The sequence below is a fragment of the Curcuma longa genome, chromosome 15 (assembly GCF_044706935.1).
Source record: "Curcuma longa cultivar G26 ecotype Majalengka, Jawa Barat chromosome 15, ITB_CL_G26_1.1, whole genome shotgun sequence".
Lineage (NCBI taxonomy): Eukaryota > Viridiplantae > Streptophyta > Magnoliopsida > Zingiberales > Zingiberaceae > Curcuma > Curcuma longa.
In genome coordinates, this window is record NC_133875.1 from 9,056,372 (window position 1) to 9,127,139 (window position 70,768).

The window sequence follows — 70,768 nt, forward strand, 5'->3', positions numbered from 1 at the left end:
TACTGTAAGAAGTTGAGACACACCAAGAATTGTTGCTAGAAATTGGAGGGAAAACTCACTACTTCAAGCCAAGAATGGGGTCAGCGGAGTGACCAAAAAAAAATCAACAGCAAGCTCATCAAGTCTTCTCTATAAAAGCCATTTCACAAAACTTGACCCAATAGCCTCCTAGAGAGAATACTCCTAGCTACTTTAGTCAGGCCAAGATTGAGGAGTTTCGAAGTTTATTAGGGTCATTGGAGCAGCCAAGTGGCTCCTATTCATTAGCATTCTTTAATAAGTCTCTTTCTCATAGATTACATGCCTCAGACCGATTTATACAAAATATTCTTGGGTCATTGACTCGAGAGCTACAAAATATATGACTTCCTAGTCCATTTTACAACATATTCACCTTATCCTAGCAATAGGAAAATTATTGTTGTTGATGGTTTTGTTACCATGATGGTTGGTATTGGTCACATTTAGTTGAGTCCATCCTTGTTATTAAAAGATGTACTCTATGTTCTGAAATTATCCACTGGCCTCTACTATTTCAATGCATCTGCCACATACGGTCAAACATGTTTTCTTAAAGTCTTATTTTTTGTTTCAAATAATGACCTCATTTGACATCAACATTTCCATCTTGGTCATCCTTTATTGACTATTTTAAAGACAATGTTCCTTTCCTTGTTTAATAGTGTTAAGGTTAAAGATTTTCATTGTGAGGAATGTGAATTTGCCAAATATAAGGGTTTTCTTTCCAATGAGCAAGAATAGAAGTTCTTTTCCTTTTTATTTGATTCACACATATATAGGGACCCTCTAGAATTCCCAATTACAAAAGCTCGGCAGTTTATTTCTTTCATTAATGATTACACTAGAGTCTAGTGGATTTTCCTTCTTAAATATAAATCTGATGTGACCACTATCATTTCAAATTTTATTATGATACATAATCAATTTGATGTTAAAGTAAAAAGGTTCTAGTTTGATAATGCTAAAGATTATTTTAATCAATTTCTTTCATTATATTTTCTACAAGAAGGGATAATTCATGAGTCATCTTCATAGGTACTCCTCAATAGAATGAGATTGCTGAGAGAAAAAAATGAGCACTTGCCACAACCTGTGCTATGCTCTTCTAAAACTGAGTTCCAATTGGGGGGTGGGGGTGGGATTGTTCTTACTATAGCCCACATTATAAATCCACTACCCTCCAAAGTCATGGACAATCAAACTCCTATACAACTCCTTCAGTTTTATCCTAATATTCGAACCATAAATAATCACACTCCTCGAGCATTTTGTTATCTTACTTTTATTCATGTATCTAGACACAATAGAGGTAAATTAGATCCATGATCAATCAAGTGTGTGCTTGTTGGATATTCTCCAACATAGAAAGGTTACAAGTGTTATCACCCACCTATGCAAAAATTTTATATCTCTGTTGATGTCACTTTTGAGAAAGGTCAATTATTTTTTTTCTCAACCTTATCTTCATGCAAAGTCTAGCTCTATTGAGGAAGATAAGCAAAAGATCTACTCTTCATTGACCTACCCATCTTAGAACCTTGCTCATCTCATTTTAGATCATCTTCACAAGAGTCATCCCTATATCCTGAATTGTCTCCACAAGAACCTGATCCCGCGCAAGTCCAAAACTCAATTTCTACTCTTGAAAATGAGGTATGCACAAACCCATTTTCTCTCCTATTTTATCTAATTATGATTTACCTATTGCCTTAAGAAAATAGACAAAAGAGTGCACTAAATGTTCAAGATATCCAATGGCCAATGTGGGAAATCATGGAGCTACTACAAAATAAAAGAGCACTGTGATGAAATGGGTGATTACCGTGAAGTACATACCAAGAGAGATACAAGGCGAGGTTGGTTGCTAAGGGCTACATACAAACCTATAGAGTGGACTAACAAGAAACATTTGCACGGTGGCTAATATGAATATAGTGAGGCTTCTATTGTCCTTAGTTGCAAATTTAAATTGGGATTTACAACAGTTTGATGTGAAGAATGTCTTCGCTCATGATGACTTAGAGGAAGACATATATATGGAGATTTCACCGGGCTTTAAAGGAAAGATAAAATGAAACAAGGTTTGCAAATTGAAAAGGGCATTATATGGACTCAAAATAGTCTTTGAGAGCTTAGTTCAACAGGTTTGCAAAGGTGATGCTCGATACCAGATATAGACAAAGTCAAGTATTCATTAAACATAATTTCAAGGGAGTTATTGCTTTTCTAGTGTATGTTGATGACATCATTGTTATTGGGAATGATGAGAAAGAAAAAGAGCCCTTAAAAAACTGTTCGACAAAGGAATTTGAGATCAAAGACTTGAGGAGCTTGAAATACTTGGGATAGAAGTAGCTCAATCTTATCTACATTTTCTAATAGAAGTACGTGGTTGACCTCGTGAAGGAAATTAGCATGTAAACCTGCTTCAACTCCAATTGATCCCAATTACAAACTTGGAGATGTTAATGATGATAGAGCAGTAGACAAGGGATCCAAAATTGATAGGGAAGCTAATATATTTGGCACACACTCGGCCTGATGTTGCCTACATTGTGAGTGTGGTAAGTCAGTTCATACATAACCCTAAAAAAGTTCTTCTACTAGCTACAAATCAGATACTCTATTACCTTAAAGCTAATCCATGAAAAGAAAATTTATTCAAGAAAGGTGAGGGGTTGATTCTTGAAGCTTACATTGATGTAGACTATGGAGGATCTCTGATTGATTAATATTTCACAACTTATTGCACGTTCTTAGATGCTAATCTAGTCACGTGGAGTAAGAAACAAAATGTGGTAGCTAAATCAAGTGCAAAAGTAGAGTTTAGGGCTATAGCTCATGGTGTGTGTGAACTACTATGGTTGAAGATCATCTCAAGCCTATGTACTTACAAAGGAGCAACTTGCAGATGTGTTTACAAAGGAATTTAATGGACATGACTTCTCAATAATTATATCCGTTGGGAATGAATGATATCTATTCACTAGCTTGAGAGCGAGTTTTAGAAAATTAACAACTATTTTAGGATAGTTGATCATGAAAATCTCTTGATATGAGGAATCTCTTGTCATGGAAATCCCTTGATACGAGATCTAGTTTAGAAATAAAATATTTTACTTTATTCTATACATAATAAATGTACAATGTATATATACTCATTATTGTACATAATGAAAAAAGTAAGAGAGAATTTCATTCCACGTTTCTTGTCATATACCAATCAATATCAATCATCAATCATATGATGCAAAATACACAAAATATACCAATTAGTATAACATATAATATATATAGAAGTAAAATTCATATAATCAAATAATTTAATGTCTAAAGTGATTATAACTTGTTATACAAGTGTTTAAGTTAACACTTAAAAGTTAGAAGCTACAAAATATAATATTTGAAAATTTTAAGTCAATTTGTCATATTCTAAACAAAATAAGTAAAAAAGAACCAAAAATAACTTTTTTTCTTCAAATGTACAATGAAACACATGCTATATGCAACTGTTATTTTGGTCCCTTTACAAATCTACCTAGGTAGTTTATATAGCCGCATATGCAACTCAAGCAACCATTTTTTAGAACCATGTTCAGCAACCACTTTTTATAACTATATTATAGCAATGACTTGACTAAGATGTTGAACAAAATCTCATCAAAACAAACCTAAGTCTGTGTTTCCTACAAGGGAAGGAAACACGGATAGAAACAAGGTGATAGAAAGTCTTTCCCATGACACTCTACTCCTTTGGTTGAAATAGAGGAAGGGAAGAAAAACATTAACAAAATATTTTCATAGTTTTTTCAAGTTTTTTTTTGTTGCCTGATGAAGGTATAAAAGTGATTCATCACATATAAATTTATTTTTTTAATTTATGTTTCTTTTACCATTAAACCAAAGTTATTAGGTGATAGAAAGTCTTTCCCCATAACACTCTACTCTTTTGGTTGAATAGAGGAAGGGAAGAAAAACATTAACAAAATATTTTCGTAGTTTTTTCAAGTTTTTTTTTTGTTGTTTGATGAGGTATAAAAGTGATTCATCACATATAAATTTATTTTTTTAATTTATGTTTCTTTTACCATTAAACCATAGTATTAAGATCCTATTAAGATTTGCAAGATCCTATTTAAGAACCTATGCAAGATACTACTTAAGAACCTAAACTATCCTACATAAGAACCTGAAAGATCCATAGGCTCTAACCATAGAATTGTAACATAGAATCATAAATTCTTACAATGTAATTAAATATTATAAAATTATATTCAACAATTGGAGCGTAGGGTTTTAAATCTCATTCCATGTTAGTTGGCATGATCAAACAATTTCATTTTGCAATTTAACCAATATGTGGAACAACCTGACACTCATGAGCACCTTCAGCATTGTGATTGTTTCGTCACCTCGCGAGAACATTTAGCATCACAATCTCTTTTTCATCAGAATGACCTACATTGCATCATGATTCAACTCACAAGAACCTTCAACATCACTATCTCCTCTGCATCTCTACTGTCTCGAAGAACCTTTGACATTGCTATCTCAATCTCACAAAGTGTTGGCACCTCGTCCCTCCGTGTTAACTCCTCTACATCAAACCCCCTCCTCCACTGAAATCATAGCATGCCAAGTAAGCTTCTCGCCTCGTACTCCTCTTCCTCTAACAATGGCCGATGTAGCATAGCGGATGAACAAATAATGATTCTCATAAAGAGGAGTAAACTCTCACACAAAGAAGAAAAGTGAAACTTCAATTAATTCAAGATGATTAAACTACAAGAGTCTGGACTCCTTTTATAGACTTGACTCAATAACAAAATATGGAAATAAATATTAGTTATCAAATAACAAACAAATTAAATTTCTAATTATTGTAACCACTTTATTCTTTAATATTCTTCAATTTGTTTCTTTTTATTGGTGAAGTGCTAATTTAGAATTATCTTCAATTTTTTTCTTCAAGTGTTGCCTATTATGATGATGTGTTTCCTTCTCCCCGACTAAAGAACTTGACTCCATAGATGGGGAAATAGAGCTTAGAAAACAAGTCCGTCGGCACCGCACATTGGTATGAGGTGGTGGCATCTCTCTAACTGAATCGGATAGAAGCTCAAGAGAGACCTTTCTAAGCTCATCTTCAATGATCCAAGTATCATCAATTTCTGAAAGTCCTTTCTAATGAACTAGATATCTATGAGTACTTCTGTTCAGAGATATCCCTATTTGATGATCCAAGATACTCTTAATCTGATGAGAAGGTTGTGACATAAATGGAAGTGTGGGAACCGATATCGTTGGTGCGTGACTTGTAGGCAAATCAACTAACAAAGACGAAGGTTCGAATGCCCCTTGATATGACAGTAAGTCCTCAATATCAAAAATTGAATTGATGATAAAATTAGCAAACAAGTCAACAACATATGCAGTAGTTTCAATTTTTCTCATAATTAGAAATGGACCGGAGGAGTGAGCATGAGGGAAAACATTATGGGCAAAGAGGACAAGCACCTCGTCTCCTACATTGTACTTCTTAAACTTATGATGTGCATCAGCTTGTATTTTATGCCTCATTACACAATACAATTTTTCTCCTGACATTAGCATGAATCTCTCTAATGTGCTCAGTAAAACTTTCAACACTCAGAAGAATGAGAAGTGGAAGGTAAGGAGATTATGTCAATAGGTTGACGAGTTTTTGACCCATACATGATTTCTAATGGACTAGACTGGTAGATCAATTTATTGAATTATTGTAAGCAAATTTAGTAAGTGGCAAAATTGAGTCCCAAATACCAGATTTTTCACCCACTAATTATCTTAACAAATTTCTTAGACTGCGATTAACAACCTCAGTTTGGCCGTCAGTCTATATGAATGAAAGGTGGAAAAAATTTAAGTTGTGTCCACAATAATTTCCATAGTGTTTTCAAAAAAATAGTTAATAAATTTCACATCTCTATTTGATACTATAGATGTAGGTAATCTATGCAAACAAACGATCTCCCTAAAGAATAATTTGACTATTTTTGATGCATCGTTTGTTTTATTGCATGGAATAAAATGTCATATTTGACAATAGATCTACTACTAAGATCGAATTGTGACTTCGGTTAGTCCAAGGCAATCCTAAAATAAAGTTTATGCTAATGTCTCATAGAGTTTAGGTAGTGGGGCGTCCAATCCTATGTCTTGTTTAGTTGCCTTTGCCATTTGACATGTATGACATTATGACACAATCTGTGCAACATCTCGTCGCAATGAAGGCTAATAAAATTAATCTAATAGTCCCCTCGGAATGTATAAATGTGTACTCTTAAATAGGTAACCATCTCGGATCACAAAATCTACCAAATATAGTTCCCATTTTAAACGTCTTCGAAAACTATCCTAAAGTCAAGGTAAGTGACATATTCATCTTTGAGTCGATTGAATCCTACTATAGTCATATTCATGCTGTGTATTGTGGCAACAACATGACTTAGCGCATCAGTTGATTTGTTATCTACATCAAAACAATATTTTAGAACAAAAGTATACTCCTGCAAGAACTCAACCCACCTAGCATGTTTAGTGCTTAATTTCTTCTGTGATTGAATGAGACTTTGCACTTATGATCCAAATGAAAATGAATTTGTGGGGTAGTAGGTATAGCGTCAATGTCTTAGGGTTTGTAGTAGGTAAAACTCTTTGTCATAGGTGGAATAATGTTGTCGAGTCTCATTAAATTATTCACTAAAGAATCCAATTGGGTGACCTTCTTGGCTTAATATGCCTCCTATACCTACTCCTAACGCATCGCAAGACGCCTCAAATGGTTTGGATAGGTAGGATGTCTAAGAATAGGAGCCCTAGTCATTCTTTCTTTTATCTCCCTAAAGGCAGCTGAGATAGATTTGGTCCACTAAAACTCCCCCTTTTTAAGGTGATTCATTATGGGGGATATAATGGTACTAAATTCCTTAACAAAATGACGATAAAAGGTTGCAAAGCCATGAAATCTTTGAGCCTATGAAAGGGTACGCAGCTCAAGCCATTCCTGGATTATCCTAATTGTTTTTGAATCTATCGAAATGCCTTTTACAGAAATAATAAAAATAAATCCAAGGAAGAGAACTTGGAGTTATAGGAAGGAGCATGTCTTTAGATTGACAAACAATCTTTTTTTTTCTAAGAGTCTTTAGGACGGATGGATGTGCTTTAGGTGGTCATTATGTGTCACGCTATAGATCAAAATGTCATCAAAATAGACTACAAGAAATTTTCCTATGAAAGGTTTTAAGACTTGTTGATCAACCTCATGAAAGTACTAAGAGCATTTGAAAGCCCAAAGGGCATGACTAACCACCCATACAATACATCTTGTGTTTTAAAGGCAGTTTTCCATTCATCAACAACCCTAATTTTAATTCGGTGATATCCACTATGCAAGTCAATCATAGAGAACCAACATGATTCGACCATCAAGTCAAGCATGTCATCAAGTCTCGGTATGGGAAACCTATACTTAGTTGTGATCTTGTTAATGGACACGACTATCTATACACATTCTCCAAGAACCATCCTTCTTAAGAACCAACAAAGCGGGAACAACACATGGGCTCATACTTTCTCTAATAAAGTCTTTCTCTAAGAGTCCTTTGATTTGCCTTTTCAGTTCAACAAGCTCTAGGGGATTCATATGATAGTGGGGTAGGTTGGGCAATTGCAATCCTAGGACTAGATCAATAGAGTGTTGGATCGAGTGCATAAGTGGGAGTTCGTTGGGTAATTCTTCACTAGTTATATCTTGGAACTCATCTAAAATCTCTTTGACCTTAGGGGAACGTCTTTTGGTGAATCTCTAGTGTCAAGTGTGAGGTTATGAGTTACTAATGTTATTATGATTCCCAACTCTTTTCCTTTTTCAAATTGAGGTCATGTAAGAAGGTGAAGGAATTGTTTGAGGATTAGGCTAGTTTAGTTGTTGACTTATATTTGGGCTTAGGTTCGCTAGGCCTGGTCAGGTATAATCGAATATTTTGGCCATTATGCTTTAAAATGTAGGTGTTTTCGTGTCCATAGTGGGTAATCGAGCGATCATAAAGCCAGGACTGACCAAGAATGATATAGGCTACACTCATATGAAGAATATCACACCATATTTTATTCTTATATGGACCCATCTCTATAGGAACCAAATACATTTGTATATCTGAAAGGGAATACTTATCTACTCATGCCACTTTTGTAGGTGCTCAAGTGTGGTTCAAGAATGACTTGAATCCAAGAAATGGTTTGTATGGACACTACGTTCATGTAACTCACTATCGATCACGATTTTACAAGACTTCCTCTCGCATTAGTGCATTTCCACATGTCGTCAGGTGTAAGCGTGGAAAGGATGCAATGCACTACATTAAGTCCTCTAGTTTGTTGTTCAATTTCCTCATTTTCATGATGCACATCAAGAGGGTTAATTTCTTCGTCACTACTTGGGGCCGAAAAGTATGCTGCTTCGACGTCAATATTGGGTTCTGGTTCTAGGGTTAAGACTCTATGGGGACACTTGGATGCTACATGACCTTTACCATGACAATTAAAATATTGAATGTAAGTTTTTGATTTTTTTAGAAGTTTGTGTATTCATCTCTACTTATTGAACGACAGATCCAGGATGGGTTGAAATAGTGGGTTTGCTTGATTGTTATGACATCTTATATGTAAGGGCACTACCAGTCGAAGGGGTTAGTAATCGCATAGTAGGGGCTTTCAAAAATTGCTCAATCTCTTCAACCTTTTGACAGACCTCTCCGATAGAGGTTGGGGCAAATAGTTTAATTTGTCTTTGAATTTTAGGTCTCAAACCATTAATAAAGTGGATTAGGGTTTCCCTAGGGTTTAATTTGGGGTTACACTGCATTCGTAAGTTGTCAAATTTGCTCAAATATTCAATTACGCTTATGCTCAATTGATTTAGATTAATTCACATGGTGTATTGTTGGTTTCTAAAGTATGTTGGGATAGGTTTTTTATTTAGAATTTGTTTCATCTCTACCAATGTGTGACTAGTTCTTCTCTATTTGTGGCATATTAATCTTGGATACTTTGATAGTATTTCTTCGCCGAATCAACGAGTTTGATTTTTTGCAAATCGTGCTTGTTCAGTTTGGAGCATGCCATACCAATCAAAGTAATCCTCAATCTCCGCGACCTAGATGAGGAATGCATTTAGGTCTAGTCAACCATCAAAATTGGGGGTGTTTAGTTTAACTCGATGGGCAGTATCTATTCTAGTTTAAGTTCAAGTCTAACTCTAAATTGGATTTGGGTGTTTTGAAAGTGGTCTTCCTCATCAATGACTAATTGATGGTCCTGAGGTGATTGTTGAACTACGTTGGATATATGGTCTGCAGGCTCAAGACTCATATCTTTTAGAAGCTTGTCGATTATGCTAGCAACATGAATTTTAAACCATTCTAGATCTTCCACTCTTGATTAAATGGTCTTAAGCTCATCTTTCACAAGTTCACACCTAGCACGTATTTCTCTAATGGTAGGGTTTCTTGTCATAGCCAACGTGGAGGTTCGACAAGTAATGAAATTTATAAATTATGCGGCACGGTAATTTTAAGGAAACAAGTTAGAACTTAACTAATGAAGAGATAAATAGGAAATCAGATAAATAAGATGATTGAAAATAGGGGCAAAGTAATGATTAGACAAATAGGAAATTAGATAAATAAAAGCACTTGAAATGGTGACAAAATAAGTAGGTAATCAAACAAAGATAATTGCAACATATGGAAATAAATAATATTAAGAAAACTGACAAGGACGTGCAGAGAGTAGTTAAAATGATTTAAGACGAAGGCGCGTCCAAGTCTTACCATTTGGGCTCCAAGATGAGCCGGGAAAGAGAAATGTCAGATCTACACACTCTCAATTTCATACAAATTGTCAGAAACAAAATAAAACTTACCTTCCAGGCGAGGGGGAACCCGAGGCGTAGGGCGAGGGCACTGCTGCCGATCCAACAGAGGAAGCAGAGGAGGGCGGCGAGGGAGCCGGCCTTCCAGTCCATGAGGACGTAGAAGAGGGCGTAGACAAGTGCGAAGACGAAGGCGAAGTTAAGGGGCAGGGTGCGGGAATCGGAGAGATAGAAGGGGAGGCCGAAGAAGGGAGGGGTGAATTGGAAGAGGAGGAGCGACGTGAAGAAGATCGGCCAGACGAAGAGCGTGTGGATGAGAACGTTAATAGGGTCGCTGTGGTAGGCGCCGTAGAAGGCGAACTGGCGCTCGAGATCGAAGAGAGCCTGCTTCGCCATCTCTTCTGTTCCGCTGTCGGTGGATCGATCGAATGATAATGCCGGTGAGAAGGAAGAGAGGTAGGTCTAGTTTTCAACAAACTGCCGGGAAAAAGGATCAAGAAGAAACCGCGTCGCGCGGCGCCGGTGCGTACACGTCGTCACGCCGTTGTTCTAATCCAGTTTGAGCGCAGGGGACCGTGCTTGGGCCGGCTCAGATGGGCCACCACCATCCATAATTTTATGCCAAGGATGTGTACAATAATTGACTTATAATATATATGTAAATAATTAAAATTATACAAGTACTAATTAAACTACACAATGAATGTCTATATGTAAATAATTTGTTTTTCCCACTAGAAAGGGATGGTGTAACAACTTTTATCCATTCTCAACCTAAGTTAGGTTAGGAGTATACGAAAATACTCTTGAGTGCAATATTGCAGTGCTTATGATAGGGCTTGTTCATCACTTTGTGTCCATATAAGCTTTCAAACATTGTGCTAGAGACTCATCAAATTGTACTTTAGTGCTTGAAAATCAATGTCAAGTACAAAGCTTCAATCCACCAAATGTCATAAACAAGTCAAGTCAAGTCAAGTTTTATGATATTGTTTGATAAGGTAATAGAGTCAAGTCAAGTCCAGCCTAAAATGAAACAAGTCTAATTTATTTTCTTTTATAAGTTTGGTTCAAGTTTGACTTGAGCTTGATTCGTTTAGATGTTATCAAGTTCTCAATTCGAACTTGTTTGATTGTTTAAAACTTTTATATTTTAAGTTTGTTTGATTAATTATTGAGCTTGATAATATAAATTTATTTATTCATTTTAAAAGTTTTTTTATTTAGCATATTAATAGGAGTTTTATTGAAGAACATGATTCGTAAACATTATTCATTAACGTTGTTCACGAGCATTCACGAACATTAATAAGCTGAACACATGTGTTTTAGCTTGTTTGTTTAGTTTAACGAGTTGTTCAAGCTTGTTCATTTAATTGATCTTGTGTATATTGAACGAGCATAAACAATCTCTTACTAAATCGAACACTAAACTTGTTCACGAATATTCGATTCATTTACAATCTTAACCAAATGTACAAAGGCTCTCAATGGATTCCCATTAAGATATATAATAACCCTACATTAATATTAATTCTAGGGTTCTCTACCATTCCCAAGTGACAGACATCCTACAAGGACAACTTTACTCTGAGTCATGCCTTGGCAATGTCTGTTTAGAAGAAAAAGTCTATGTGCATAAGCTATATGAGAGCATCCCACACTATTCATGCATGTTTACAAATCACAAAGGCATGAGAAGTTTGTGAAGCTATGCATGCTTACAAATCACAAAGGCATGAGAAGTTTGTGAAGCTATGGTATCTAACATTTTCAGAGTTAGTTAGGAGACCTGGTTAAGCCAACTTCTAAGGGAATCTCAACTAACTCCAATCACTAGGCATAAAAGTCTCTATGGAGTTGTGGCACTAGGTTCTCTTAGAGTTGGTTGAGAGACCTCAATGAGTCAACTCCCTCGGTCCCACTCTTACTTGATGGAGGTCTCTACATCTTTATTTTCTACTCTACTAGTGTTCAAATAACCTTGATCGTGTGAGTATCATATGTTGATTTGGTATAGTAAATGCTCCCCAAATAGGAGTGTAAACGAGCCAAGCTGCTCATGAGCTATTCGAGTCTTGGTTCGAAAAAAAGTTCGTTTGAGTTCGTTCAATTACGTTAACGAACCGAGCTCGAGCATGATTTCGAGCTCGATAATATTATTGAGCCGAGCTCGAGCTTAACAGTATTTGATTTGTGAACTTGCGAACATGTTCATTTAAAAGCTTACGAACGTGTTCGTTAAGAGGCTCGTGAACATGTATATATCTATATATATATTACATGAATTATAAATATTATATATTAATGAGTCAAGCTCGAACTAAGCTCGTTTAACTTTTAAACGAGCTATTTTCGAACCGAGCTCGAACTAAACTCATTTAACTTTAAAATGAGTCATTTTCGAACCGAGGTCGAGCCGTTCACGAACTATTTAATTTCATTACGAGTCGAACTCGAGCTTAAGAATTAAAGCTTGAATCGAACTTGAGCTCAGAAAAAATGAACCGAGCTCGAGCCTCTTACTGTTTGGCTCGGTTCGGTTTAATTACACCCCTATCCCTAACTAGGCCCAAGTTATGGAGATTCCACTAAGAGGTAGACAAGAATTGAAAGAATTGAAATAGTAGATTCCATCTCTAATTTCTATCTTTTTGTTAAAATTATTTTCATGAATATTCAAATAAAGTTTCTTATTTGCATAATCCTCAAAGCACAAGATTTTTGAACTAAATGATTTTCAAAATATGATACCTAAAAAAAATATATACCTTGTTCATGATGACCTTCAACCCTTATTATGTTTCTCCCTCTTGAACTATATTCTTGCACTATATTCTTTCTTAGCTCCTTTGATGGAGAAAATATCTATTTAATGGGTAGACGAAGGATCAATTTTCTAACATTTCATTACCCATTCCATCAATATGTACATTCAATTATCTTTTTAAATTCAATCTCTTCATTCTCATATTGCATGAATATGAGAATTGTCTCATTATCTTCAATTAAATTTATTCTCTTTTCTTTAACAAAAAGTGGAATCCACCACCTCAACGGTTCCATACGATTGGCCCTTTGATCATCCGTGAAGAGGTAAATTGAGAAGTTATAATTGACCACTACAGGAGAGGGCGCCATTACCTCAGTTTCGCCGAGATTCGACCCTTGTCCACTTTTAGCAAATTTGCTCTTTAATAACAAATTCAATCATGCCATGGGGGCAATTAAATTTTTTTCTCACATGCATGAATATGTGTTAGTAGAAGCCCTAGAGCCAATTATGTGATGATTGACTAAGGACTTTTTGTATCATATTCTATTATTAATAAAGGCATGATTTTTTGGTTATTATACTTACTTTGTATTTGTGCCAAATAACTAAGTATAATAATGTCCTTGGGTAGCTAGTTCTAATCTATATCATATCGATTGTTTGAATCGATAGTGAGATGATATAGAGAACACTACTCTTAATCATTCCTAGTCAAGCATTAATATTCAGGGACGATATTAATGCGTTGAGACTAGCATGTAGGTCAACTAGATGACTTGATCTCACAAGTCATGGATATGAGATATCGAGTTGACACATGGGTATACATTAGAGAATGTATACTGAATTGACCCGCCATGAGAAAGTTTCATGGATCGTTATATGAGTGTCATAAACTTTCTCATGTGACTATTGGTATGAATAGTCCTTAGACCTGAAGTCACTACGGTTCCCTACATAAGGAGTTATGTACTTTGGTATCGTCAAACGTCACCCGTAACAGGGTGGACTATAAAGGCGATCACTGGGTATGTAACAAATTATGCGGAGGGATGTGAGTGATGTAGATGGGATCTATCCCTCCCATATAACGGGAGTGATATCTTACGACCTCTTGATAGAGTAGGACCACGAAATGCATGGTCATGCTCAAATGAGTCAATATGAGATATTGAGCTCATTTGCTTGAGTGAGTCTACTTGGGGATCAAGAAACATAAAGATTGATAAGAGGATGACACGGTCTATGCCTCATTGATCAATCTAGATATCGAGGATAGAAGGACATGGTCATACATTATCATAGTCACGGAGGTTATGTCGGATCTCGACATTCTTGTCACTTGGGTAGCAATGATGCATTGCTAGATGCCGCTCATTGCTTATGTTTCTAAAATGAGTTTTAGAAACATTGCCAACGTTACAAGAACCTATTGGGTCACACACAAATAACACTCTATTTGGAGATGATTCATTTTAGTTTGACTAAAAGAACAATTAAGCTCATTGGATGGCCTAGACTTGAGTTAGACTCAAGTTGGTTGAATTTGAGTTAGACTCAAATTAAACCAAGATGAATTTTGATTCATCATGCATGATTAATGTGGATTAATCATGCAATAAAGAAGAGGAAGTTACATGCATGGAAGTTATCATGCATGAGTTGAATTTGAGTTAGACTCAAATTAAATCAAATTGGATTTGATTCATCATGCATGATTAATGTGGATTAATCATGCAATGAAGAGGAGGAGGTTACATGCATGAGAAGTTACATGCATGAGAGGTTACATGCATGAGAGTTATCATGCTTGATTAATAGGATTTATCATGCATTGATAAGGAATACCAAAAGCCTAAAAACCCTTGGTATTCATGGCATGTGTATAAAAGAGCTCTTCTTGCAAGAACTCTTGTTGGTTCATTTTTCTTCCTCCTTCCCTCATTGTGCACGAAATTCCTCTTCCCCCTCTTGGCCAAAATCCACAAAGGTTGCTAGCACAACCATCTTTCTCCAATAGTGAGTGTTCGTGTGGATACGCATAGAGGCACGGACACTTGAACGTGCTAGAGATCCGACGACCTTTGGACGAGCGGGATAAGCGAAGGGCACGCATCAAAGGTGATTTCTATTAGATAGAATTTTATGTTTTAAATTTGTACGAGTTTTCTTTCGCATGGATCGCTCGAGGGATCCTATTTTCCGCTGCGATTTTGATTTTATCGCATAGGATTCCCAACAGTGGTATCAGAGCCACTTGCGAAAGATCGTACAAGTTTTTCTTTTATATATGTGATATAAAAGTAGGACATGTTATAATTATGTGTTGTCTATTTATTTGAGCATTTTGTCTACATGCAAAAAGTTTGTGTTGATCAAACTAAGAGGATATAACATCATCATGTTGACAAATGTGCAAACATTTGTCTAATGAAAGTGTGTTATAGTCCGATTGCATTTGACAAAATTGTGACAATGATTGTGTGAATTTTTGTCACAAGGATGCATCAACGGCACAAAGGGCAGCGACTCATTCAAAGAGTTTTAAAAAAAAATTATTTCGGGGGCGTTGCCCCGACCCCGCAAGGGGCGCTACCCTTTGACCCCGCCCGCTAACCGGCTAGCGGGACCGCCGTGAAGCTTTTGCTCATGAATAAAATTTTGGCAAACATAATAAAATTGATGTCCTAGATCTATTTATTGTGTGATGATTGTCATGGTGCATGGTTATGGCCCTTAAACCCAATGTGATTGTGGTTGTGTTGTGTGTGCATGTTGTAATTCATAATACGGCCTGCGTGTCGTGCCTTTCTCTCTATTTTCTTGTTGTAAAATAGATTTAGACTCGAATGTAACTCGAGTATTCCTATTTTGTAATGTACAAAATGAGGAGTGGAAAGTCCATTGGAGGATGAAGTTACAAGAAGGATGCCGACGACACATGATGACCAAAGGAAGCACTTGGAGAAGTTGTTATCCCTAGGTTGACCATTCGATCTTCTCATTGGCTTGAGAGGATCGTAGAATATGGGCCATAACCATGTCACGTTTTAAGTATATGTTGATATGCTATGTGTGTATGTGATGCATGTTAGATAATATCTTAATTAAGTCAACTCGATATGCCTACCAAAGTTTGATACTCACTACTATCTCGATCATTTGTTGTTGGGTTTGCCAAAGCAAAGTGACACATTTTATCTTGGTAGAGTGCGAGAGGACAATTGTGATGTCCCGCTATCAAACTTTGGGTGAGACTTAACTAAGTTATCTCAATTAGATTGAGAAAAACTTAGAGGCATATCCCAAAAGTTGGGAAGGTTGGGTAAGAGAACAATTACACTAAATCTTGGGCGATTAGCCAAAGCTAACTCAAGATGATGTGTAATGTGGATCTTGACCCTTTGTTTCCAAGAGTTGCATAAGATGTAATTGGTAAAATATTGCCTACCCTATCATACTAAGTCTTGGGCGATTAGCCAAAGCTAACTCAAGGTGAGGTATGATGTGGATCTTGTCCCACATGAATTTGTAGCTATTTGGTTAGGAGCTAGTAGTGTGGGCAAAATGCGTTTGCCTACATCCATGACTAGCCTCTACCAAAGCTCTATGATTCAGTGGGAGCATCATTTAATTAAAGGCCTAATTAAATGATCTAGATATGATACTTATTTCTGTATTTTACTGTTGTAGATCACCATGTCATCTAACACGTCAAATACTCTCTCTCTGCGATCTGTCCTTGAGAAGGACAAGCTCAATGGAGCTAATTTCCTGGACTGGTACAGAAACTTGAGGATCGTCCTCAAAGCAAGAACGAAAACTGTACGTCCTAGAGCAACCACTTCCTGAAGCACCCGCCACTACCGCCACTCGTGCGGAGAAAGATGCTTACAAGAAGCATCAGGATGATGCATTAGATGTATCATGCCTAATGCTTGCCACCATGAACTCTGAGCTTCAGAAGCAACATGAGAACATGGATGCACATGATATGGTTGAGCACCTGAAACAACTATATCAAGGGCAAGCTAGGCACGAGCGGTTTGAGGTGTCTAAGGCCCTATTTGCATGCAAGATGCAAGAAGGAACTCCTGTAGGAACTCACGTACTCAAGATGATTGGGTATGTCGAGAACCTTGAAAGACTAGGATTTCCACTGGGTCAAGAATTGGCCACTGACCTTATCCTGCAATCATTGCCGGAAGGGTATAGTCAATTTGTCATGAACTATAACATGAACGAAATTGACAAGCCTCTGCCTGAGATGCTCAGCATGTTGAGAACTGCTGAACCCAATCTCAAGAAGACCAAGACTAGTAATGTACTAATGGTAAATAAAGGCAAAGGCAAATGGAAGCCCAAAGGCAAGGGTAAGACCCAAGCTAAAGGCAAGGCCAAATCTACTACATCGAAGCCCAAAGGTGGGGTGCCTAAGGAAGGAACCTGCTTCCACTGCGGTGAGACTGGACACTGGAAGAGGAACTGCAAACTCTACCTTGAGGAAGTAAAGAAGAAAAGAAGTGAGACTTCTGCCTCAGGTATATATGTTATAGAAGTCAATCTATCTATTTCTTCATCATGGGTATTAGATACCGGTTGTGCGTCTCACATTTGTACCAATGTGCAGGGCCTACGAAGAACTAGAGCATTGACAAAGGGCGAAGTGGACCTACGAGTAGGCAATGGCGCAAGAGTTGCTGCTATAGCTGTAGGAACATATTCCTTATCTTTGCCCACAGGGCTTATCTTAGAACTAGAGGAGTGCTACTATGTACCTGCATTAACTAAGAACATAATTTCTGTATCTTGTTTGGACAAGAAAGACTTTTCATTTATCATAAAGGACAAATGTTGTTCCATAATGTTAAATGATATGTTCTATTGTAATGCACCTCTGATGAATGGACTCTATGTTCTAGACTTAGAAAACCCAATCTATAACATAAATACCAAACGGTTCAAACCGAATGATTTGAACCAAACATATCTCTGGCATTGTCGCTTGGGTCACATAAATGAGAATCGCATATCCCAACTCCATAAGGATGGATTACTGGACTCATTTGATTTTGAATCATATGAGGTATGCGAATCTTGTCTTCTAGGCAAGATGACCAAGACTCCATTTAGTGGACATGGCGAAAGAGCGACGGACTTGTTAGGACTCATACATACTGATGTATGTGGCCCTTTCAATGTCGCTGCTAGAGGAGGCTATCAGTACTTCATAACATTTACTGATGATATCAGTAGATATGACTATGTGTATCTTATGAAACACAAGTCAGAATCCTTTGAAAAGTTCAAAGAATTCAAGAATGAAGTACAAAACCAACTTGGCAAGAGTATTAAGATACTTCGATCAGATCGAGGTGGTGAATACCTTAGCCAAGAGTTTCGTGACCATCTAGCTGAGTGTGGGATCATATCCCAACTCACTCCACCTGGAACACCACAATGGAATGGTGTATCCGAGCGGAGAAATCATACTTTATTAGATATGGTACGATCGATGATGAGTCAGACTGATCTACCTACTTCCTTTTGGGGATTCGCTCTAGAGACGACTCTCTTCACACTTAACCGCGTTCCATCTAAAGCCATCATAAAGACACCATATACGATATGGACTGGGAAGAGTCCCAAAATATCTTTTATGAAGATTTGGGGTTGTGAGGCTTACGTTCGACGTCAAGTCTCAGACAAGCTAGGCCCCAAATCAGATAAGTGTTATTTTGTAGGATATCCCAAGGAAACGAAGGGATATTACTTTTATATTCCCACACAAGGCAAAGTGTTTGTCGCTAGAACTGATATTTTTCTAGAAAGAGAGTTTATTTCTAGAAGAACCAGTGGGAGTAAAATCAATCTTGAAGAAGTTCAAGATATAGAAAATAGCACTGAGGCCTCGATGGAAATTGAACAGGCACCACAAAGTGTTGTGGATCATGAGTTTGTTGCACAAGAAGTTGTGGAGCAACAACCTGTTCAAGTAGACCAACCTCTTCGCAGATCTGATAGGATACGTCGTCAGCCTGAGAGATATTCATTTCTCTTGTCTGACCATGATGATGTTATGCTTGTTGAGTTGAACGAGCCTACCTCCTATCAGGAAGCTGTGATGAGCCCAGATTCTGAGAAATGGCTAGAGGCCATGAGGTCCGAAATGGAATCCATGTACACTAACCAAGTATGGACTTTGGTTGATCCACCTGAGGGGATCAAACCCATTGGGTGTAAGTGGGTCTTTAAGAGAAAGACTGACATGGATGGTCTTATGCATACCTATAAAGGGCGATTGGTAGCTAAAGGCTTCAAGCAAATTCATGGTATTGACTATGATGAAACCTTTTCACCAGTTGCGATGCTTAAGTCTATTCGGATCATGCTTGCTATTGCAGCTTACCATGATTATGAGATCTGGCAGATGGATGTCAAAACTGCGTTTCTGAATGGAAACCTACTCGAGGATGTGTACATGACACAACCTGAGGGTTTTGTAGATCCAAAGCATGCTGGAAAGGTATGCAAGCTGCAAAGGTCCATCTATGGACTAAAGCAAGCTTCTCGAAGCTGGAATCTTCGATTCGATGATGCAATCAAAAAGTTTAGTTTCATCAAGAATGAAGATGAACCCTGTGTCTACAAGAGGGTTAGTGGGAGCACAGTTATCTTTCTAATCTTGTATGTGGATGACATACTCCTCATTGGAAATGATATCCCTTCACTACAGTCTGTGAAGACATGGCTAGGGAATTGTTTCTCAATGAAAGACTTAGGTGAAGCAGCCTATATTCTAGGCATCAAGATCTATAGAGATAGATCTAAGAGATTGCTTGGCCTAAGTCAGAGTACATACATTGACAAGGTATTACATCGTTTTGCCTTGCAGAATTCCAAGAAGGGATTTCTGCCGATGTCACATGGTGTGAGTCTTTCGAAGACTCAATGTCCCTCTTCTAAGGAGGAGAGAGACCGCATGGATCAGATCCCTTATGCATCTGCTATAGGGTCTATCATGTACGTCATGCTTTGTACTCGCCCTGATGTCTCGTATGCTTTGAGCATGACGAGCAGATACCAGTCAGATCCAGGTGAAAGTCACTGGACAGCGGTCAAGAATATTCTTAAGTACTTACGAAGGATGAAAGAATATTTCTTGATATTTGGAGGCGATGAGGAGCTAGCTGTAAAGGGTTACAGTGATGCAAGCTTCCAAACCGACAGGGATGATTTCAGATCACAGTCAGGGTATGTGTTTTGCCTGAATGGTGGCGCTGTGAGCTGGAAGAGTTCGAAGCAGGACACAGTTGCAGATTCTACAACAGAAGCCGAGTATATTGCTGCGTCTGATGCAGCAAAGGAGGCGGTTTGGATCCGCAAGTTCATCACTGAACTTGGGGTGGTTCCTAGCATAGCGGACCCTATAGACCTCTATTGTGACAACAATGGGGCTATTGCACAGGCTAAGGAACCTCGCTCTCATCAGCGGACCAAACACATACTACGGCGCTTCCATCTCATTCGAGAGATCATCGATAGAGGAGATGTGAGGATATGCAGAGTACCGACAGATGCAGATGCTAACATCGCAGATCCTTTGACCAAGGCTTTGGCACAGAGAAAGCATGATGGTCACACTAGGTCACTGGGTATTAGATATTACAGTGATTGACACTAGTGCTAGTGGGAGATTGTTAGTAGAAGCCCTAGAGCCAATTATGTGATGATTGACTAAGGACTTTTTGTATCATATTCTATTATTAATAAAGGCATGATTTTTTGGTTATTATACTTACTTTGTATTTGTGCCAAATAACTAAGTATAATAATGTCCTTGGGTAGCTAGTTCTAATCTATATCATATCGATTGTTTGAATCGATAGTGAGATGATATAGAGAACACTACTCTTAATCATTCCTAGTCAAGCATTAATATTCAGGGACGATATTAATGCGTTGAGACTAGCATGTAGGTCAACTGGATGACTTGATCTCACAAGTCATGGATATGAGATATCGAGTTGACACATGGGTATACATTAGAGAATGTATACTGAATTGACCCGCCATGAGAAAGTTTCATGGATCGTTATATGAGTGTCATAAACTTTCTCATGTGACTATTGGTATGAATAGTCCTTAGACCTGAAGTCACTACGGTTCCCTACATAAGGAGTTATGTACTTTGGTATCGTCAAACGTCACCCGTAACAGGGTGGACTATAAAGGCGATCACTGGGTATGTAACAAATTATGCGGAGGGATGTGAGTGATGTAGATGGGATCTATCCCTCCCATATAACGGGAGTGATATCTTACGGCCTCTTGATAGAGTAGGACCACGAAATGCATGGTCATGCTCAAATGAGTCAATATGAGATATTGAGCTCATTTGCTTGAGTGAGTCTACTTGGGGATCAAGAAACATAAAGATTGATAAGAGGATGACACGGTCTATGCCTCATTGATCAATCTAGATATCGAGGATAGAAGGACATGGTCATACATTATCATAGTCACGAAGGTTATGTCGGATCTCGACATTCTTGTCACTTGGGTAGCAATGATGCATTGCTAGATGCCGCTCATTGCTTATGTTTCTAAAATGAGTTTTAGAAACATTGCCAACGTTACAAGAACCTATTGGGTCACACACAAATAACACTCTATTTGGAGATGAGTTCATTTTAGTTTGACTAAAAGAACAATTAAGCTCATTGGATGGCCTAGACTTGAGTTAGACTCAAGTTGGTTGAATTTGAGTTAGACTCAAATTAAACCAAGATGAATTTTGATTCATCATGCATGATTAATGTGGATTAATCATGCAATAAAGAAGAGGAAGTTACATGCATGGAAGTTATCATGCATGAGTTGAATTTGAGTTAGACTCAAATTGAATCAAATTGGATTTTGATTCATCATGCATGATTAATGTGGATTAATCATGCAATGAAGAGGAGGAGGTTACATGCATGAGAAGTTATCATGCATGAGAGTTATCATGCTTGAGGATTATCATGCATTGATAAGGAATACCAAAAGCCTAAAAACCTTTGGTATTCATGGCATGTGTATAAAAGAGCTTTTCTTGCAAGAACTCTTGTTGGTTCATTTTTCTTCCTCCTTCCCTTATTGTGCACGAAATTCCTCTTCCCCCTCTTGGCCAAAATCCACAAAGGTTGCTAGCACAACCATCTTTCTCCAAAAGTGAGTGTTCGTGTGGATACGCATAGAGGCACGGACACTTGAACGTGCTAGAGATCCGACGACCTTTGGACGAGCGGGATAAGCGAAGGGCACGCATCAAAGGTGATTTCTATTAGATAGAATTTTATAGTTTTAAATTTGTACGAGTTTTTCTTTCGCATGGATCGCTCGAGGGATCCTATTTTCCGCTGCGATTTTTATTTTATCGCATAGGATTTTTATTATTATTATTATTTATTTATTTTTTAGCTTATGGTTAAAACATTTAAGATTTTTCCTTTATCGTTTAGGGGTTGGGTTATAGTATTAAGTATAAAAAATTTCAAAATAAAAAAAATTTAGTTGTTCACAGGATGTGTCGAGTTATTATCCTGCACTTCTTATCCGGTACACCTCAAGAGCAATTAATTTTTTTTCATTTTAAAATTTTTTTATGCTTAATACTATAACCCAACCCCTAAACCATAAAGGGTAAATCATAAAGAGAAAATCTTAAATGGCTTAACTGTAAGTAAAAAATAAAAATAAATAAATAAGTCATTGTTCATGTTCCGGGCCCTCGGAACACTTTCGGGTGCTTAGAATCTTCTATTGGTGATGAGGTGTGCAAAATAAGGCACATAGTTCTCTCTCTATATATATACACTAACATAAACCTGAAATATATATACTAACATAAAATGAGACATAAACATAATGGTACATCAATGATATTCATATTAGGGACAAATCCTGTTAATAATTGTATAATTCTATAGGATCAAGGTGAACGCTAGAGGGGGTAAATAGCGCATTTGTCACTTTTTTACAAACTCAAAAAAACCTTCATAAAAGCCAGAGTAAAGTAATGCACAGTGGAAGAATATGAAGGATACTTTTATTTTACTTGGTTCATAGCCACTGGCTGCTACTCCAAGGCCTACGGTTCTTGACTATTTATGATGACCAATCTACTAATTAACTCTCCTCTTTTGAGAGAGAGTTTTCGCCTTTACAAAATTTAGGACCAATAAACTTTTACTGTCCTAATAAATTAAGTACAAGAAATACGATGAAAATAAGTATCTTTACTGACAATATTAAATAAAATATATATGGACGAAATTGTTTGTTCAACTTTCTGGTGTTACAACAGCATCTCGGATGCTTCGGTCGTGCGCAGAACGGACGTCGAGGTAGCATAGTTGAATGTCCTAGGGTTTCCCCTCTCAACTTCTTATAGCCTGGTCTGAGCGCTTGGAACTCCTTTCAGGAGCCTCCATGTCATCTCGTCGATCCGCTTCCGATACTAACTCGGCATGTCCGGATGCCTATATCCTTTTCGGGCGCCTGGATGATGACATGGAGATTGCCGGGTTACCTTAGACTTTACCGTGTCTTATCCATCTCCGGGCGTTATAGCCTTTCCGGGTGCTTGGAGGTTGAGGTGTCTCGACCACTTCGAGATCACCACCTCATCCGCCTCGCTGACTCAATCGACTAATGTCTGGGCGGCCTAGATCCCTTCTGGGCGTTTGGACCATCCAATTACTCGGATCTAGATAGGAGTTTTTTGCCGGAGAGAAGCCTGTTTGTCGGAGAGAGCTTGTTGCTGAAAAAGCTTGTTGACGGAGAGGAGCTGCTGCTGAAGCAGGTGCCGGAGAGGAGCTTTTGAAACTGTTATTAGAGCATCCTCGGTGGTCGAAATTGTTTCCGGCCACCACAAGTTGCTGCCGAAAATTAGAGTTTACCGTCAGAGCTTGTGTAGCCACAGGAAAATTATTCCATCATCTATGAAAAAGGTTTCCTATCGTAATCGGAAAGTGTTGGGATCGTCCCGGTGTAATGCACGTGTTTACACATTTCACAAACGTATGCAGCGGAAATATATAAATAATTAAACTAATTATTATCACAATACACGCATGCAAAACATGAAATAATATGTACAAGGCATGACAGGAAATTAAAATTTGTGTAGAATAAATTATTTAATGCGTACCTCATTGATAACGTTGAGCGATGTTGGCATCAATCGAGCGGTCTTTATCGAAGTCACGTCTTTATTGGTGATCCACGCCAAGCTCTCGTCTGGACAGCTTCAGAAGCCACGAGTCGCGTTATTGTCTTCGGTACTACCCGATGATAGATAACGATCGATTCGAGAGAAACTTTATTTCAGAAAATAGGCAACAACATTTGTTGCAATCATTTTCGGTGTTTTCTAACTATCATCGAAATTATATTCTCGGTGTAGCTTTCGGTGGTCAACCTTTGACTGCCGATAAAGATAAACGATCAAAAATCCTTTCCGATCACGATGAAATAATTCTCCGAAAGCTTCGCAAGCTTCCGCGAGAATAACAGATTGTCGTCAAACAACCAAGATTGATTGGCAATGATCAAAAAATCTATCTGATGGCTGAAAATAATTTTTTATGATCGAACAACAAATTTCGACGATAGACCCTAATACAATCAGACAACTTTGTTAGTAGTAGCCCTAGAGCCAATTACGTGATGATTGACTAGAGACTTTTGTATCATATTCTATTATTAATAAAGATAAGATTTTTGGTTATTATGTTTACTTTATGTTTGTGTCAAATAACTAAGTATAATAATATCCTTGGGTAGCTAGTTCTAATCTACATTATATCGATTATTTTGAGTCGATAGTGAGATGATGTAGAGAACACTACTCTTAATCATTCCTAGTTCAAGCATTAATATTCAGGGATGATATTAATGCGTTGAGACTAGCATGTAGGTCAACTGGATGACTTGATCTCACAAGTCATGGATATGAGATATCGAGTTGACACATGAGTATACATTAGAGAATGTATACTGAATTGACCCGCCATGAGAAAATTTCATGGATCGTTATATGAGTGTCATAAACTTTCTCATATGACTATTGGTATGAATAGTCCTTAGACCTGAAGTCACTACGGTTTCCTACATAAGGAGTTATGTACTTTGGTGTCGTCAAACATCACCCGTAACAGGGTGGACTATAAAGGCGATCACTGGGTATGTAACAAATTATGCGAAGGGATGTGAGTGATGTAGATGAGATCTATCCCTCCAATATGACGGGAGTGATATCTTGAGGCCTCTTGATAGAGTAGGACCATGAAATGCATGGTCATGCTCAAATGAGTCAATATGAGATATTGAGCTCATTTGCTTGAGTGAGTCTACTTGGGGATCAAGAAACACAAAGATTGATAAGAGGATGACACAGTCTATGCCTCATTGATCAATCTAGATATCGAGGATAGAAGGACATGGTCATACATTATCATAGTCATGAAGGTTATGTCGAATCTCGACATTCTTGTCACTTGGGTAGCAATGATGCATTGCTAGATGTCACTCATTGCTTATGTTTCTAAAATGGATTTTAGAGACATTGCCAACGTTACGAGAACCTATTGGGTCACACATAAATAACATTATATTTTAGAGATGGGTTCATTTTAGTTTGACTAAAGGAACAATTAAGCTCATTGGATGACCAAGACTTGAGTTAGACTCAAGTTGGTTGAATTTGAGTTAGACTCAAATTAAACCAAGTTGATGAATGAAGTTTGATTCATCATGCATGATTAATGTGGATTAATCATGCATTGAAGAAGATGAAGTTAAGTTATCATGCATGATTAATAAGGATTAATCATGCATTAATGAGGGAATATCAAAAGCCTAAAAACCTTTGGTATTCATGGCTTGAGTATAAAAGAGTTTTTTCTTCCCAAAAGTCATGTTGGATGTTCATCTTCTTCCCCTCTTCTTCTTGGCCAAGACACACCACCAAAGGGTTGCTAGCACAACCAAAATTTTCTCCAAAAAGTGAGTGTTCGTGTGGATATGCATAGAGGCACAGACACTTGAACGTGCAAGAGATCCGACAAACTTTGGACGAGCGGGATAAGTGAAGGGCACACAACAAAGGTATACCCTATTAGATAGGATTTTGTAGATCTAAACTTGTATGAGTTTTCTTTCGCATGGATCGCTCAAGGGATCCTTTTTTCGCTCCGATTTGTTATTTATCGCATAGGATTCCCTACAAACGGGCGGTGGTGGCAGAACAAAGAACCACTTCGGCGACTGGGAGGAGCCGAGTGATCAGCGCTCGGAAGGGAGTTGCCTTGCTTGGGACTCGCCGGAGCAAAGGCTGAGGTCGAATGGAGGCGGGATCGCGAGTGACAACAACGGGCTCTGCGTGGGCTCCTTGCGGTGTCGGGCTCACGCTGTTTGTTGTCTTCCGATCGTGTCTACGGGGAGGCAGGGTCGTGGCAAGACGGAGAGACCATATCACAGCCGAACGGAGGCCAACGACACTGTCACGCACGTGGGGAAGCCCTTGTCATGTGTGGCGAGCCGAGCAGCGAGAACAGGGAGGTGCGCGGGCACGTGGCTGGCCAGAGGGGCGAAGGAGGGATGCACGAGATCACGGTCGGCCAGGAGGCGCGATGCGGCGGGTAGGGAAGACGATCAAAACAGGGCAGAAAATTGCAATCTCCCTTTATAATGAGAAGCTATAGTGTTTTTAGGGTTTAATCAGCGCTCGTTGGCTGAATCGGAGGAAAGAATAACCCAGCTGAACCGGGTTCAACCTATGTCACTGTAGCAAATCGGGTTCATTTCTTGGTTCGCTTGGTTCAATAATCAAATGACTTCTGATTTGACCCAAACTAGTTTTGTTCAATTCATCTTCACAAGACGAAGCTTCTCATTGCATCTGTTTTGCCAAAACCTCTTCCATCATGAACCAAACTAAGTTGGTTTAATTTGGTTCAAAATTGAATCGTTTGGTTCACTAACCAAATGACCTCTGATTTGAATGAAATTAATTTCATTCATTTCATCTTCATAAGATAAATTCCATCATTTTGTCCTTTGTCAATCCAACCAGACTTTATTTCTCTCATTTTGAGAATTTAATTCTCATACTCGTTTTAAGTCCTTGGAGAACTTGTAGTGCGTGTGACCCAATAGGTTCCCGATTATGTTGGTCGTCCATAATTAACCATTAATTATAGAACGATCATGAGTGACACCTAGTAGTACATCATGATCCCCAATTGATCAAAAAATTAACGATTGATTCTAAAACATTTCTAAATCCTTCAACAGCTTACACTGAAATGTGTCTCGTTCCTTTCACCGTCTTATACCCTACTTGGTTCAGGACATGGTCTATATGTGTCGATCCCCACTAGGCTGACTACGCCACACCTAACCCAAGCTAGCTTTCTTGTCCTGTGGATTTAAGTTACTTTGTACATGTGTCCAAGAGTATCGTACTTTTGATATGTAATATTTTGGCCAAAAACTTTTAGTAACAATCCTAACAAGCGGTCGTAGGGTATACGTCTCCTTTTCCAAGGAATCGTGAATCCTCTGTGGGTTATTCAAACACCTTAGGGTACTTCGACTTATACCCAATCATCTCAGGTCCACACCTCCTTCGGAGATGTTTGCTTAAGATGTCAAAGTATAAGCATCCATGACCAAGGTGACTTGAATACCACAAGTCAAAGGAAACTCGCACTTAAGCTGCACTGAGATCTTCATTGACATATGTATAAAATCATATGAAGTCTCAAGGCAGGTTACTCTAATGAACTGGTTACCTTTAACCAGCATCCACGTTTAACTCTCAACATCCAATATCTTCAGCCAGCGAGATCAGCTGCTTGGCTTACCAAGGAGTTTAAACGTGCTAGTCTCGATAGAATCGATGACGTCTGTGCTAATCAATTCCTCGACTAGGGATATTTTTAATATATTCATAATTGCACATGTAGATTTTCCCCTCCCTCTTTAGCTAGGGCCGGCGCCCCCTAAGAAGGATTCTTCCCTTGATTCAGCAACAAGGTTCCTCCCCTCCCTTTCCTTTCTAGGGCCGGCACACAAGGGGACTCCCTCTTATTAGGGCCGACGGCCAAGAGAGCAAGAAGAAGAAGGAGGAACAAGAAGAACAAGAAAGGAGAAGAAGGTTCCCTATTTGCTAGCCATTAGATTGAAGAGATTTGGTGGAGTTATCTCGAAGGTTCATTGCTCACACAACGTTCGAGAAGAGGAAGAGGAATACAACAGAAGATCAAGAGGTCTTCGGGTAAAAGTCCCCTACACATCTCAAAGAAGAAAGGTACAATTTATTTACTCCGCTGCGTAAATTATTTTTCTTCGTATGGACCCTGGATACCAAACACAAGAGCCCAATGATCTTAATGCATCGATCAACCTCCTAGTTGATTGATTATGAGGGTCACTTGATAAGATTTCATTTTTAGAAAATTTTTGTCCGGCAAGAATTCAACGGAGCGGAATTTGAAGGTTCCCATCAGTAGAGATGCTCAGTAGTTGTGATCCAATCACAAATTCTCTCATGCTATGAATCGTATTGCGAACATTCAGTAATTGAGTTTAAGATCTAATCAAACACATAAAAAATATGCACTCAAATAGTGAATTGTTATTTATCTAATAAATAGTATAACTATAAGCCGATTGTCTTAGGACACCCCTCAAATCTAACAGAAAGGGTTCTAGTTATTTATCCTTTTATCGGTGGTAGTTATCCACCGAAACTACACTGAGAATATGATTTTCGATGATAGTTAAAACTCTGAAAAATGATCACAACAAACGTAGTTGCGTATTTTTTGAAATAAGATTTTTCTCTCGAATCGATCGTTATCGATCATCGACTAGTACTGAAGATGATGACGTGACTCGTGATTTTCAAAACCATTCAAACAAGAGCTTGACATGGATCACAGTAGAGGTGGGACTTCGACAAAGATTGGTTAATTGATGCCAACTTTACTCAACGTCATTAATAATATACGCATTGAATAATTTATTATTTTATAAAATTTTAATTTTCTATCATGCCTTATACATATTATTTCCTGTTTTGCATGTGTGTATTGTGATAATAATTAATTTAATTATTTGTATATTTTCGCTGTGCACGTTTGTGAAACATGTAAATACACGCATTGTATCGGGACGATCCCAACATAAATATGATTGGGTAATTGACAATTGTATGATATGTTGTACCATAAACCTCACAATAATCATCAGCAAAATTCACAACATTAAATTGATAAAACCCTTGAGTATGAGCATCCATTTTTACATAATTTTTTTAGATAGAATAACAGCAAAATAACATAAAATAAAATAAAATAAAATAAATCTTGATTAACTAAATTATAAATAAAACTAATATCAACAAAAATATGATCTCCAACAACGGCGTCAAAAACTTAATGTGCGTATACTGCAAGTGCACGATCATCGTCAAATAATAAATTATCATCCTCTAGGACCGTGTTGCTGAGTACTAGTTTGCATGCAAAGTAGATTATCTAGATGAATTAGAATGAGGAAATTGTTGTGAAAAAGAACTAAGTAAAATTAAAGAAACTAAATGAAAGATGATAGGAAAATCGAATCTTGAGACAATACTAGGGTTTTGATCTCGCCATGATGAATCATTGATAATTTGATTGTGATTCTCTCTCTTACCTCAATGCTAGACTTGCATAAGGGGGTTGTCCTAACGTGATCGATGTGTCTATGGGAAGAAGAAATGAAAGAAAACCACTGATGTGTCTACCTAAATATGGTGGTAGTCATACTAGGACAATCACTTTCTTAAGGAGACTCCTGTCATGATGCCCTACGTCCCCCTAGACCACTACCCTTACTTCGTGAGGTCAAATTGGGGTAAACCCTTTATGCTCTATGACATTCCATGTAAGCCTCAAGAGAGTTTGAACTATTTTCGCAGACAACCCCTCGAGTTCAATCTTGATCCGGATGGAATGACATGGGCAAAACACGTAGGATAAAGAGAATCCCCCAAAAGACACGTGGCGAGGACGGAACATCCAGCAAGGAAAACCCATAGCCCCCAGGAAGAGAGAAAGGGGACTTAAACCCAAATTTCAGGCACGTATCTAGCCCCGAGATCGGCACATACCTCATCATCTTATAGACACCCCCACAGCTAGGGATAACGCCTCACACGGGCTACTCGAACTCCCCCGCTAAAGAATCGTGCGCTTGCACCACTGACATCTTACAAATGCTAGTAGGCATAACAGCCCCGAACCCACCTCCCAGCCAGGACAGAGGTAGGACCATCACACCAGTCTAACTCTTTCAGACCCACCCGATACCTCTCCTTCTAGCAGGAAAGTAAAACTACAACCAAGAGCCGACCTCATGACCAGGTCGCCGCAGCGTAAGCCGACCTCATTGCCAGGCCGCCGTATCATAAGCCGACCTCATTACCAGGTCGCCATATCACGGGCCAATCTACACATCGGGCTGACACATTGTCATGGCAGGGGCCAGCACCTATCTACAGCCACCCGTTCCGTCCCACCTTGAGGAAAGGATTTCCTATTGATCTTCTCCGCCATTAAACACATAAGGAGGCCCGAAGGGACCCGCCTACCTACACAGCTAGGAACACCCTACATCAGTGCACCTTAACCCTGCAGGTTGGTCACATCTGACGGGGAAACGATACTAATGCATAAAGATCAAAGCTCCTTCGCAAAACCTATCCACAGGAGGCGATGTGGATGACCAAGTCTCCCAGCAATCGCGACCCTTCAAAGGTGATAAGATATACGGAAAGACCATCTGATCTGGAGAACCTTTCATACAGCGGATCCTGAGAAGCCGCCATTTCCTCCAATCCCAGGCCGCTGGATCCAAAGGTATCGCCCCCCCCCCCCCCCCCCCCCCCCCCCCCCCCCCCCGTTCTATATAAACCTCCCAGGTACGATACTAGAGGCATCTTGAATCCGAGGGGTACATTTCCACTTTTTCTGTTGGTCTGACTTGAGCGTCGGAGTGGCTACGCCGGGATTCCCCGGCGCCCCGCTAATCCGTGCTTCCAGTGCCCCCTTGCAGGTCCTTTCTTCTCTGCGGTGCTGGTATCGGGTGACGTGGCCTCCCTCTTGTCCGGTGATTCTGCTGTCGTCGGTAAGGAACCGGAACAAATCTATAGGTTGGAAATTAGAGTTCACTGTTAGGTTCGTCCCTATTCTCTATTAATTACAACGTATGTTTAAATGCTAGATACGAGATCAATGTTCACCCCCGGTCATTCCCAAAGGAAACATTACCTTAAATTGTAATCATGAAAATAATACGTGAATACATGAAGCATACTAGATTGAATCAAGAATTTAATATGTCATAGATAAAAGATAGAAATCACAATTATCAATTTAACATTAGACTCTTCCCTAATTCTACGATAAATAAAGCTACTCAGAAATACTTGTCATTGACCTCATAACTCCTTTTCTTCGTTGCAGCCTCCTCCTTGATCCCCTATTATGGGATCGGGAGATCCACTTGATCTCGTCTATCACTAGATCTCGGGGATCCCTCGATCATCTCTAAACCATCGCTCCTTACTTATATTTATAGTTTTAGAACTTTGATAGAATTTTCTAAAATGTAGGAAAACCCTAATAGAAATTCCTAAAAAGTCGGGACAACTAGCATAATTAACAGAAACTCTAAAAATAGGGAAGGGGCTACCACATGCGCTACGACCATGTTGGGTGACACAGCAAAGCCGTGTGGCCTAGCACAACCATGTTAGGTGACACGATCAACCCATGTTGGCTACTAAAACGCTTCTCATCGACAATCCGAATGGAACATGACTATGGTAAGCACCACAGGTTGGTTGTGTTCCTTGTTGAAAATCTCGATCGACACTCTAATATCAATTCTAATGTTAATTCTACCTCCTAAGTGGTCCATGGCCATGGCATGTAGCGTGGTTTTATTGTGGATTATGTTGAAATGTGAACTCCTTCCACTTTTCGTCTCCAAATTCGTTCCAAACACTAAAATCTCCACTTCTTATCAATATAACACAAAAATCATGGTCATTCAAACTAAAATGATGAAATAAATGTAAATACTAAAAGTTTATACAAATATGCTCATATAATGTAGTAAATACATGTACAATAAAATTGAAAATAAAAGTATGAATTACACACATCATTGAGCTCCCCAAAGCCCACTCCATTCTAGGCTCTTGAGCTCTCCACTCCCAGCTCGCCGAGCTCTCTATGCCAAGCTTGATTTCCCAAACTCCTTATTTTGCTAGTTGCCCATCTACAACTATTCTTGCAATTTTAAACTATAGTTAGATATGATCTCAATTTTACAAGGTCTACACAATCCATGCCTCTGCAATTCATGGCTAGTAATAGTCTAACGACTAACATTAAGAGAGACGGTAAAATTAAAGAGGCTCTAGGTTTAAGATTTAAACTCTCCCCTCACACACCATAAATACCTAAGTATATCCACCATAGAGGGGGACTTTCTTTTTGTCTCTCTTATTTTTATATATTTTACTATTTAGTACACTATTATAAGAGTTTTATTAGACAACTTTAACATCCTTTAATGTTTGCTCTCTTATGTGTAGGATAAACCTTATAGGACAAACTAAATCACCCCTCGACCTCAATATCTAGTGCACCAACATATTTCAATAGTATCAAGAAGAATTCTTTCTCATATCTTCAATGCTTTCTATCTTTCGCTTGTCATCCTCCATATCCTCTATTTAGCTTCCTTCATTGGCTTCCTTGAAAGATCTTCTATGTTGTTCCTATTGAGATCAACTCCGAGACAAGTCACCGATCGGATATCCTCACCGGAATAGAGCTGGATCGAAGATGCTGGATTTTCGAGACCTGCAAAACAGAGCAACCATGAGAAAGAAAGCCAGGGGTGTTGGGTTGCAAAGGTGCAAACATAATCCCACATCTAAAACACATGGAAAAGATCATGGATTTAAAGGATGGAAGTATCTCTATTGGTATGAGGCCTTTTGGGGAGAGTCCAAGAACAAAGCCATGAGGGCTTAGGCCCAAAGTGGATAATATCATACCATTGTGAAGATATTCTGATTCCATCAGTACTTACAAGGGGTGCCCTGGTGAGAAAGAACAGAGGAAGACGAGAGTGTGGGTGTGTCCATGCGCGTCCTCTGTTCTTTCTCCTTCTCTTCCTCTTCGCATCTTCGATCCAGCTCCATTCCGGTGAGGAGATCTGGTTGGAGCTGATCTCAACAAGAACATATGTAGATCAAGATGAGTATTTGGCCAAATCTCCATTATTCATGTTGGACTCTAGTTGTCTTATTCACTTGCTTGATACTCTTGATTAGTTGCCCTCTTTCTTGTGCAATCTCAGCCTCTCTCTGTCTCTCTCATCACTTTGAGGCAGTTTTGCTTCTTTCTTTCCTGTTCAGGATTGATATGTAGCCTTATCACTATAGTTAACTTCTTTGGCACAAATATAAATGATTGTTTGTTCAATTAATCAGAACTTTTAGTGTAAAGTAATCCTTTAATTGTTTCTAATGTTAAAATTACATCCACTTTATATAAAACAAATTAATATTTATTTGATTTTTTTTAAAGATTGCTTAGCCGTTCATAACTTCTCTTAATTTTTATTGGGACCTTTCTTCAGAACTTCTCTTAACTTTTATTGGGGCCTTTTTAAGAAGTCCTTGACAACTCACCCAATTAAGGCTTCTGTTTATAAGTTAAAAGCCACTCTCGGAATCAATTTGATCTCATTTTGGTATAAAATTAATATAATTGAATTCTAAAGTGTCATGACATTATTTTTATTTTTTTAATTTGATCCTATAAATTTTTTTTATCGATTATTAAATAAATTATCATAAAATTTTAAAATTTTAAAATATAATATATCTCGGATTAGACACATAAAAAATATAATAATTTGTACCTTTTATTTTAGCGACGCATAAAAATAAGAAGAAAAAATTTAAATAAATAAATAAACAGAAATATCGATCGTAATCATTCCTTTTCGCCCATTGAATCTTCGAGTCGAACCCCTTATAAAACACGGGGAGCACGCTTCCACGTGATTTCGCTTGCAGACTCCGTCGCTCGGCCGCCGCTGAGGAACGAAAGGGCATACGGAGTTGGTGGTGCTCCAGGAAAGGTGAAATGCTATCTCTTTCTCCTTCTTCGTAGTTCTCCCTTAGTTTGCTCTTGGGTTGGGTTGAGGTTCCATTGCACTTGCTTCGTTCGATCTTCTGTTTTCCTACTCGGTTTGCGAGTATTTGTGGATGTTTTTTTGGTTAACCGGATGCTCTCCGGAGGTGGCATGGGCTCCCCTCTGGACTCGTGAGATCTGAGATCTGGGCTTGTTGTTGCTCCCGAGATTTAGGTTATTTTGCTGTCTTTCTCCTTTCGAAAGGCGAAAGCCTTTTCTACAGTAAGATACTTGATTACTTTGTTGTCATTTTCGATAACATGTTTTTTTGAATGATTTATACTAAGTTTTTTGGGTTGGTAATGAGCGAGGAGATTTACGGGATGTCTTCTTGTTCCATTGAGATGTGTTTTTCTTGAGCTTCCTGGTGATCCGGATTCAGAGCAAGAGAAGGAATAAGCTAAATTTTTTCGAGAATTCAGAGAGGTGTTTCGCACGATATTTTTTTTTATGAAATAATAAATCGTGAAGTGGTCGTCGGTATGTATGCGCTTTTCAATTTGTTGGTTCCATCACGTTTCATAGATACGACAAGGAGGCTGTTTGGACCCTATAAGATATTTCATTAGCTTATTCTTTCTTTTGATTCTTCTAAGATCTAATTTCTTCGATTGTGACTTAATTCTGCTTTGCTTGAATCTTCTACAAGTCAAAAAGAGGTTGAGTTTGATAATCTGCTTCCTTTTTATTATTTTTGTGCCCCTTAATAGCCAAGAATCATTTTCTACCATACAAGTAACTGGCGGACTGAGTTTGTTCACGTGTATATATCATTCCTCCTGATTTTCATGTTAGGAAAAGGAACAAGGTTTCATTTTCACATATCCTTATTGATTTTTTTTGGTTGTAAGAACTAGATGCCCTCCTTTTGGAAAAATGGCAAAGAAGGCAAACAAACATTTGCTTGAGCCTTGTATGTCAGTATTTATATATTCTCTTTTCTCACTTTTTTTTTAAAAAACTTTATAAGTACTATAGGATGAATTAAAATAAAAAGATATTACAGAAGTGCAGCTCCCAAAGTTGTTGGTCCATATACGTTGTTCATATAACTTGTCTGATTACAGGTCATGCTTAAATTTTCAAAAATTCTCCTCACCAATTCTCCAATTACTGCCATTTAATTTTATTATTTTCTTGAAAATATTAGTTTCTGTTGTTAAATTTCCTATATTTCCTACTGTACTTTTAAGATTCATGGAGCACGGTTGTGAATTTTAGGTGGAGTTCCACATTGTTTTTTTTTTTTGCTATATAAATGTTTTAAGAGCATGCAGATTTCTTGTAGAACCTTGTTCCTTTAGTTAAGTAATTCCTCCACTGCTAGTAATATATTATTTTGGATCCACAACTTTTGACCTTTGTTATGTATTCACTATTTATTTATTTATTTATAAATAAGATCTATTCACTATTTATGATCTAATTCAGATCACCAATTTGTTGCAACAAACATCCCATCTTTTAATCATATATGTGATTTTCATATTAAACAATCTTGAATAATTTATATTGAAGAGATTTGACTGAAAACAAAAGATATTAAGATTTATGGCATTTCTTTGTGTGTACTTTAAATTAATCTTGAATAAACCATAGAAAAATTTCATCATAAAGAAGAATTCAGAGAGTTACTGGGAGTTTAACGGATTATTGGTGTTTGAAAGAGTTAAGATTATGTGACTGAATAAGGATAAGACATGAAGATAACCAACTTGCTCAACTTGCTGCTGGAAACTACTTGACCCTGTTAACTCTAACACTTGGTTTTAGTCTTGGGTGGCATTAGGTGGCATGAAACCCTGTCTCAAATTCTATTATTGATACCTGCCCATGTGTTTTAGTCATGGACTAAGATGACTACGTTGAGCACTATAGGGTCGATTGTGGCACTCTTGTTTGTAAAAGCTGGTGGGTTTGGACTGCCACGAGTCATTACTGCATCAATACTTAGGGTCTTAGTTTGTAGATTTTGATTTTTATAGTCTTGTAAATGCTCATTATTATGTCTTTGTTCCCATAGCAAACCTGATAAATTAGACTCTACTTTTAGGAGAATAAGCTATTGTCAAAATCACAATCTTTCCAAATTTACTTGGGTAACTTAGATATCCTTATTGGTCATAAAGAGATAGGTAGTCTATATTGAAATTAGCTTCTATGTTAGTAAGATATGGTGTGGCATCCTTCCCATGAATGTGGCATACTTTTTAGACAATAGTTATAAGACCACTCTATAGCTTATTATCACAGCGAAGCACTTATATTAAGGCAAACTTGAGATGAACAAACCTAACCTGAAAAAAAGCAAAGCCTAAGCCACAAACACAACAAGACTCAAATCATTAAGTTAATTCTTTTACCTTCTTACATAGTCATAACTTAAGAAAGAAGATAAAGGTTTAGGAGTGATATTGGTCTCGGTCACCTTGGAGTAAAACAGTGGCACTACTAGTCATAACTTAAGAAAGAAGATAAAGGTTTAGGAGTGATATTGGTCTTGGTCACCTTGGAGTAAAACATTGGCACTACTAGCCCACTTGAATATCATTTTCTTGAGGATGAGGAACTTTTAAGAGAATTATAGGACATAACCGAGAATATTATATAATAACTTACCTCCTATAATCTGGGAGGCATGGTTTGGTACTACTAGCCCATCTAAATATCTACTATGTAACTAAATCTTGTTTGGGACTTACAAAAGTTGAACTTGCTGAACCTCCCACACCGTTATATAAACCTAGAATAACAAGCTGAACTAAATAGACAAGTTAAAGAACTTAGAAAGTCTGTCATGGAGAGTATGAGTCATTTTGTTGTTCCAACATATTTAACACCAAAATGGATGAACCTTAAGGAATGTGCATTGAAGTTCATACCATCAACAATATCATTATCGAGTGTAGATATCCCATACCTAGACTTGATGCATGCTACCTTCTTGATGATAGGAATAGAATGCTTCTCTAAGATTTGTTGATGCAATCGTGCCCTAAGGATCAATTTGACCTTAATTTTGATGTTCATGTAAAGAGTTTAAATTAGGATTGTTTTGTATCTCATAGGCATATAAAGTGGTGCAGGGTGTTGGTGAAATACACAAAAACTTGATGTGACCAATGTTGGAGATTGGCTTGATGGTTCGAGGTCTTGAGGTCTGTTAAAGATCAGAGAAGAATGCTATAGGATATTTGAGAGACTATAGATGAACATCAAGGTGCAACTCAACCGAAGGAGATGAATTACGTAAGTGAAGAGTGAAGGATTACATGTGGAGCAGCTAAGAGTTTGGTGCATCTAAGAGACAAGTAACCGGATGAGAGACAGTCTCATGGGTAAGGTGACCTTTTAAGTGAGTTGAGAGGTTAGAGACTTGCAACCTCGAGGGGGTAGTATTCAATTTAGGTAAGACTCGACCATTAGGATGGTCGTAGTCAATGATCTAATTGACTGAATTATAAGATTCAGTTGGCTGGTGGTTGACTCAATTAAAGCTATTGATTCAAATTGGGTAGCCAACGAACAAAATATTTGTGTTCGTAGCTGAGTCAATTGGATTGAATCTTGATGACATGATTCAGTTAATTGATAGCATGATCCAGTCAAGTGATAGCATGATCCATTCAATTGATGACTCAGTCGAAAAGTTGGTAGCCATGGCAAAGACTTACTTTAATGCTTATTATTCTGATGTAATTAGATTTTGTTTTGGCCTTACAAATGTTGAACTTGCTGAGCCTCCCACACTATCATATAAACCTAGAATAACAAGCTAAACCAAATAGACAAGCTAAAGGACTTAGAAAGTGTGTCATGGGGAGTGAGTCATTCTATTGTTCCAACATTATTAACATGAAAATGGATGAACCTTGAGGAATGTGCATTGAAAGTCATACCATCAAAAATATCATTATCAAGTATAGATATCCAATACCTAGAATTATGACATGTTGCTCCATACCTAGACTTGATGCATGCTACCTTATTGATGATAGGAGTATAATGCTTCTCTAAGATTTGTCGGTGCAATCATGTCCTAGGTGATTGGCTTAACCTTGGGGTTTTATGTTTGTGTAAAGAGTTTAAGTTATGTTTGTTTTTGTATCTTATATGTATATAAAGTGGTGTAGGGGTTGGTGAAATAACATGAGACTTAACGTGATCAATTTTGGAGATTTATTGGCTTGAGGTCTGCTGGAGATCGGAGAAGAATGTTATGGGACATCTGAGGGATCAAAGGATGAGGAGCATCAAGGCGCAACTCAACTAGAGGAGATGAACTATATAGGTGAAGAGTTGAGGATGACATGTGGAGCAACTAAGGGCTTGGTGCATCCGAGGGACAAGTAACCTAATGGGAGACAATCTTGTGGGTGAAGAGGAGTTGCAAGGTAACCTCTGAAGTGAGTTGTAACTTGAAGAAGGTAATACTCAATTTAGGCAAAGATTCAACCATTATGATGATCGTAGTCAATGATCCAACTGACTGAATTGAAAGATTTAGTTGATAGGTGGTTGAATTGACTAAGCTATCGACTTAAGCTGGGTAGCCAGCGAATGTGGCTCAGTTGACTGGACTGGAGTTAGTTAATTGATGACATGATCTAGTCATCTGATAGCATGATCCGATCAATTGATGATACTCACTAGAAAAGTTAGACTTAGCCGTTTGTGTGACAAGTTGACTGACAATGGTCATATCATCTAAGGGCTATAAGGAAACAGTCGACTGATGGTGGAGGCTAGTTGACCTAGGTAGATTAGAGATTATAGTGATTGAGAAAAGTCAACTGATGGTGGATCTAGAGAATTGATTAGCGACATAATAGTAGTATAGAAAGTGTTTCTCCACCTTTGGAAGGAAATTGAGAAGGAGAAGAAACAATGGACTTTCAGTAGTCACTCACTGAAGAGTCATTGGTAGTGGAATAAGATTAAGGGTAGTATACCACATTATACTGGAGTGTTAAATTGCATTATTGTCTTATTTATGTCCGCTGCATTAATTGTGTGATTGACCTTGGTAAGGCTTTAGCAGGAACATAAGTTTCATTTGTAGAATCAAATGCTCCTGTGTTAGCCATCAGGCCACTTACGCCTTAAAAAGATTTATTTGCATGGTAGATACTATCGGAATTCAAATCATGATTGAGGATGAATGCAAGACTCCCTTTAAAATGGAGGGTGGATTGTGTGAAAGGTTAGTCATGCCTTTTAAAATCTTAAATGGCGTACACATTTAATAAATTAAATCCTATGACCCTTTATCAAAGAAGTTCATGGTAGTGCACTTTGATCACATCTGATACATAGCAAGGTATATAATTTCCACTTGTAACATAAACAATTCATCCTTGTAACCTTTTGAACAAAGAAGTTATATTTAAATCTAAATAAGTATTTCTTTTTTGCATACTTCTTCAAGTTTGTCATTTTTGCACAAAGCATCTCTATTCTTGCAAAATTGGCATCATTAAGGATTGATCTAACTTGAATACCATTCATGAAGCTTCCATAGCATCATTACTTTTTACATGCATAAAGAACTTTAGTGTGCTTATGGCTCCCATAACAAATTGTCGCAAGAAAAAGGGTTGGGTTAAGTCCACTATTATAACAAAAGGATGAATGAAAAAGAGATTCACCCAATTGTTTTCTTTAGCTTAAAACTCAACAGCACTTTATAATTATATTTCATCTATAATAAATGATTTATGTTATCATTGAGGCCCTGAGATATTGATGTTAATAATTTCTCAAATGAGTTCATGCTATACTTACACTATAATGCTAAGCTTCATTCGGTTAGAAAGGAAGATAAGTGCTAAAAAAGCTAGGTGGGTGAACTTCTCTAAGCTAAACTTTTATCTTAAATCACTCCCTTGCAAAAGATACATGCTAATCCACTCAGGAAGTTTGGGTCTGCTTTACACAAAATGAGCACAAGGGCAATGGATTTGAGCGCCTTGAGGATCAGTACCCTACTTGTCCTGGATATTTTAGGAATACAAGAAAGGGAATTGTCATAATTGGCTTCACTATGTGATTAAAGAAGATTACATGTATTAAGGTGGATACTTTATTTTGGGGGACTTCACTTAGATATATTTTAGTGTGGGAATTAGACATAATGGTATAGTTTTAGTAATTGATAGGATCTTTTAGCCATTCCTAAGATGGGATGTTGAAGTGATTGTGACCCAATGTTGTACATGCTAAACATAAGCTACTAAGTTGAACGTTGGCATCTGCACGCTTAGATAGACCTTAATTTGGATTTTGTTGTGGAATTGCTCGAGTCCAATTGAACCATGATGGTTTCCATGATAACACATGTATTACATGGAGTAAAGCCATCTTACATCGCTAAACTTCTTTTTAGGAAAACTAGTAGATTGTATTAATCATCCGTATTAATCATCGGCATACGTAATGTGAGACAAGGATGGCAAATTTGTTATGAAGATGTTTGACATCCAACTTAAATTTTTGCATACAGTTCAACTTTTATTGATGTTCAATGGTTGAAAAATCAGCATCAGGACTCAATTTTAACAATTGCTGAATTCTCTTATAGCAATTCTACCAATATATCAGTTTGTAGATGCCTTTTAAGTTGGATTTAAAACCCACTGGCTATTGACTTAATTTCTTTACATATCTTTTTCCAGTATCAGAGTTTGTCAAGAGCTTTGCTGAGCTTATTTGAGTGATTTTACTAAATGCTATATAATATGCTGATGCGTCATAAATATAAGAGACTGTTCTATATGCGTAAACCCTAAATGCATCTTAAGAACTTCTTCAAATGAACTTCATAGTGGCTTCATCGATCCCTTTTCATATTGTGATAAAAATTGATACTAAGCATGGTTGTCAATATTTGTATTAATACCAATATTGTATGTAGCAAAACTTAGCTATAGGAATTGATAGGATTGGAACTGGTGAGAAAAAAATTTTTAAAAAAATTCACAAAATGAAAAGAAAAAATAATAATTAATCACTTATATATATAATGTAAAATTTAACTTAAGTAAAAAATAATAAAAACTGTATACTGGGAGTTAAAAGTTTAAAAATAATGTAATTAATTAATTTAATTAAAATTATACTACATATGTAAATTGATTAGTTACTGACTTATATTTGATAAATTATAGTCTATAATTATAAAATTGTTATATAATTTTATAACTTAAATTCAATTAATAATTAATAAATTAAAATCTGCCAATCCATGGTTTGTCAGCCACGTTGTAGTACCATTTGAAAAAAAATGCTGTCGGATAGACTATCTTTAATAAACCCATGAAGCATTCATATGAGAATATTTTCCAAGCCTATCATTCTATTTTCCTTGTACTTTCTGAAGTTGTATTTCATGCATAAATCAAACCTTATTGTTCTTTGGTTCTTGATAAGGGCTAACATGACATGCATTATGTTTCTTGACATATTCAAGTGCACTACAACTTTATAGGCAATTATGTAAATCTCATGTTGCAAATAGTTATATTTGGATTTACTCTTGATTACTGTTATAATATCAGGTATCTTAATTAATTGGTAAGATGGCATCAACTGCGATAGCAATTACCACAGTCACTGGATCAGCTAATGTTCGTGCTACCATAGGATCAAGATCTAAAGCTCTTGGTCTGAACCTGAGTCATTCAAAAAGGCTTTTGTGTGCATTCAGTGGCCTGAAGTCTGCATCAATAGCTCAAATTGATTCATCCTTTTTGGGGAAGGCGAGTAATGAATATCTCCGGGCTTTTGCTGTTCCCAAGCTCAAAGAAAAGCAGGTTTTCTCAAATCAACTTCAGCCTCCTCAGGCTTCTTTTAAGGTGGCTGTCCTTGGGGCGGCTGGTGGGATTGGCCAACCCCTAGGGCTTCTAATTAAGATGTCTCCACTGGTCTCAGAGCTGCATCTATATGATATCGCTAATGTTAAAGGTGTTGCTGCTGACCTCAGCCATTGCAATACCCCCTCTCAAGTTATCGGTTTTACTGGGCCATCAGAATTAGCAAATTGTTTGAAAGGTGTGGATGTTGTTGTCATCCCTGCTGGAGTTCCAAGGAAGCCAGGCATGTCTCGTGATGATTTATTCAATATCAATGCTGGTATTGTGAAGTCACTGATGGAGGTTGTTGCAGACAATTGTCCTGATGCATTCATCCACATTATAAGCAACCCAGTGAACTCTAGTGTTCCAATAGCTGCAGAGGTTCTCAAGCAAAAGGGCGTCTATGATCCCAAAAAACTTTTTGGTGTGACCACCCTTGATGTTGTAAGGGCCAACACTTTTGTTGCTCAGAAAAAGCAACTCAAGCTTATTGATGTTGATGTGCCAGTCATAGGAGGTCATGCCGGCATTACTATCTTACCCTTGCTATCAAAGACAAGGCCATTGGTGACATTTACCGACGAAGAAATTGCAAATCTCACTGAAAGAATACAAAATGCCGGAACAGAGGTTGTTGAGGCAAAAGCTGGTGCTGGTTCTGCAACCTTGTCAATGGCCTATGCTGCAGCTCGATTTGTTGAATCTTCTCTACGAGCTCTTGATGGCGATGGGGATGTTTACGAGTGCAGTTTTGTTCAGTCAGAGTTAACAGACCTGCCTTTCTTTGCTTCCAGAGTTAAGCTTGGGAAGAAGGGGATAGAAGCTTTTGTATCTGCTGATCTCGATGGTCTGACGGAGTATGAGGCCAAGGCATTGGAAGCACTGAAACCTGAATTGAAGGCTAGTATCGAGAAGGGTGTGGCATTTGTTCACAGGCCTGCAGCAACAGCCGCATCTGGTTGAATCAATCTCCATGTTTTATCTTCGGCATCTTAGTCATTACAGAATAATGGATGGATGCTTTACTTCCAGCTCTATACGATGAGGACTTTTGCTCTTATCTTGACAAGTTTATGATGTAAGAGGCTAAATTGATTTCGTGGATCCTAGCACATTGTATTAATGTGGCCGGGGCATTCTCCTGCGTCCACTGATCCTTTTTGTTTTCCGTTGTCTTCTTGTTCAACTATTCAAAGGGCCATCTTGGTTGGTTTAGACAACAGTACACTGTTTTATATTTTCATTTTCCAAAATTTCCCATAGTATTTTATATATTATTATTATTTTTTTGAGAGAACAACCATCTTTCTTGTTGTAAAGTTAAAATTCCTACAAACTTTTCTTTATTGTTCGGGTGAGTTATTGACGCTCGCTGTGTCTTGCCGATGTTTTGTTTACCTCATTGTTATGCTCATGGTTATAGATGTCTAGCCATGTCAGTAGTTGTTTTACAGAAACAATAGTTGCTTACCTCATTCCTCCTATTGCATTGCATCGTGACATTTTAATATTTACAACATTTATATTTGTAGAGTCATTATGTAGAGACACTGGATTTTGACTGATGAGCTACTGAGCAACGCCCTGAAAGGTTACCATGCTACGAACACTACAGGGAGCTATCCGTTACATAGAGGACCATTGGGAAGCATATTGATTGTGTTTTCAGGTTTGACTTATGAGATCATGGTTAAAATGAACCATTTTTCGCAGATCGATCATTATGACAAGATTAATAATATTTAATAAACTAAGCAAATGTATCATGTGTGTTAGCTATTTTTTCTAAAAGAAAATAGTAACAATATCTGCACGTTTATATTTATACATCAAACATTTCACATACCAAAACTTACCTAATAATTAAGAAAAAGCAAAACTGAGATGGAAGGTAATTATTCCCCTGCATCAATAGATTTGTTATTAAATTAGATTAAAAAACACTGCATAGTGGAAGAACAAAGAGAAATGACAAACTACTTGATAAGAACATGCAGTTTAACTTCATCATCTAAAATACCAGATGCAAAACACCCAAAAAAAAAAAAAAAAGTTGTCTTAAAGACCCTAACTGAGTTTGCCGAAAGCATATCTAGAGTATGTTAATTGCATTTCGTCAAGTCTAGACCATTACACTCTCTCCAAACGGAATAATTACTTATGCTTAATTTCAATCTTTATCTGAGAATCTTGTGTGTATCAAAGTTGAAAATAATAGCCAAGAGTATACTCGGCGAGTCAAAGGAGCATGTACCACCAAGTAAAGAATCTTGGTAGTGGAATGAGAAAGTACAGGAAAAAGTGAAGGAAAAACGAATAGCCTATAAGAAATTATATATTTGCAAGAATGAAGAAAATTTAAAAAAATATACATTAGCTAAGAAAGAGGCTAAAAAAGCAGTGAATGAAGCTAAAAATACAACTTTTGAGCAGTTATATCAAAAATTGGATACAAAAGAAGGAGAAAAAGATATTTATAAAATAGCTAAAGTGAGAGAGAGGAAGACAAAAGATATTAGCCAAATAAGATGTATTAAAGATGAATGCAATAGGGTATTAGTAAATGATGGAGAAATAAAAGAGCGGTGGAAGAGGTATTTTCATCAACTTTTTAATGAAGGTGTAGGTGATCAACTTAACTTAGGTAATTTAAGCAGGTCAAATGAGTATAGAAATTTAAATTTTTACCGTAGAATTCAAATTTCAGAAGTAGAACAAGCTTTAAACGGAATGAAAAATGGAAAAGCCGTTGGACCAGATGATATCCCGATAGAGGTATGGAAGTGCCTAGGGAAACAAGGTATTGAATGGCTTACAAAATTATTTAACATGATATTGAAAACAAAGAAAATGTCAGATCAATGGAGAGTAAGTACTCTAATTCCCTTATATAAGAATAAGGGAGACGTACAAAATTGTGCAAATTATAGGGGCATTAAATTAATGAGTCATACCATGAAACTTTGGGAAAGAGTAATAGAAAAATGATTAAGGAAAGAGACTATGGTCACCGAAAATTAATTTGGGTTTATGCCTGGTAGGTCGACAATAGAAGCTATACATCTTCTCAGGCAACTAATTGAAAAGTATCGGGGGCAAAAGCAAGATCTACATATGATATTTGTTGATTTAGAAAAAGCTTATAACAGAGTCCCAAGGAAAATTATATGGAGGATTCTAGAAAAGAGGGGTGTTAGCGTAGTATATATTGACCTAATTAAGGATATGTATGAGGAAGTAACAACTAGAGTGAAGACTTCAGGCGGATTAACTGAAGCATTTCCAATAAAGATAGGGTTACATCAAGGGTCAGCTCTAAGTCCTTATCTTTTTACACTAATCATGGATGAACTTACTGGACACATTCAAGATACCGTACCATGGTGCATGTTGTTTGCAGATGATATTGTATTGGTAGATGAGACACGTGAGGGAGTAAATGCTAAATTAGAATCTTGGCGAGAAACACTAGAAGAGAAAGGTTTTAGGTTTAGTAGAGTAAAGACAGAATATATGGAATTTAAGTTTAGCAATATTGAACGTAATGAGACAAACATTAAAATAGGAGATGATGAGTTATCTGGAACTGAGAGTTTTAAATATTTAGGATCATTTTTGCAAGCCGATGGAGGGATTGAGAGAGATGTCTTACATAGAATACAAACAGGATGGTTGAAGTGGAGGAGAGCATCAGGTGTTTTATGTGATCGTAAAGTGCCTCTAAAACTTAAAGGAAAGTTCTATAAAACGGCAGTTAGACCTGCCATGTTATATGACGCTGAATGTTGGGCTATGACTCGAGCACATGAGCAAAAGATGAGAGTTGCGGAGATGAGGATGTTAAGATGGATGTGTGGACATACGAAGATGGACAGAATAAGAAATGAGAGCATTAGAGAGAAAGTTGGAGTTGCATCTATTGAGGAAAAACTTCGTGAGACACGTTTAAGGTGGTACGGACATGTACTTAGACGACCGATAAATGCTCCAGTTAGGCGGTGTGAAACTATGACAAATACGCATATCAAACGAGGGCGAGGTAGACCAAAAAAGACTTGGTTAGCAACAATAAAACAAGATAAAATTTATTTAAATATAAATGATGATATAATAGGAGATAGAGCTCAATGGCGTAAAATGATCCATATAGCCGACCCCACTTAGTGGGATAAGGCTTGGTTGTTGTTGTTGTTGTTGTTGTTGTAGTATCTGAGAATCTTGTGTGTGCCATTTTGTTGTTGGATGCTTCATTCGCATGAACTTTGGTTTATGGATACTGATAGGTTGAATGCTTGCCCCCATCAAAGCTAGAAATTGAATAGGCATCGTTGGAGATAGATTTAGTTACATCTAGTAAGGGATAGTTTTTGTCCAACATTCTAAAAAGTAATAACAAAAAGCTACATATGCGACCTCCTAGGCTATTTTGACAAAGGACATTTTGAGCTTTTGTTTTAAATGATGTCTTGATCTTTTATTTTAATGCTTCAATATTGTGTTAAGCTTCTATTTTAATGATTCAATATGTTTTTTTTTAATATCTAAGTACCAACATGTGAATCTTAAATTTTTAATTGACGCAGTCATTACTTTATATTTTTAAAATAATTAATGCAGACATTACTTTGCATTTTTTTAAAATTGTTATTTCCAGATAACTTGAATGAATTTGGTTTTCTTGAGGTACCAATTTTATATACAAACAATATATATGTTTACATTTCTATTTCTATTTCTATTTCTATATTATAAGTGTAAATTGATTCTTTTAGACTTTCAATAATATCACTTTTCTATTCCTCTTTATATACATTTTTTAAAATTGGAATTTATTTGTTAGGTTAGGAAGGAGTGTTGTATATTTGACGATGAATATGAATAAAATTTGGATGAACACTAAGTTAGAGAATGGATTTAAAAATATAAATTTATGAATGAGATTGAGGAATTTGTGAACTTCGATAAACATCATCCTAAATGTATGAAAGGTATCAAGTTATGTTGTTTGTATACTAAAAGTAAATGAAGAAATATGACTTCTTGCAATGACGATACTATTAAAGTACATTTAGAAAAATATAATTTTGTTTCAAATTGTTATCATTGGTTTAATCACCAAAACCTTATGTGATTGAGTGGAATGAACATTTTGTTGGCCCATCTCCTGCCTCCATTACTTGAGACAAACCACTTAATGACAACACAATATAATTAATGATTCATGACACGATGAGTGCGCTTTATCATTTGAACATTGATGAGATACTAATATTTTCTATCCAGAAACTATATGACATGTTAAAAACTAATGAAAGAAAAATTTGGTAAGACATTCCTTCTAATCATTCTCAACTATTCACTGTTGCGAGACTATTAAACATCAAGGCAGAGCACTTTTGCTGAATGATATTATGATGATATGTCTGTTAATATCAAAGTTGCTTGTTCATATCGATAATATAATGATTGATAATTTTTATAGTACTAAGAAATTAGTCAAGGATTTAGATTTTATTATGAAAAAGATTGATTATTGTATTAATAACTACATAATATATTTTGGAAAGATGATAATGTTGAATGCAAGATATGTGACTGTCCTTGTTATAGGAAACGTAATCATGTACTAGAGAAAAAGAATAAAAATATGTTGAGGAAAATTATATATTAGTTCCCATTAATCCCTAAACTTCAATGCTTATATGTGTTTGCCACAACAACAAACCACATGATGTGGTTGCTAGATCAATCAATCATAGGATATGTTTATTAATTATAAGCTATAATTCTAATTGGATTAAGAGTGCAGTCTTATTCTTTTATGGAATATAATGAGATTAATAAATTAGTTTGATTAGTTAAGAGTTGACTAGGTCAAAATTAATTTATCTCTAATTAGGTTTGATAAGTCCCTTTGGTGGCTTAAGTGAGATTTGAATAAATTATAAGAATTATAAATTATTAAAATTATAGTGGAAAATAAAATATATTAGACTAATATTGACATGTGTATTGTACACATGATAAGGATCTAAGTGTTTGATAGACTTTCAAGTGACAAAATAGGTGTCATGTCAGTAGTCGATATAATGTTGTAAACAAGGGTAGGAGCTCAAAGTTTAGAATATCACATTATCTCAAACTCTCATACTCGCATTCAAGCTTTCAAAGTTCTGCTCAGGTGATCTTGAAAGTGCTAGTGTACTTAGGATTTCTAGCGAGGATCTCTTCGATAGTAAAGTTTGTTTGTGTATTATAGTATTATTGTTTATTTAATTTATTATTTTTGTGTGCTTGATTAACTTGTAAGAGGTTTCTCCACCGTCGGAAAGTGTCGATAGTAAAGTGCTTGATTAACATAGTACTCAAGTTTGAGGCATATTTGTGGAGATGAACCCTAGAGGGTTGTTGAACTACATTAAATTTGATATGTATATTCTTATATGTAGTTTATTTTTATATATTTCACTGCATATTATTTTATAGATAAGAATGATGCAAAAAGAAAGTAAGCATTATTTACCCATCCCTCTAGCGCGTCTGATCCTAACAGTTAGATGTATGTGTGGCTTCTCCACTCTCAATACATTCTTTTAGGAATATATTTTACAAATATCTTGTTAGAATCGATGGAATCAAAATATCTCTACAATGGCATGATATTGTCCACTTTGGGCCTAAGCCCTCATGGTTTTGTTCTTGGGCTCAACTTAAAAGGTCTCATGCCAATGGAGATATCTTCCATCCTTTTAAACTCATGATCTTTTCCATGTGTTTTAGATGTGGGACTATGTTTGCACCCTTGCAACCCAACAATCCCCCCTCAAACAAAGGACCATGGGCCTCCTCAAACGGAAGCCTCTGTTTGATGTCCGAATCCTTGACTCACCGGACTTCCTGCTCCTCGGTCCACCCGACCTATTAGAACTTACTGCCCAGCCGCAACTAGGACTTTCTGTCTAATGTCTGATCCTCTTGATTCAGACATGGGAGCACCCACTTCCTTTGTTTAAGGTTCAACCCACATGGTTAGATTTGGATCATGGCTCGTCCGGCAGTTAATTCAGTGAAGAGCGGCCTTGTTCTGATACCACTTGTTAGAACCAATGGAATCAAAATATCTCCACAATGGCATGATATTGCCCACTTTGGGCTTAAGCCCTCATGGTTTTGTTCTTGAGCTCTCCCCAAAAGGTCTAATACCAATGGAGATATCTTCCATCCTTTTAAATTTATGATCTTTTCCATGTGTTTTAGATGTGGGACTATGTTTGCATCCTTGCAACCCAACATATCTCTAAAAGGCCTTTAGAGTTGCGGAATGGGCGTAACCCAATCTAAGACATATCCGGATATGAGAATGCCTTGCATTCGTGCTTAAGGATAAGATAGATCAGATGAAATCAAGATGAGAGATATGCATCTTTTTAGGGTATCCAAAAGGAATGAAAGGATACTACTGTTGAGATCGTCCCGGTGCAATGCGCATGTTTACACATTTCATAAACGTGCACAGCAGAAATAACATAATAATTAACAAGAAATTATTACAACACATGCATGCAAATACAAGAAAAACAACAAGTACAAGGCATAATGGAAAATTAAAATTTTGCAGAATAGTAAATATTCTACACGTACCTTATTGATGATGTTGAACGAAGTTGACATCAATCGAGCCTTGTCGAAGTTCCGCCTCTACTGGTGATCCATGCTAAAATCTCGTCTAGACTACTTCCGAAGCCATGAGACGCATTATCGTCTTCGGTACTCACCGATGATTGATAACAATTGATTCGAGAGAAAATCTAATTTCAAAAAATACGCAACAACGTTTATAGCGATCATATTCCAAGGCTTTCTAAGTATCATCGGTAATTATATTCTCGGTATAGTTTTTGGTGGTCAACTTTTGACCACTGATAAAGGGACAAATGGCCAAAATCTTTCCGACAAAGATGGAACAATCTTCGAAAGCTTCATAAGCTTTCGAAAAGATTATATATGGTCGTCAGACAACCAAGAAGGATTGACAATAATCCAGCAGCGACTCTCAGCTTCTCCAATCGCTTGGAAATATTTTTCGACGACGGAGAACACTCTAGTGGCCAGCGACAATCAAATGGAAAACTAGCTCATCAGATAAACTCACACACTTAACTTGAACTTTTTGTCATTATCAAAATTTAGGTTCGATTATTTGGTGCTTCCTGCACTAACAAAAACTTCCCTTATCTAGAGGCCATATGCCTTTGGATCTTTTATCCATTGATAGTACCCAGTCAACCTCAACTTATCAATACTTTCACTTCCTAAGCTTAAGTTAATCTTAACTTACTAAGACTTCCAATGTCTATAGTTCACTTATTTAGGATTTCAACTTTACTTGATATCCATTCACCCTAGACCTATTGAGTCTTCATCACCCCCAAGTAACTAGTCCTCCACGACCTACCTAGATTTCCTCTTGTCTGCTCAACATCCAATAACCTTGACTCACTAAGACTTCCAACGTCTAGGGTTCATTTATTTAGGACTTCAACCTTACCTGATATCCATTCACACTATACTTGTTGAGTCTTCATCACCCCCCAAGTAACTAGTCCTCCACGACCTACCTAGACTTCCTCTTGCTTGCCCAATATCCCATCTTCTTTAACTTGTTAGGGCTTTCACTCTCAAGCATCTAGTCCTTTCATGACCTGCTTTGACTTCCATCACATGCCTAACATCAAGTCTCATTGACCTATTAGGACTTCCTCTATCGATACTTATCAAACTTCACCATTGCCAAGTACCTCGTCGACCTTTACCCACTTGATATATTTCCTTATCAACTTCTTATTAGACTCTTCATGTCTGCCAGCATTTATTATACTTCAACAAATATAAAATATCTAATTAATCTTAACTAATTTGAACTTCTTCCACTCTCAAATATTTAATTAACCTTACCTACTTATATATTATCTCTAACATGAAACATATAGTTCAGTTATATTGCTCCAACATTAAAATCCTAAATTAGGATCAACCTTGCCTTGGAGTTTGCACCAATAAGTTCCATATGTTTAGTTGGGTCTATCAAATGTGTTGATTAAAGGATAAAATGAGTATTGATGAACTATTTCTTTTATGTATTTAAAGTAATTAATCCATAAAAATAACTATTTCAAAATCATTTTTACAACCATATAAATAATAAGTGTTCATGAAAATAGAAATTCATAGGGAATAAAACAAATATTTCTTTTAATCAAATGCATCATGGTCTCAATTGAAGTAATTCTTTGATAAAAGTAAGATGGTAAGTGAATCAAATATCCGTTAGCAAGCTTAGTAATTAACTTGATAAGAATTTATATGTTCATATAATATACATAAGATTAATTAAATAAATAAACTTAAATAATTTATTATATTAAATAAATAAATTTGAACATATATGTATTTAACTCGTTAATATTTATCAATAAAGTTTATGAATTATTCGTAAATAATATGCATGAATAATATCTATGAACAATGTCCATGAATAATATTTGTATATCATGTTCATCAATAAAGCCCTATCAAATTTGTAAATAGAATAAATAAATTTTCAAAATGAACAATAATATCAAGTTAAACCAATCAAACAAATTTAAAAATATAACTTTTTTAAATAATTAAACATGCTCAAATGAGTACTCGATAACATATAAACGGAACAAGTTCAAATCAAACATGAACCAAATTCAAACTAAAAAAAAACCAAATTAATCTTGAATAATTAATTTTATTCATTTTAATCTGGACTCAATTATCTTAGCTAATAATTTTGAACAAGACAAAATTTGACTCGCTGAAGGTCCAAGATAAAAGGTTTATTTGCGACAATGCTTCTCACTTCAAAGCTCTAGGTCCAATAAATAAACCTAGTATGTGCAACTCAAGTTCTTTGGGGTTGTGCATTTAATCTACATTTTCTCTTCATGATTTTTGAAAGTGAGCCTAGCTTGAATCATGTAAAACTGAGCTTCTGTTCCAAAGCTACGATGTTGCATTTGCTGAAACAAATGTCAGGATCCATTTACTTACAACATTTTAAACGTGGAGCTTGTCATCCCCAAGAGATTAGCACATTAATATAGAGCATGATATACAAAATGGTAGGATCAATTTACATCATAAACACGGTCGTGTGCGTCATTATCTGATTTAGTTTTCTTTTTCCCCTTTGTTGATTTAGCGTTGAAGTAACCGAGCACAACCCGTACCAAAAACCCTTGATTCTGTTAGTGATTTCAGATCTCTTTTAGTCCAGTATGCAAAACCAAACTATTGTCCTTGACGCTGGGATCCATGGTTGCAGATTTCCTGGACCAGAATTGGTGGAACCTCTGTCTTGCATAGTCCATGTAATCAAAGTCTATATCATTTACTTTATCCTACAACAAGAACAAGGATTTCGTCATCAAAAATGCAATACGATGGCTTGCCAAAGCATATTCCCTATAAACAAGGGTAAATCAAATTAGTAAGAGAGTTTCTTACCGAGATTATTCCCCATAAACCCCATATAAGATGGCTTGCCAAAGCATACTTCTCGATGAGGAGGAGCAGATTCTCAACTTCCACGTCTTCTGCTTTCTCACCTACATTTCAAATTTAGAAGTTAAGAATTTTTGAAGATTCACAAGCGTGCAGCAAGTATTGAATATTAACCTTAATAATTCGTCGTAAAGAAACCAAATAAAATTATTTAGCACCATTGACGAAAGCAATATGATGCTTTAAATGCGCGTTATTGGCTAGTCTCAGAACAATAGTTTTACTAGTTATGCTAAGCGATTTTCAAAATGAGCAGTAAATAACTAAGTATGTCGGCATTTCACTGCACAGCATATGCTGTGGTCATCTAAAAACCTGTAGCCCAGTTCTACGGTAATTAAAAGATATTCCAGAATCTACAAGAGTCATACTGAAAACGCCTAGTATTCGACCTTGGGCCTACACTACCTGAAGAACCAAGATATATCTCTACAAATCTTTTCCTTTCTTTGAAATCTGCAATATAAACGCAGACAGGCGTTAGACAGTCATTTTCGGGCAGTGGCATATTAGATGATCTTTTGAATCAGAAACGAGAATCTGAATACAGAGTAGGGAAAAAATAGTAAGTTGACCTGGATATTTTGCGTAGTCCAATAAATGAGGCGTTTCAGTGTGGTAATTAGCAGCCATCTCGCAGAAATGATTGGCGATATCAAATGCAACAGGGTTGTAACTGGCATACTCATAGTCCTGTAACAAAGAGAAAATAATTTTAAAAAATACAACTTTTGAACATAAAAGAAATATATAGTTGAAGATTCGAGCTGCAGATATGAGAGAAAAGCTCATAAAGCTGATAGACTGGTATCCTAAAGACTGCCAGGCAAAGAATTATTTGATTTAAATAGCAACGATAAGCTGTTAAGTTCCTATAAGTACCTAGGAAGAGAATTATACTGTTGCAAGAAAAGACAAGTCGAATGATAGAGCTATGCAGCCATATAACTAAACATAGAGGAACCAATAAACATTAAACACAAGTGGAAGTTAGCGTGCGAATCAAGAATGTAATAGTTAATACGATAACTATAGAGTCAAATATCTATTAATCAACAGGCAGCGTTCTGGAGAGTTCACTCGCTCATGAAATAATTGAAAATTTACTATCTACCTAAGGTTGGGAAGTAATACATAGCCATCCATTTGGCAACAACTTCAAGGGTTCACTGCACATATGAGGGCTCACTGCTGGAATTTTGTACTTGCTAATGGTTCACGTGATACAAATTTTCAGAGGAGAAACTTACTATTATAGTCATGACCCCAGTATCTTCATCAATCATAATGTTTCCATACTGAAGATCATTATGACAAAAGCCTATCCTTTGTTCAGTAGAAGTTTCATTCTCGAGAGTAGTGATCTTCTTCTCAAGTGCATCCAAACAAAACTCTTCAGCTTCAGCAGCAGGGCAGCAGCTTTTTGCTACATTAAGCCAGTTTCTACAGGAGAAGAATCAACAGAAAGCGTGTGGTGAATTTGAATGAAACACACTGTTAGCCAGAGAATTTTAATACCTCATTCTTTTCCAAAGTAGTATATTTCTCGGACCAGGCATGCTAAGATCATGGAACTCCCTCAGTTTTAAGGCTACGAGGGCAGATATTTCTGGATTACGGAGGTCACGAGCAGAAAGTGTCTGCCGAATCCATGATGTCAAAACACGAGTTTAATTAATCAACCATAACATCAGTAGATGAAACGAAGCTAATTTAAGGTTATGCAATTAAATGAGAAAACGGAGTAAAATATGAAATAAATGTTTTTGAATTATCGAATGTGTTTAAATTGATGATATGAGTGGAAAATGAAAAGTCAGGAGAATCGTGTACTAACCAATGAGACAATTACAGATAGAATGATATTACAGTAATTTAGTATTTATACAGATGAACGTGTTTCATTTAGACTATCATTGAAGTGAAATTGGGTCATGCATATATCTTCAAGAAAGATGATAATCCTACAAGTTCAAGCAAGGAAAAAGTATTCAAGCAAATCAACTGTTTACTTAATCGAACATCGTATATGCTATTGAGAGAAAACTATATCAAGCAAGTCAAGTGTTCACTTACTTAACTCTGAGGAAATAGAGTAGGATTATATAGAAATCTTTTATGTGGACTTGATTATCCTATTAATTAAAAGTTCAATCTACTTGTTCTTTGGAATTTTCTGAAATACTTCAGTTTTTATTCCAATTTTTTACTGAATTCAGCGACCTACTGAAAAAGAAGGGAAAAAAGAGCACGAACACTGAGGCATCATCGCCCCCAATTTTTTTATAAAAGAAAAATAACTATGCAAGGATTCTTTTTTAAAATAAAGTTATCATTTTTAACTCTCATCATAATTCCATGCAGAAGTTGACTGCAGATTTAGACCCAAAATAATACCTTTGATTAAACATAGTTGTTTAGAATTAGTTTATATAAAAAAACTAATATTAAATATTTTGATTATATTATTATTTTTTTTTAAAAAAAAGCTTATTATATGAGAATTATTTAAATGTTTTTGAAGGGAAAAGTCTTTAGCATTAGCCAGCTTTTTATCCCCAAGTCATAATTAAGAAAAGCAAGCAATGGTCGGCAAGGAACAATCTTGCAACACGTGCAATTTACGTCATCGCAATGGGAACGGAAACGACAAAGCAAAAAAGTCACGGACAACCAAACCGGTTGTGAAACGCATGGAGTAATGATGAAAAGATTCTCGGTGTGGAAGCGAGGAATCACGCAAGAATTTCTCGAGGCCGTGCGATTCACCAAGAAAAGCCCCTACAAAGCGGAAGACACACCGCCGGGGAACAAAGATTTGGGGAGTTGCCAGAAATTTCCTCATAAAAACCAAGAATTCGACCAGAAACAACAAGCGCCTTTTCAAATCGGGAGATAAATTTGAAAGAGAAGAAAACTAACAAAATCAACAGACAAGACAAGTGCGTCCATAAGTCTAAAGCATCCAAACTAGACATACCCTGGCATGGATGAACTCCTCGACGCGCCCGTTGGTGAAGCGGCCTAGGAGACGCGGGCCCTGGCCGTGCCGGGATATGTACTCGAAGGTCCGGATCTCCTCGTCGCGGTCGAAGAAGACGTCAACACCCTCGCCGTAGATTCGAACGAGCACCTTGCGAGGGCGCTGCCCATTCGAGGGCCACTTGATTTGATAGACCTCGTTGGTCATGGCGCCCTGGAGCGGCGCAACCTCGAGCGCCGTGGAGTCATCCACGTCGCTCCATCCGGAGGCCAGGCCGAGCAAGATCTTCCTGGCCTCCATGGGAATCACCCCCTTTTCCTCCTCCTGTTCAACCACGAAGCCGACGCTGCGCACTCCATCCTCGAGTCCGATCGCTACCATCTCTTTCGGCGATGCTTCTTCGTACTCCTAGCTTATACAGAGCCGAAAAAGGTTCCAAGGCCGGTTGAGGAAGATACACAGGCACCGGGGAAATTTGATAAGGGTAGAAGAGAAGGAGAAGAATCAAAGGATGGTTTTGACCGAAAGTGATCGCGATCGAGAGAGAGAGGAGAAAAGAGCAGGAAGATTGGAAGCAGATACGGCGCGAGTCAGGTCCAACTCCAAGGATGATGGCTGTACGATGACAAGCTGGGTACGAAGTGAGGGGTTGGGTTTATTTTATCGGCACTAGGAGTCGGCGGAAGGCAGGCAGAGGAAGTCGCGAAATGATGGAAGCATCCGACGGAGAAGACGTGGACGCGTGGCGTAAAACGTGGGACTGCCTGTTATTCTGCATCCATCACCGACCACGCGTCGTGGATCAGGTGGTGGGCGCTCGCAATGCCAGTTGGGCATTCCGTCCCGAATCCCAACCTGTTCTTTTCATGGCAATTTGCGTAAATTATTTGTGTTTTGTTTCTGTTTTTATTTCCCTTTTCAGGGAAAAATGTTTCTGTTTCTTTCTTTTAGAAAAAATATCCGATGGACGCCACAAAACATTCTGGGTTCACACTTGAGTACGTGACATTTAATTTAATAATAGTCAACCAAAGAGGAGGAACAGTGGGTTTTCTATTGATAGGTATTTCTTGTTTTTTTCCTACTTGTATGGGCCACGATATTATAATTATTTAATTTTTTATTCATACAATAAGGACGCAGTATAGTGGATCAACAAGGATCTGATCCTTATCCATAAAAAAAAGTTAAAAAATTTATTAATTCAAAGATTATAAAAATAAGGATTTGAATCTTTTTTACACGCTCGGCTCTAAATAATTTCTAACCAAGCATACGTATAAATGACACAGAACAAACCTACAAATAAAAAAAATTAAATAAATATATATATATATATATATATATATATATATATATATATATATAAATTGGGATCATAATTATGTTTTATTTATTAATAAAATAAGATTATTATTTTCACCGAAAGCTAGGTTTGCAGAATTTCTAAATCACACATTCTATTTTTGATTTTCCAAAAAAAAAGGGTGTACTTTGTTTTTCAAAATGTTCTTCATCCATTACAGTCTCAAATCAAAATAGAAAACTAATTTATTTTACTTGAACTAAATCAAATAAAGTAAAAAAAATTAAATACATAATTATTTTACCAAGTATTTTCATCAAAAAGTTATTAATGGTTTTAAAATTTTAAAATTTATGTCGAATTAATATTGTCGTACACTTCCTAAATATATTCCTAGTTTTTTTTTGTAAATTTTGAGTCTTTTAAATCATCAATCACTTTAATAAGTTTTGATTAGATCTCTTAAATTCATTCCTATTCTTATTTTTAAATTTGAAACATAAATAAAAAAATAAAAACATTACAAGAAAATCTTAATAAAAAATCTATTTTTTATTTTTCTATTTTTAATAGCTAATTACAGAAAAAAGGAAAATAAAATAAAACAAAAAGAAATACATATATATATATAATTAAAAAAACCAGATTTATAGCAAATTAATACGAATCTATTTATATTTTTTAAAAAAATTGAGTCTTTTGAATTCATTAATTAATTTCTATCAAAATTATTGACGTTAAAGAGTTCAAATTTATCTTAAATTTGTATGGGACACTTGAATTCATTCGTGTTTTATTTTAAAATTTGAAATTTTAATTAAAAAATTATAAATTATAAGTGAACCTTAATATAAAATTTAAAAATTTATTTTTTAATTTTTTTTCTATTTTTAATAATTAATTACAAGAAGAAAAAACTTTGAAACTGGAAGCAGCTTCAAAGTGGAAAAGTGGAGCTGCTTGGTGTTGCTTTATCAAAGTAGCTCCAAGAGATTCAAGACACAACTTCATCTTACCAAACCAATTCTAAGTTGATTTTTATCTTTTATATTTTACATTATATATTTTTTTTTCTTTCTTTTTTTCCTTTTATTCATTTTTTTCCTCTTGTAATAAGCTATTAAATAAATTATAAAAAATATTTTTTTATTAAGCTTCTTTTATAATTTATAGGTTTTTCATTTTTATTAAGATTTTAAATTTTAAAATAAGAATATGGACGAATTTAGTACATCGTTAAGAATACAAGGATGCATATTTAGAATAAATCTGGACTCTCTTTAATATCGTGACTTTTAGTCAAAACTCGTTTATGGACCTAAAAATTTAAAAATATTTTAAAAAATATAAATAGATTTGTATGTCATTAGGAATGCAATAGTATTAATTTTATTGATCAGAAGTATGCTAGGGGGTAAATAGTTTTTTTTTTTTTTTTTTTTTTTTTTTTACAATGGTAGTGTTCTATACAAGAGTAATACATAGCGGAATAAAGCAAAAAACATGAAATAGAAATGTAAATTGACACCAAGATTTACATAGTGAACAACCTCTAGATAACTACGTTCACGACCTATGCACATAAAGTTCACTATTTTTCTCCTCTTTAATTAAGGACCGAAGGCGAAGAAACTTACAATGATCAACAAATATAATAGAATAATAAACACAATGAAGACTTGGAGAAAGCAGATTATAGATGTGATTTTGCAACCCTTATTCCCCCTTTTATAGCTTTCACCTTGAATCCTAATGTTTGTTGATCCGACGAATATAAATTGACTGAGAGTTACCCATTAGTCGATTACTCCTTGGTCTTATTTCAATTGTATTGTTAGAATTTTCATCTTCAACTCTATTTGAATTGGTCATTGCAATATCAATCAACTAGTCTGAACCATCAATCGACTCCTCTGTGTTCAATCGACTCTTGGACATTATGTGCTCTTCCAATAAATTCAATCGACTACTCCAATTGACTGAGAAATATTTTGTCTATTCAAATAAACCTTAGTCGACTCGACTAATTGACTAGACAACCTTCTATTCATTTGATAAGGTATGATACCAGTAGTTGATTGATACAACCATAATACTCCAAATAAATCTAACTTGGGACATATGAATATTTGAATCATCAGTCTACTGAATTTTACCATCAGTTGTTTGACATTTTGACTATGACCAATTCTAAGATCGAGTTCATCTAAGTTACTTATCTACCCTTCATCCCATGTAAACAAATCAGTCTACGCATTTTACTTGGAGTATCTTTAAGTCTTAAGGTCTCCTATTATCAAACTACATCCCTCAGATGCTCTAAGCCCACGACTCCTCCTTAGTCATACTTCTTGCCTTTCCTTATGTAGATCTCTTACTTGACTTGTCATGCTTCGATGCTTCTCATCTTGTGGTCCCTCAAATGCACCATCCTTCTCGGACCTTGATCCATCGAGCTCTTATAACCCTTGGCCTCATCAAGTCAACATGTATACTTGATAGATCCTACACTCATACAAATTAGATAACCACAAGTCTAACTTAAACTTGTATGATCACAAGCACACTAGAAGAGAGGTGAATTGTGTGTTCAAATTAATTTTGATATGATAAATAAAAACATAATCAGAGTTATGAAAATGCAGCAAAAATAAACAGAATATGCTATGTATAAGATTGAAATTGAGTATATGAAATTACAATGGATAAATAAAAATAATGAGATACAAATTAATCAATCACACAGAATCACACACAATGGTTCGGCTTCACTCCTAAGTTCCTATTCAACGGCGTATGATTCATCAAGTGGATCGCTCTTGAATAACCTCTAACACTTCTCCTTTTATAAATCTTTATGAAGGTGGAGAAACCTTTTATAAAATATTTTCCTTACAAAACTTGTGAGATGAATAATATAAACAAATATAAGTAAGAAAACAAACAAGCAAAATAAGCAACTTGGATGATTCCAAACTAAGGAGCAGAGTTGCCTAAGAAGTTTGAGCGAGTGGATCTCTTACAAGCAGTGTAATGGCCTAATGATTTTGAATGTAGCAATATATTTTTTGTTGTTATGTGAAACATGGGTCGTGGCCTTATTTTTATAGAAGATCATCGACTGCTGATTTGGCATTTTTTGGTCGCCCAAACCATGGTGACCCAACTACTGATTCAATCCATTCCAAGTTCGGATTTGGCTGACGCGATGACTTTCGGTTGCTTGAATGCCTTCTAGGCGATCGGAGCTTGGTTAAACTTTTTCCTTGATCACCTCTATCAAATTGTTTAGATCTGGATTTAGGGTTACTTAGAAGACTTTTGTGTTGGGATTGTCCCAGTGCAATGCGCATGTTTACACTTTTCGCAAACATGCGCAGCGAAAATATACAAATAATTAAGCTAATTAATTATTATCACAACACACGCATGGCAAAATAGGAAATAATATGTACAAGGCATAGCAGAAAATTAAAAATTTCAGAATAAAAGATTATTCTACATGTACCTCTCAAATGACGTTGAGCGAAATCGACATCAATCGAGCCGTCCTTGTCGAAGTCCCGCCTCTATTGGTGATCCATGCCAAGCTCTCGTCCAGACGGCTTCAGAAGCCACGAATTGCATCATCGTCTTCGATACTAGCCGATGATCGATAACAATTGATTCGAGAGAAACTTTATTTCGAAAAACATGCAACAACGTTTATCGCGATCGTTTCCGGAGTTTTCTAACTATCACTGAGAATTATATTCTCGATGTAGTTTTCGGTGGTCAACTTTTGACCATCAATTTGGGATAAATTGGTCGGAACTATTCCTATAATGATGGAACGTTATCCGGAAGCTTCGCAAACTTCTGGAGGCTAACCCGCACACGATTTCTCCTGTAGTTGAAAATGATTTCCAACAACGACAGACTCCGACCGATAACTACAGTGGCTCTGATGATAGGCAATGTACGTACTCCGACGTCTTCACAAGCCCACGGGTCGAATTGCTAGTGTCAACCATGTGGTATTCACACAGGAAACAACCAAAGGATAGTTAGCCAAGAACAAAATCGTGTATTCTCTCCTCCAAAATCACGATTGGGAGGGTTGAGCGGTGCTCAGCCGCCCTTGTGCTTCCAGCCGGCTACACATCTTCACAAGGGGGAATCCAATAGACCGGTGCTCAGCCGATCACCCACTTAAGGAAGCAAGATCGTGATTAGGAAAAATTGCGTGGTGCTCTAGTGTGTTCGCCAGGCATGGGAGAAAAAACAACGCGACCCTGTTCGTCGAGCACGATCTCGGGAAAAGGCTGATCGGTATCAGCGGCCGACACTGAAAGAGAGGAGACACGGGCGACCATCCACGCGACCTCGCAATCGCTCCCTTCTCCCTTGACCGGCGACGTAGTTGGCAGATATGGTAGAGCCCTCGCACGAACGGGAGGTCAGGAACGCCGGCGCACACACAAGGAAGAAGAAGAGGAGGAAGAAGAACCGCACCAACCACCACGATCCTCTGGATTTCTCGCGCTTCTTGCTTCTCCGGCCGAATCCAAGTAGAGAGGATAGGCAGCGATTCTTTGAGAGGAATGGCGCTGCGCTCCCATGGGGAAGGAAGAGCTTCAATGCCGTAGGGTTTTCCCGCAGCAGGATGAACAGGGCGCATTCTCTGTTTTTATCGTGGCTCATTGAGAAGCTACAGTAGCCCAATCGCGATTTGGGTTTTTGGTCGGCGCGCATGGATTGAACCGGAGGATAGAAAGCTAGACTGAACCGATTTTATTATTACTGTAGTGATTTGACTCAAATCAGTTTTATTCAATTTGTCTTCATAAGACGAAGCTCCTCGTCTCTTTCGTTTTGCCAAAACCTTTTCCATCATGAACCAAGTCATGTTGGTTCAATTTGATTCAAAATTGAATCATTTGCTTCAATAACCAAACGAGTTCTGATTTGAATGAAATAAGTTTCATTCATTTCATCTTCGTAAGACAAATTCCATCATTTTGTCCTTTGTCTGGTCCAATCAAACTTTATTTCTCTCGTTCTGAGAATCCAATTCTCAAACTCATTTTAAGTTCTTCGGAAAACTTATAGTGTGTATGATCCAATAGGTTTTCGATTATGTTGGTCATCTATAATTAATCATTAATTATGGAACGATCATGAGTGACACGTAATAGTACATCATGATCTCCAATTGATCGAAAAATCAACGATTGATTCTAGAATGTTTCTAAACCTTTCAGCAGCTCCAATTAAACGTGTCTAGTTCCTTTCACCGTCTTATACCCGCTTAGTTCAGGATGTTGGGATCATCCCGGTGTAGTGCGCATGTTCTCACGTTTCGTAAACGTGCGCAACAAAAATATACAAATAATTAAGACTAATTATTAAACAACACACGAATGCTAAGCAAGAAATAACATGTACAAGGTATAACAGGAAATTAAAATTTACAAAATAATAAATTATTCTAAACGCGTACCTCACAGATGACGACATTGAACCGTGTTGACATCAATCGAGCGGTCCTCGTCGAAGTCCCGCCTTTGCTGGTGATCCACGCTAAGCTCTCGTCTGGACGACTTCGGAAGCCACGAGTCGTGTCATCATTTTTGGTACTAGCCGATGATCGATGATGATCGAATCGAGAGAAGTCTTATTCCGAAAACCACGCAACAACGTTTGTCACGATCATTTCCGGGACTTTCCAACTATCACCGAGAATCGTATTCTTAATGTAGTTTTCGATGATCAACCATTGACCACTGATAATGGACAAATAATCAGAAACTCTTTCCGACAATGATGGAACAATCTCCAGAAGCTTCGTAAGCTCCCGAGAAGCTAACATACGATCGTCAAACGACCGAGGTTGATCAAACATGATTGGACAACTCTTCATAAGAGTTATCAACCGCATTTCTTCTCCGACAACGGTTGTCTTTGATGAAAACTTCACTGACCAACGGTAGTCCTTCACAAGAGCTCCGATGGCTAGACAACTATTTCTCGCAATTGTCTTTCACCGTGAAGAGCTGCAACCCCTGCGCCATCAGAGGTGCGACGCTTGGATTACTCCGGCTACTCCTCGCTCTCATGAATGAAAGAAACAGGACAATAGGTGACAGCGGTGCCCGTCGTACTTGGGAGAAAGGAGTGCGCTACGGCGCAATCGGAAAGCTAAGGGTTGCGACACTCACACCCTTGGCTAGCGATGCGGGTCTCTCTGACTTGCTATTTCGTTTCGGCAAGCGGCAATCACAAAGAAGAACCCTAATCAGCTACAATCACAAAGAAGAACAACAATCAAACAATCAGCAACATAACTAGCACAGAGAAGAAACAACACCAATCAGGGATTTCCTCTTCTCCTCCGGCGGTCAACGAACAGAGGTGATCAGCGTTGAAGGGACGGCGGATCCATCCTCCCACACGACTGGTAGCATCGGGCGAAGCAATCGGCGGATCCCTCCTCCCACGCGGTTGGTGGCGTCAGGCGAAGCAGTCGGCGGATCCCTCCTCCCATGCGGCTAGTGGTCGGGTGAAGCAATCGACAGAGATGAACCGAGCAGTGAAGCAACACAGTGGCGACGGTGAAGCTCGCAAGCCAGGTCTCCGTCCTCGCCACTCGTCACCCAGTCGAGTTGGGGATTTCCGGTGGATGTGAGCAAGCCACCCGCCGTAGGATTCCCGTGATCAAGGAACAGGGCATGATGCCCTATTTTTATCGTGCGAGGAGGAGGATGCACAGTGCGACTCCATGAACTTGGGGAAAAAATTAGGTTTTGGGCTAGACCGGACCGGGTCCGATTCAGACCCATACTCTAACAAACTCAATTTATTTTGGTTTGCTTGGTTCACTAACCAAATAAACTCTGATTTGATCCAAATCAATTTTGTTCAATTCGTCTTCGTAAGACGAATCTACTCATCTCATCCATTCTGCCAAAACCTCTTCCATCATGAACCAAACTAAATTGGTTCAATTTGATTCAAAGTTGAATCATTTGGTTCACTAACCAAACGACTTCTGATTTGAACGAAATCAATTTCATTCATTTCATCTTCACAAGATGAATTCCATCATATTATCCTTCGTCTGGTCCAACCAGACTTTATTTCTCTCATTCTGAGAATCCAATTCTCAAACTCATTTTAAGTTCTTCGAAGAACTTGTAGTGTGTGTGACCTAATAGGTTTCTCAGTTAAGTTGGTCGTCCGTAATTAACTATTAATTATAGAACTGATCATGAGTGACACCTAATAGTACATCATGATCCCCAATTGATTGGAAAATTAATGATTGATTCCAGAACATCTTTTAAACCCTTCAACAGCTCTAATTAAACGTGTCTTGTTCCTTTCACCGTCTTATACCCGCTTGGTTCAGGACATGGTCTATGTGTCGGTCCCCACTAGGCTGACTACGTCACACCTAGCCCAAGTTGCTTTCTTGTCCTGTGGATTCAAGTTACTTGTACATGTGTCCAAGAGTACCGTACTCTTGACATGTAATGCTTTGGCCAAAGATTTTTAGTAATAATCCTGACAAGCGACCGTAGGGTATATGTCTCTTTCCCAAGGAGCGGTGAATCATCTATGGGCTATTCAAACACCTTCGGGCACTTCGACTTATACCCAATCATCTCAGGTCCACACCTCCTCAGAGATGCTTGCTTAAGATATCAAAGTATAAGCCTTCATGACCAAGGTGACTTGAATACCGCAAGTCAAAGGCAACTCGCACTTAAGCTGCACTGAGATCTTCATTGACATATATATATATAATCATATGAAGTCTCAAGGCAGGTCACTCCAATGAACTAGTTACCTTTAACTAGCATCCACATTTAACTCTCAACATCCAATGTCTCCAGCAGTGAGATCGACTGCTTGGTTAACCAAGGAGTCTAAACATGCTAGTCTCGACAAGAATCGATGACGTCCATGCTCATCAATTCCTCGACTAGGGATAATTTCAATACATTCATAATTGCACATGTAGAGATGCTCATGAGTTATGATCCAATCACAAATTCTCTCATGCTATGAATCGTATTGCGGATATTCAGTATTTGAGTTTAAGATCCAATCAAACGCATATGAAATGTGCACTCAAATAGTGAATTGCTATTTATCTAATAAATAGTATAACCTTAAGGTGATTGCCTTAGTACACCTCTCAAATCTAACACAGGACATGGTCTATGTGTGTCAGTCCCCACTAGGCTGACTACGTCACACTTAGCCCAAACTAGCTTTCTTGTCCTGTGGATTCAAGTTACTTGTACATGTGTCCAAGAGTATCGTATTTTTAACATGTAATACTTTGGCCAAAAACTTTTAGTAATCCTGATAAGCGGCCACAGGGTATATATCTCCTTTTTCAATAAGCGATGAATTCTCTGTGGGCTATTCAAACACCTTCGGACACTTCGACTTATACCCAATCATCTCAGGTCCACACCTCCTTGGAGATGCTTACTTAAGATGTCAAAGTATAAGCCTCCATGATCAAGGTGACTTAAACACCGTAAGTTAAAGGAAACTCGCACTTAAGCTGCACTGAGATTTTGATTGACATATGTATAGAACCATATGATGTCTCACGGTAGGTCACTTCCAATGAACTGATTACCTTTAACTAGCATCCGCGTTTAACTCTTAACATCCAATGTCTCCAGTAGTGAGATCGGCTGCTTAGTTAACCAAGAAGTCTAAACGTACTAGTCTCGACAGAATCGATAACGTCTGTGCTCATCAATTTCTCGACTAGGGATAATTTCAATACATTCATAATTGCACACATAGAGATGCTCTCTAGTTGTGATCTAATCATAAATTCTCTCATGCTATGAATCGTATTGCAGACATTCAGTATTTGAGTTTAAGATCAAATCAAACACATAGGAAATGTGCACTCATATAGTGAATTGTTATTTATCCAATAAATAGTATAACCGTAAAGTGATTGCCTTAGGACACCCTTCAAATCTAACATTTCGATCATTCAAACCTCCAAGTCACCCAGCCCTATCCCGAGCACAAAGAAGTCTTGTCAAATTGGATCTCGTGCTTGACTTGATCTGATCAACCTGATCAAAACTTCAGGTTACTCGGACTACTTCCGATCGCTTGGAATCTTAAGTTGCTCTGACTTGCTTCCTACATTATAAAGTTAGTTTTGAAAATCATTGAGCCTTTATAACTATTCCAATGATTTAAATTATCTATTTTGGATCGAGCTACAATGGAAGCGCACAATTTGCAAATTTCATAAATGATAATTGAACATATGAATATAAATCAATGAAAAATAAAAAATATTCCATAAAACTAACTTCTTGTGTATCCAGGATGTGTAGAAACCACATCCATCCAATACAATCCTTCTATTGATGGTAGTGTGTGGGCACTCCAAAATAAAAAACTTTAAAATCCAATTCATTGTTTTCAACACTTGAAAACCTAGAGTTTTCTCACTCTTTCTATTTTTCTATTTAAGGCAAGGTGAGATCCTTATTTATACTTTTTGATCGATCATCTCATCGAAAAGATAATTTTAAATTCTAAAATTTATCTTTTAATTATCAAATACTATCTAATATATATTCCCAATATATTAAAGATATTATCCACATCCTTTTGGATATTAATGTAATTATTCATAATATATAATTATATATTAAATTTATTTAATATCTCATATTATATTTATTTCCAAACCCTTGAAGTTATGAAAATCATTTTTCATCTTCACATATTATTTCTAAATTATATTTTAAGTCTGTCTTTTATTTGGAAGGCATATTAGGACTATGGACCCATAATAAGAAGTTTCAGAGAAATTGGATAAATAATTAAACTCTTTAATTAATTTATCTAATTTATTAATTTCATTACTACTCCATTAAAAATATGGAATTGTACTCTTTTTTATTATAGAATATTTAACTCTATACAAGAGTAGTCAATTGATTTAATCATTACATATGGATTAATTCTCTGTATAAAATTTATAATTGAAGTCAAGAATTTTTCAGTTACCTCTCCAATTACTTCTTATCCTCATTTACCATTAGTTCACTTTTTCAAGTTCACCTTTAGTACATGAATTTTTTATTATATTTTTTTATTTATTTTAATTTTATGTATTTATTTCTAATCTTACATAATAATCTAGACAACATTTTAATAAAATCATAAAGTTGATCTGAGGGTAGTGTCTTACCTCACTTATAGTGCAGATTTATCTGTCGAGGCTCCCCTTGTATTATTGCCCTTGTTTCTTAATGTCGTGCTTTCTAACTCTTCTTCTTGATGTATTACCATCAATGCAAACCCTGCTATTTGTTCTAACTCCAAATCTTATGAAAAGTCATCCCAAATTGTCTTTAGATTCTTATTTTTGAGCTTCGTCTTTTCTTTCTCATTTTCTTTGGTCATCTTCTTGAGTTTGGAACAATTGTCCTTGATGTAACCTTCTTCGTCACAATTGAAGCATCTTACTCTTCTTTTCTTTCTCAATAATCTTGAGGCCTGTTTCTTATCAAACTTGTTAGTTTTTTTAAAAAAATTTCATTTTTCTTATTAGATAGGCTTCTTCATCTCCATCTATTGAAGACTCTGAATCTGGCTCACTTTGCTTGCTCTTAGTGCTAGGTTGTTATTTATCTTTTCTGTTTCTTTTAAACCTCCACATCTTGATTCATGTAATTCCATAGGAGTGAGAAAAATCTTCTAAACTACTTACCTCGAGGTTCTTGAAAATATAGTATGAGTCTACTATGGATATTAATTCTTGAGTGCATGAGAAGATATTTAACGCATATCATAAATAATCTCAATTTGAAATAATTTCTTTGAGATTGTGGAGATTTGTTAAGATCTCCTTGAACCTACCATATAACGCGTCACTTTTTCTCCCTTTTCCAATCAAAGGTATCCGGAGTTGATTCCTTAGTAGATCCCATCTGGCTAGTTTTAGCTCCGAGGTGCCTTCATGGAGCTCTAGGAATTTTTGTCAAAGTTCTTCGGTAGAGTTGGAGGTGCCAATTTGGTTCAGTTCTGACATTAGTAAGACTCTTAGTAGGTGGAACACTGCTTTACCGTTGGTCATGAATTTGTCTCATTACTTTTCGGTCCACCTATGTTCTTCGAGTTCATCTCTATCTTCATTCTTGGGTGCTTCAAAATCGTACTTAATACATAACATAATTTTAAAATTGATTTTAAAGTGTTAGTAGAAGCCCTAGAGTCAATTATATGATGATTGATTAAGAACTTTTGTATCATATTCTATTATTAATAAAGGCATGATTTTTTGTTATTATGCTTACTTTGTATTTGTGCCAAATAACTAAGTATAATAATATCCTTGGGTAGCTAGTTCTAATCTATATCATATCGATTGTTTGAATCGATAGTGAGATGATATAGAGAACACTACTCTTAATCATTCCTAGTCAAGCATTAATATTCAGGGACGATGTTAATGCGTTGAGACTAGCATGTAGGCCAACTAGATGACTTGATCTCACAAGTCATGGATATAGGATATCGAGTTGACACATGGGTATACATTAGAGAATGTATACTGAATTGACCCTCCATGAGAAAGTTTCATGGATCGTTATATGAGTGTCATAAACTTTCTCATGTGACTATTGGTATGGATAGTCCTTAGACCTGAAGTCACTACGGTTCCCTACATAAGGAGTTATGTACTTTAGTATCGTCAAACGTCACCCGTAACATGGTGGACTATAAAGGCGATCACTGGGTATGTAACAAATTATGCAGAAGGATGTGAGTGATGTAGATAGGATCTATCCCTCCCATATAACGGGAGTGATATCTTACGACCTCTTGATAGAGTAGGACTACAAAATGCATGGTCATGCTCAAATAAGTCAATATGAGATATTGAGCTCATTTGTTTGAGTGAGTCTACTTGGAGATCAAGAAACATAAATATTGATAAGAGAATGACACGGTCTATGCCTCATTGATCAATCTAGATATCGATGATAGAAGGACATAGTCATACATTATCATAGTCGCGGAGATTATGTCGGATCTCGACATTCTTGTCACTTGGTAGCAATGATGCATTGCTAGATGCCGCTCATTGCTTATATTTCTAAATGAGTTTTAGAAACATTTCCAATGTTACAATAACATATTGGTGTTGATGCAATTTTGCTCCAAGTGATTTAGATTTTAATGTTTGACTGAATTAGTTTAAGTTAGGCAATGTTTGTGATCTAACATGTGTGACTTGAGTTCACAGGAAAGTCTAGGAATTAAGTCTTGGCATTTGATGAAGTCCCGGAGACGCGACCTCTTGGCAAAGGACGAAGTCCCGGAGGCGAGACATCTTGGCAAGAGAAGACTTAGCACGACAAAGTCGAGGGAAACGTCTCAAGCTAGTGCAAGGAAGTGCACGAGGATTGTGGAAGGCGTTTGAAGACTTGTGTCAAGGTTAAGGGATGAAGAAGAAGTTGAAAAAGGAGAGTTTTCAGCTTAGTCAGTCGACTGGCCCTGCCAACAGTCGACTGGGGTTGATCCGAAGAACACACAGCCAAGTTCAGAACCATCAGTCGACTAAAGTCCTGAATTCTAATCGACTGGTGTCAAATAGAAGATCAGTCGAGAGGTATAGTCGACTGGTACCAGTCGACTGGTGTTGGAGCAGTCGACTGATAGACTAACGTTGGGTGACAACTGGCAAATTAAATGTGTATTAAAGAGCCGTTGAAGTTCATCAGTCGACTGACCCTAGGATCAATCGGTTGATGCACGGAATTTTATAAAAAGAGCGGTCAACGTCGCAAAAAATAAGACTTGATTTCTTCTTCTTTCTGACAGCTCTCTGTGATTGAAAAACTCCATTCTCTTCCTCCTCAAACTTCATTAAAAACCTTGTAAGAGGAAGAGCTCTGCTGTAAAGGTTTCTCCGCCTTCGAAGCGTGCTTTGAGAAGGAGATTGTTTCATAGTAGAATCGTCGGATGTGTGTGTGTGGATCCTTGGATTAATCACCTCGTTGAGGTGGATACCAAGTAAATCGAACCGGGTTAGCGTTTGATCTTGTTCTTTCTTATTATTATTTGCTTCCGCTAACTATTCCGCAGAGAAAGATCAAAAATCGCTATTCACTCTCCTCTAGTGAACGCACCAATCCTACAATTGGGTCACACACAAATAACACTCTATTTGGAGATGAATTAATTTTAGTTTGACTAAAAGATCACTTAAGCTTATTGGATGACCTAGACTTGAGTTAGACTCAATTTGGTTGAATTTGAGTTAGACTCAAATTCAACCAAGATGAATTTTGATTCATCATGCATGATTAATGTGGATTAATTATGGAATAAAGAAGAGGAAGTTACATGCATGGAAGTTATCATGCATGAGTTGAATTTAAGTTAGACTCAAATTGAATCAAATTGGATTTGATTCGTTATGCATGATTAATGTGGATTAATCATGCAATAAAGAGGAGGTTACATGCATAAGAAGTTACATGCATGAGAAAAAAATGATAAAGCCCAGTCAATCTCATGGGCTCAATTCCTGGGGATGACCGACCCGGTTCCACGAAAATTTTCCACCGACCACCAAGGTAAATTGGGAAGCGCATACGGGCAGCCAGCTGATATGCCCAGCATCCTTTGATTGCGTTCCCCATTTGGAGAAAAATTGTACAAATATGTTGTAGCTGAGGATCGAACCACGTGTCCCTGAGTCACAACCCGGATGTCCTACTGTTGCACCATTGCCCCGGGGACAAGTTACATGCATGAGAGGTTACATGCATGAGAGTTATCATGCTTGATTAATAGGATTTATCATGCATTGATAAGAAATATCAAAAGTCTAAAAACCCTTGGTATTCATGGCATGTGTATAAAAGAGCTTTTCTTGCAAGAACTCTTGTTGGTTGATTTTTCTTCCTCCTTCCCTTATTGTGCACGAAATTTCTCTTCCCCCTCTTGG

The 70,768-nt window shown here is 37.0% G+C and overlaps 3 protein-coding genes across 5 annotated transcripts in view; 1 reads left to right on the forward strand and 2 right to left on the reverse strand.

Annotated features, from left to right (window-relative positions):
• Positions 1–10,463, reverse strand: part of LOC141846425 (2-hydroxy-palmitic acid dioxygenase MPO1-like) — a 15,033-nt gene extending 4,570 nt beyond the window's left edge. Inside the window, exon 1 of the mRNA XM_074734469.1 lies at positions 9,989–10,463. Coding sequence (XP_074590570.1) covers positions 9,989–10,333 — 345 coding nt within the window. The 5' untranslated portion in view covers positions 10,334–10,463. The remainder of the gene's footprint in view (positions 1–9,988) is intronic.
• Positions 10,464–33,870: 23,407 nt separating this feature from the next.
• Positions 33,871–43,104, forward strand: LOC141846047 (malate dehydrogenase, chloroplastic-like). 3 transcript variants are annotated; one of them, XM_074734033.1, is made up of 2 exons: positions 33,871–33,977; positions 41,588–43,104. In XM_074734033.1, exon 2 carries the CDS (start codon positions 41,609–41,611, stop codon positions 42,845–42,847), a length of 1,239 nt encoding a protein of 412 aa, XP_074590134.1. In that variant the 5' UTR covers positions 33,871–33,977; positions 41,588–41,608; the 3' UTR covers positions 42,848–43,104. The 3 variants fall into 3 exon arrangements, with proteins under 3 accessions (XP_074590134.1, XP_074590135.1, XP_074590137.1); XM_074734034.1 differs by lacking the exon at positions 33,871–33,977 and adding an exon at positions 33,995–34,205; XM_074734036.1 differs by lacking the exon at positions 33,871–33,977 and adding an exon at positions 34,197–34,253.
• Positions 43,105–51,882: 8,778 nt separating this feature from the next.
• On the reverse strand, positions 51,883–56,076 carry LOC141846304 (putative choline kinase 2). Its single transcript, XM_074734320.1, has 7 exons — positions 55,458–56,076; positions 53,996–54,117; positions 53,728–53,920; positions 53,053–53,170; positions 52,886–52,933; positions 52,421–52,521; positions 51,883–52,314 (listed from the first exon to the last, which is right to left on the reverse strand). The coding sequence occupies exons 1-7, from the start codon at positions 55,839–55,841 to the stop codon at positions 52,171–52,173; spliced, it is 1,110 nt and encodes a 369-aa protein (XP_074590421.1). The 5' UTR covers positions 55,842–56,076; the 3' UTR covers positions 51,883–52,170.
• Positions 56,077–70,768: the final 14,692 nt, after the last annotated feature.

Excerpts from the sequence above, each read along its gene's own strand:
- LOC141846047 (XM_074734033.1), top strand. The coding sequence starts at position 41,609 with ATGGCATCAACTGCGATAGCAATTACCACAGTCACTGGATCAGCTAAT.
- LOC141846304 (XM_074734320.1), bottom strand. The coding sequence starts at position 55,841 with ATGGTAGCGATCGGACTCGAGGATGGAGTGCGCAGCGTCGGCTTCGTG. Across the intron at positions 53,921-53,995 it reads CTACTTTGGAAAAGAATGAG|AAACTGGCTTAATGTAGCAA; the intron begins GTATTAAAATTC and ends CTTCTCCTGTAG. Across the intron at positions 52,522-52,885 it reads GATATATCTTGGTTCTTCAG|GTGAGAAAGCAGAAGACGTG; the intron begins GTAGTGTAGGCC and ends TTTGAAATGTAG.